At 36.9% G+C, this 72089-nt stretch overlaps 4 protein-coding genes across 6 annotated transcripts; 2 read left to right on the top strand and 2 right to left on the bottom strand.

Annotated features, from left to right (window-relative positions):
* Positions 1-16074: 16074 nt before the first annotated feature.
* On the bottom strand, positions 16075-34793 carry LOC120632081 (protein kinase C). 2 transcript variants are annotated; one of them, XM_039901859.1, is made up of 19 exons: positions 34567-34793; positions 34264-34396; positions 33139-33253; positions 31814-31874; positions 30878-31043; positions 30160-30191; positions 30013-30083; positions 29339-29486; positions 28605-28741; positions 27624-27705; positions 26146-26214; positions 24232-24359; positions 22933-23165; positions 22313-22461; positions 21302-21354; positions 19953-20139; positions 18758-18897; positions 18252-18350; positions 16075-16824 (listed from the first exon to the last, which is right to left on the bottom strand). In XM_039901859.1, exons 1-19 carry the CDS (start codon positions 34661-34663, stop codon positions 16753-16755), a joined length of 2172 nt encoding a protein of 723 aa, XP_039757793.1. In that variant the 5' UTR covers positions 34664-34793; the 3' UTR covers positions 16075-16752. The 2 variants fall into 2 exon arrangements, with proteins under 2 accessions (XP_039757793.1, XP_039757794.1); XM_039901860.1 differs by lacking the exon at positions 26146-26214.
* A 323-nt stretch (positions 34794-35116) lies between these two features.
* LOC120631887 (ADP-ribosylation factor-like protein 2) lies at positions 35117-39144 on the top strand. The gene is made up of 4 exons (XM_039901550.1): positions 35117-35259; positions 35404-35559; positions 36953-37151; positions 38880-39144. Exons 1-4 carry the CDS (start codon positions 35195-35197, stop codon positions 39012-39014), a joined length of 555 nt encoding a protein of 184 aa, XP_039757484.1. The 5' UTR covers positions 35117-35194; the 3' UTR covers positions 39015-39144.
* A 1211-nt stretch (positions 39145-40355) lies between these two features.
* On the bottom strand, positions 40356-49642 carry LOC120631886 (pinin). Its single transcript, XM_039901549.1, has 6 exons — positions 49446-49642; positions 49234-49368; positions 45663-45885; positions 45167-45461; positions 44430-44753; positions 40356-43706 (listed from the first exon to the last, which is right to left on the bottom strand). Exons 1-6 carry the CDS (start codon positions 49571-49573, stop codon positions 43210-43212), a joined length of 1602 nt encoding a protein of 533 aa, XP_039757483.1. The 5' UTR covers positions 49574-49642; the 3' UTR covers positions 40356-43209.
* A 3206-nt stretch (positions 49643-52848) lies between these two features.
* LOC120632077 (zinc finger protein OZF-like) lies at positions 52849-56083 on the top strand. Of its 2 annotated transcripts, none has more exons than XM_039901853.1 (3): positions 52849-53038; positions 53877-54125; positions 54513-56083. In XM_039901853.1, the coding sequence occupies exons 1-3, from the start codon at positions 52968-52970 to the stop codon at positions 56002-56004; spliced, it is 1812 nt and encodes a 603-aa protein (XP_039757787.1). In that variant the 5' UTR covers positions 52849-52967; the 3' UTR covers positions 56005-56083. The 2 variants fall into 2 exon arrangements, with proteins under 2 accessions (XP_039757787.1, XP_039757788.1); XM_039901854.1 differs by lacking the exon at positions 52849-53038 and adding an exon at positions 53143-53194.
* Positions 56084-72089: the final 16006 nt, after the last annotated feature.

Here is a 72089-nt window from a genome sequence, read left to right as displayed (position 1 = left end):
GCATCACTTAAAAAAACTTGTAGAAACAATTAAGGATGAAACCAAATTTTAATATTTTTTTAACAGAAAGAAAATATTTATTACAGTATTTTATTTCATATAAATAAACTAATGCACAAACGTATATTTTATTTTATTAACAAACGTTAGAATTTAACTTGCTCAAGTCGGTTTATTATTAAATTAATTACAAATCCATATTAAGCATTAAAAGCGAATCCACATTCGTCCAGGGCCCAAGTCTGCTATTACTCTGTCTGTGTCTATCTGTGGTCGAAGGATGACAAGAAGTAGGTTCTAATGAAAAATATTAGCATAAATTTTTTTAACAGTAAATAAAATATCCGTTGATACCAACAGTAGATAAGGTTATGGAAGCCTATTCAAGTTTTGTTTGCTTTTCGCTCGGTTTCAATTTTTTTTTTTAAATAAGCGTACACTGCTGCTTAGAAACTTGGTGCCATACCGTTTTAAAAATAAAAAACGTTTTTCATTAAAAAAATCATTAGTAATTTTTGTCATTGACCCACCTCTCAGACACAAATTATTATTGCAATAGCAGATTTGGGCCGCAGCCATCAAACATTTCCAGAGACGCGTTATCTCACAATACCATTAGTCTTAGCCATTAAAATTTTGTAAATAAAGTAAATAAACGAGCAACTACTAAATCCCTTAAAATTATGTTATCACAAAGCACGATATAATCTCAGAAGACAATGTAAATTAAAAGTAAACAAGTAACTCAATGAATAGTTGTCTGCAAACAGTTGCAGTAGAGGCTATAGAAGAAAGGGTGAATCGTCACAGATAATTAAGAAAAAATATTCTTCATCATTCTGTTAAATATGACATTGCCACTTTACTAATATCAAACTATGTGAGCAGCCAATCTAAAAATAAATTTGGGTAGTAAAATATCACAGTTTTACCAACAGATTAATGCCACATAATGAAAAGTAATAAAAACATCAATGGAAACTTGCTAACTGCATTAATAGACACGACAGAAAGTATTATGAAGTCTACGTTGACAGTGTGACTCTTGTTTTCAGACGTCCGGTGGGCTTTAATGGCCATTGTGATGATCGCGTTCTAAGACACCAGAGGATAGGTTATCGACACAGGGATCTACAATCTTTTGCAACACCAGCTGAACCTGTCTTTATCACGGTAACAGGAGTGGCGGTGGCTTGCGTTCCCATAAAGTGACAATTTCATGTAATGAATCAATACTGCGATGATTTCACCCCCAGAATTTGGCACCACGTCTGTACGACTATTCCAATGTAATATGGTGGGCTAGTGGGCTAATACTAACGTATACCCTGCTTGTGTAGGACCTTATACGTATTGGATAAAGGCAAATTTTTCAGTCACAAATTAAAGAGTGTTGAAAATAAGAACATATATTAAAAATGGAGCCCCACAAATTCACCAAACGATCGTCCGATATTTGAGCAGATTCTTAAACTGGACGTGAATCAGACGGATTGGTATCGATCGTTCGTTTGTTCATTAAATTGGGCACTGAACTTAGCCCCTGTAGTTTAATAGGCCAATTTTGACATCTTACCTTCAACTAACAGTAAAATTCAACACAGTCCATTTAAAAGTTGGATATAATAACTTTTGTGTACCATAGAGGTGCAGTGAGAAAGGTTTTTTTTTCTTTCGAAAATCCCGAATGTGAAACGGTGATGAGATTTTTTATATGGATTTCCTAAAAATTTTTCCACGTACCCCTGATCCAAAGTATATCTGTAAGCCATTGGCGCGGCAAGTGTGAGATTTGGTAAAGCTACATAGTTATCCTGAGCTTATTAATGCCTACTGCTGGGTACTAGCCTTTAATGGAGTGCCGTCCCTCCACCCTGCTCCAATGCAATCAATCTTGAAGCGTAACATCAGGAATAAAGTTGATTTATGAAACAATTCAGCTAAGATTGCTAGCACGTAGGCTACCTCTTAGTGGGAACAGTAAATCTGAAATTTTACTCGGACTTAGTCGCAGGATCAGCTTTATACTTTATATAGACAAGGGTGGCGACATAAATTATATCAGACAGTGTTCAACAAACCTTAACTTATATTTATTTTTTTTAACATTATTTGTCGATTTATATTAGTAATCGCTGTCGAAATTGGCCTATGAAAATACCTATCCAAAGTCTTCATTTATTAATTCAACCAACGGATCAGTCGGTCTATGAAAAAGCATTGAATAGAAGCAGACGTTAACTCGCTGAACCAAAGATACAATTAATATCAAGCCTAATTTCCTTTAAGCTGCGATAACCAGGCTAATCTGCACGGTGTTGTTTATAAATTGTCACTACCCATCAGTCACCAAGTAGTACCCTCTATCTGATTTAATCTATTTTTTTGTCTCAGTCTAAAAATGTAATCATTCATCCTTATACTCAGCACACAGATCTTTCGAAATATGCGTAGCGAACGAACGTTTCGATCCGGAGCTTTTGTCAAGTTAAGAAGCAGCAATGAGGATACGCTTCCAACGAACGTTTGAGATAATGTAAAGTATGATAAAGTTATACGTTGCACCGTGCGAATTTGGCTGCCTGTTTCGGATAATAGAAAATTAAGCTTCATTGTGTCTGAACATAAGTTCAATTTGCAACATCCCTGGTAAATTGTTCATTAAATGCCTGATAAATCAGCCTTCTGGCGAATTCTCGTATTTCATAGATGTTTGTATTTGTCGTCCCTACGTGATGCAATACATGACAATGTTACACTTCTTTTTTTTATTACATAGACAATAAATTTATTAGGTGTAAAATACTTGTATATCATATATGTATCTATAATGAGTTTATATAAGTAACAAAAAGAGGTAGGTGACATTAACGAAAATAAGGGAAGACGATTGGCAAAAAACGCACACATTATAACGCATAACGCTAACATCACGCACACTCACACACCGTATTGCCCTACTAGCACTTACGGTGAGAGCGGCGTGTCTTAGTCAAAAGAACTTTTCAAACGTAATCGAATACTTTAACACAATGCAAACCTGAGCAGTAACCCTCTTTTAATCAAGTTTTAAAGATCATCCATTTATCTACCTCTTTTAAATTACTTATAACATAGTTGTGACTATAATTCATAACAATTTGTAAGCTTACGACATCATTAAATTAAGCGTAATTGTATTTGCAGTTACTTTACATTTAGTAAATTCGCAAAAACCGCAATAAATGTTTACAAAACAATAAAAAAGTATGTTTAAAACTAGATAATTACGAATAGAAATAAAAATCTTTTTAAAATTTAATAAAATCCATGGAAGTATGTACCTCTATAAAATAAGATTTTGTGCCAAAAAACGGACTTATGGTAAAAACAAAGTGTCAACACCCCACTCTACGCAAGCGTTTCAAGTGAAATTCAATCGAAGTAATATTAGTGTGCCAAGACACACGTCATCTGATCAAAGCGAGGCATGTTGCACACCAGGCAAATAAGGTGTTGGGGAGACATCAATGTACAACCAACGCAGCGCATGTGAGACTTATTTATTGCAGCGTGGCGTCGGTTGTTGAGCAAAATATGCAGAACACGTGGCACGTTGTGTCAGGTGGAGAGTGTCCCTACCATTGACTTAGTGGAAAACAATATAATTTTTATGCTTATCGCAAACTTGCGCCGCAACGCAATCTTAAGTCTACCGGCGACTATGCAAGACTAAATCAAGAAAAAATCTATTGACAAAAGAATAACATACGAGTACCCAGCGCCAAGTGTGAGATTTTCCCTATCATATTTATGTGGTGACAATTCTGAGAAATCGCACTGTCACTAGGTGGCGCTCATCCGATACCATTAAAGTCGTAGTTAACTTTCACGCGAGCGAATAATTAAACGTAGGTAGAAAATTTCATACTTGGCACTCTGTCTTGAATGGAACCTCCTGCGTGCCCCAAACGCCGCGTCTCTAATACCATCAGGGAATTATTTTACCCACTTTAGGTTTAATATAGTAATAAATCATGTTCCGAGTATTTTAACGTTTGGTTAAGCAATAGCGAGACGTCGTTATTGCGACCTAGATCGCATCTAGGTCGCCATAACGTCGACGATCTTTGGCGTGCGTTTTGTTTGTACCCTGTACTCGTAGGTTATTTTTTTTATAAAGACGTTATGTAAGATACGAAACCGCTGCGGTTAGAAAACGGGCACAGTAGCGCTCGCCATGAGTCTAAAACTAGAGCTTAATGATATTTTTACTATGTCTCTACTTTTCCAATGGCAGTTATTAATGTAATTTTGTTGTAGGTTTTATTGGTCAATCTATTTACTAATCTTTTATGTATAATCCATTTATTTTAATATTTAACTTATTGTGCCGTGTGTCGATAAGCGTTATTATTAATTTGTAACCGAAATATCATAAGAACATTTACATTTACAGGAAGCAAACGGTATTCACGAGTGGTTCCCAGCTGTATGGCCGCTATATTTTAGCAATACACTCTCGAAGCATGACCTATTTGATCGAATAATAAGTTCATTTATAGATTATACTACTTCAACACATAGCCCTATCCAAGTTCTCAACGTCACCTAATAAAGTTTTAATTTCACCTAAAATTGCGCATATAAATCCTGATTATTTTATAGATATATGCTAGTTGTTGATTTGAATAATGTAAAGTACAAACATAAAAAATACATAACATTGTGATACTGTGTGATGTTACGTGATAAAGTGATCACATACACATGTTAGGCAAAACGAGACTGACGTTCAATCGTCACAAGCCTAGCACAAGAATAGCCTCAAGATAGGAACACATCCGATAACAGACATCACTTATATTGCACCTTTTGATTGCACACATTCAAGCAATAAAGCTCATAGAGTGATTTGAAAATAATATTTCACTGCAATTTAAAAATAGTGACGTTCACCTTCTATAGGTTATATACAATTGAACACCAAGAAATAACTTAGGTACAAAATTAAATTAAATTAAATTCTTGATACTCTAGGTATATTAATTGGCCGACAAAAAGTCATCCAAAAATTATATGAATGGCCATTAGACCATCTGAGGCACCGAACCTACGCTATTATTAATAACGAGACCTTTAAGCGAAACACTCTCATACTCTAGCAAAAATATTCCCACGAACAAACTAGATAATTTTATAATTATTTTTTTTGAATTGGTCTTTCTGCATCACTTTTCCTACTCTATAGCGGAGAGCAAGTTGCACGAATGGTAAATCTGTCAAACTTCTAAGAAATTAGGCTTTAGGTCAACGAGAACCCGACTGGTTTTGAACAACTCCGGCGTTCAGAAGCATCCGACGGGACTGTTGGCCCATAATCAGCACGCCAGGCTGACTTATGACGTATTATAAAAGCGATTTCTATCTGCGGATTTATTGTATAAACGTTTTTTGAATAAATTAAGCGGCATACAAGCCCCTGTTTACTCGACTAAGTAACAAAAACGCTTTTTAAAAACTATGAATTCACTTTTTACATAAGACTGTGTACTTTCATAAGTTTGACCGATGTACATTTCTGTTTGAATTTAAATTAATGAAATATTTTTTATGGGTATATGCACCACCTAACTATTTTCTGTTTTTATTTTATCCGCCGTCTGTTGCCTGGAAGAAAAGTCGCTATGAAGCGATAAGGCCGCCAAATTGTATACGTTGTTTTGTTGTACTTTTCTTTTTATATTTCCTTTGTGTGGTTTGCAAAGTATGTTCATTCATTCATTTATTCAATACTGTTAAGAACGAATTTACAGGTAAAGAAAACGAGACTATTAAGTTGGAATCAATCATACCAGAAAACATAAAATACCAGAAAATAATCATTAAAACAAGTTTTTAGATTGTTTTTAAGCTGCATAATAATATTACTTCATTTGTTACGCGTTTAACCCAGACACACCGGATTTAAACAGATGCAAGACGCCGTCAGTGTTTTTGCATGTCTCTCTCAATGAAAGGGCTAATCTATAGAACGGCCAAATCTCTTTTGATGGGTATTTCACAGGCAGGAAGAGGATTAAACAGTAGGTGAAATGGGTTGCAAGATTGTTTGAAACTCCCATGAAGTTATGGGTGTGATTAAAACTCAGGGAGTAGACCTCTTTTCAAACCTGCTTTGTCTTCGTAACTTTAGTTGTTCTATTTATATGATAAGTAATTATAAAGTAAATTGCAGTTTTGATAAATTGATCGAATTAATTCGAATAAATTTTCTAAACAGTAATCCGCACCGCACTAGGATAGGCCGCACTCGCTATAGCATTTTTCTTAATGCACCGTATTCATATTTTTTTAAGTATATTAACTAAGAGATTTAAAAGACGAAAAGAAAGTCCTCTTGCATAAAACACAATCACTAACAATCAACAAGAAAAAACACAAATAACGAGAAAAGAACAAAGATAATACCAATTTGTAACGGTTTTTAGGGTTCTTGTTTTCAGAGTACTGACATGAAGGATCGGGGTACCCTAGTGGGAAAGTCCGAGTTTTAATACTGCCAATATAGACACAAAACAAACTTTACCTAATTATGATTGAATTGAAATAATGACTAAACCACATTCATAACTTACACATTCACGTAACCTACCTATGTAGGGGAAGGTGGGGTAAAATGGGATACTTAAGAAAAAAAAAAAACACTTATACGAAATCAACAGTATTTTTAATAAACTTTTTAATTAGAAACAATAGTTAGATGCTTATTCATTATTTTAATTTGTACTTTTAGGCTTAATCAACCAATTTTCCTAATTATGAGGAACTAATCACTGAGTGTCAAATTTCCCATTTTGCCCCATGGTCGGGGCAAAACAGGAAACGCTAAGGGGCAAAATGATGAAACAATTTACTCAGGCAAACATTGTGCACAAATGTGGGCCTCGTCATCATCGTCGTCGACTCCGGCGCAGGAATTGTGTGCCCAACCGGCACAAGAGCTACACGCAACCCAACCCTCATCTGACTGCGAATACAAGTAACCACAATATATGCATGCACAGTCATCTTCGTCTTCTTCGGATGAAGTAGGAAATGTGGCTTCACTTTGCTTTTGTTTCTTAGCCTTTTTTTTATTATTTGGTTTGGATATTTTTCTTCGGTCGTTTTTCTTCTTTGGTGCAGTCTTTTTCTTATTTTCCTTACATTCCTTTGCATTCTTTTCCTTAGTCAGGTCATTTTTGTACGGGGAATCCGTAAGTATAGCCGTTTTACCACGTTTTCTCTTTTGTCTTTCCTTACTTCTTAATTCTTTGGGAATTGCCATAATATTTTCAGGCGTAACTGTAAATGCACTCTTTGCTTTTAAAATTTGCCTTTCAGGAGTTTTATCTTTAGGCTTTGAAGTGGATGCGAGAGGTACAAATGGCTGTGTAGAAACTGAAACCATGGAGGTGGACATAGTTAACAAGTTGTCTTGGACGGCGGGTATGATTGGTTCAGAAATGTTTTCATTGAGGTTTGAAATAGACATATTTAATTGGACTTTTTGTAATATTTGCCTTTCAGGACTTTTTTGACTAGCCATTGAAGCGGATACAGAACAGTTGGTAGGCATAGCATGTTCGTATAATTTATTTGGGTTTGATACGGGCGGATTCAATTGAGCTACTTGTGAAATTCCTGATGATGAAGGTTTGCAGTATGGTGTTGGTACGTCTCCTGAATTTTCCGTATTTAGGCCTTCGATGAAAAGGGTCTCAGTGTTAGTGGTTTCCGCAGCTAAAAAATCAGCTTCTCTGAAAACATTCCTGTCAACAGGCCATATGCCACATTTTTTAAAACCATTTATAGCAGTGCTCATGGTTGATGCTTGTATAAAAGCTTTTCCAAAAAGGTCTGCAACTTGGTAGGAAGTTACTACGCGTCCAGGATGATCTCTTAACCACTTTTTTACTTCAGCACTGTAATATGCGCTTAGTGGCCGCATGAAGGACACGTCTAAAGGTTGAATTCTATGAGTGCAATGTGGTGGTGTACACAACAATATAACACTGTTTTCTCTGGCATAATCTATGAGATCCAGATTTTTGGTGTGGGACACGTGGCCGTCTAACATAAGCAAAACTGGTTTGTCTTTAGAAGGCTTTGTAAAGTCCACGAAACGTGTGAACCAATCGAAAAAAATTGGGCAAGTTATCCAGCCATTGTCGCTGCAGGTTCCCCAAAAGCCAGCTGGTGCACCATCTAGAAGCTCGTTTTTCATGCGTTTCCTGGCATAAATTAGCATTGGTGGCAAATATACTCCCGTCGCACTAAAACATATTTCAGCTGTCACTAGTTGGCCTCTTTCTCCTGACGTTAGACATCCAACTTGCTTCTGTCCTTTCAGTGATAAAATTTTAGACTGGCTTTTTGTCACAGTGCTTATACCCGTTTCATCCACGTTATATATTCTATCTGCAGTCAGTGCATGTTTATCCACAACACTTTCTAATAAATCAAAAAAGCTATTTACAGCGACTCTATTGAATCCCATCGCCCTAGCCGCAGAAGTCGGTTCGGGTTGCCTGTATGATATATCTGGATGGCGTTTAAGACACCCACTAAGCCAATCCTTCCCTGCCATACCATCTTCTCGATTAAAGGGATTCTCTATATTATTTTTTATAGCTAGTTGGAAAGCTAGTATCCTTAGCTCTGTCCCAGTAATCCCGAGTAATCGGGATTGCATCATTTTTACATAAGTGGCTAACTCTTCTTCTTGCTCTTTTGTAAACACTGGTTTGAAGTGCCCTAAACCTTTTTTCCCGTAGTCATTTTCTGAATCTGTATCTGCATCCTGAGACTGGCGAGCTTTTTTAACTCTTCGTTCTAAAGTTGATTTTGGCACAGTATAAGTAGCAGAAGCCCTGAGAAACCCCATTCTATTGAGAAGCACAGCTGATACTGCTCTTCTCATGTCTGCTTCGTCCCATTTTTGTCGATTAGTTTTTCTTTTGTAGGTACGAACCATAATGACTGTAAATAAAGAAAAAGGACTTTTAATATAATAACTATAAATCCAGTAAACGAATTATATCCAAACTACTTACTGAGAGAAATAAAAATGTCCTCGATCGCCAGCTTAAATATTAAAATATTAAATTAAATTGCCTCTGTGAGAGGGGCAAAATGGGATACCATCCCAATATGCCCCGATCATTTTGCCCCAAACATTACTTCTTTCAAATTGGTCGGTCATTTCTAACCACAATAGAAATTGTCAAAAAATAATTAGAATTTGAGTAGGTTAATACCACTCCCACTGATTTATAGTATAAAAGTAAATGCAGGTTATGTACTTACCTCACTACACAAGAGTATATTATATTAAAATAAATAACAATACACTCAAAAACTGTTTTTGTTAGCCACGACACTAAAACACGCACCGACACGTTCCGCTTGCTCTGACTCACGTGCGGCGACAGAACAACGAACAAATGGCACCGCTGTCGGCTTGTGTACGCGTGTGTGCCACGCTCACAAGCTAACTTCCCGTTATGCCCCGAGCCTCATTTTGCCCCACCCTCCCCTATCATGCGAATCTCGTGGATATTTCCTAATCTTATTCTATATCTTCAAACTTATTTCTTTATATTTATAGCTCATTCTTCCACAAAATCTTAAAATACACTTAAATAAGACGCATAGCTAGTCCAGACAAACACTCGCTATCAAAGATTTAAACCGTTTAGATATGCCCTCCGTACAACTTAGTCAAGACACTTGCTTGTCATATTTATTTACTCATTAGTAACTATTTATATATTTAAAAAAAAATCTTTCCTGTCTCAAAATTGAACCAATCTTTTCACTCAAGTCTAAAATAAGAATGCAAAAAAATAAAAAGATGCATAAAAAGCGTACTTACAAGGTATCAAAAAGATTGATTACATTATAAGACGGTTTGGAAATAATTAATCATAGATACGCAACTGTAATACGGCCGTAGTGTACACAAACATCTCCCGTTAATTAAATTAAATTAAATTTAAACATTAAATACAAACACATTGCAATAGTTTTCCGCTTTCAGGCCGCATCTAACGATTTAAGTAATTGCTCGCTACAAGACAATTGTAAAAACAAATTTGCCAAGTACGCCGATCTAAAACACAACAAACAGACAAAAAAAAATCAATATCTTCTGCTTAAAACTATTACTATAATAAAACAAGTAAATATGTAGCCATGTAGCATGGACATTTAAAACATTTGTACTCTCAGTACTCAGAAATAAGTATATAATATGCGTTATAATAATAATAAAACTTGTAAACGTAACATTTCATTTGATTATATTTGGTAAAGAAACAAAGTCACGATTGTTATAGCAATATTTAAGTCGTTTTATAATGTTATACCCTATTAAATACATGCAAGAATTCTTGTAAATTGGAACCCTGTATAATGCTGTTCAAATTAAGATCAATCGATTTATGTTTTATTAAAAATCTTCATGCTGTTATAGTAGTTTTAGGGTAAATTTGATTACTACGTTCGAGTTAGAAGTTTGTGTCGCCGACATTGTGACGTTTGTACTTAGGTCTCTTGAAGTAGAACCATTCCCATATTGCTATAACATCCGGTCCGAGGATTCATTAAATGAATACTGCTGTAAGAGGTAAACGTCGGAGCCCGAACTGAGTATCGGCCCTCGGGCGGGCGCCGGGCGAAAATGCGAAAACGCACAAAATACACAACGTAGGACTAGAAGCGGGATAAGTTACGCTAACGAAGTAGGAACCGACTACAAAACTAGTGACACCGACACAACAGTGAAAACTTCTAACACATCCAAAAAACTTACTTATAATAAAGCACCTCGAACAAGGTATCATAACTTTCACGTTTGCGAGATTAAAAAACCTAAACTAGTGACGAAAATTAATGACTATAGTGGTTTGAACGGAAACTACGCCTCACTACACGCACGCACGCACACCGACACGCATACGCAACTATCACGAATGGGGTTTACTAAGTTCCCTCTGCGGGCGTCTGTTTGGCCTTCCGAGGTCAATATGACTTTTTACGAGCTGGGCCCGTAAGGCAAATTAACAGAGCTCAGTGCAAGTCGAATATTAAATCAATGATATACAAGTTAATATGCCTAGAGAATAACTTAGTCTGCTAATTGTTATGGTGGTGGTAACGAAACACTTTAATATCCAGAATTAGGCCTTAACTCTTTTTCAGACGCCAATTTTGGTCTAATGCTTTTAAATTCACAATAGTTGTGCCAAGAGTTACGGCTTATAGAAGCGTGCATGAATTAAAGCATCGAAACAATGAAAATAAGTTATATTTTACTGTTTCGTAACTGAGTTACTCGAAAAGGAGTCCACGGTAGCGAGCATCTTATGCCAAGAATGTTGTGTTCTTTACTAAATCTTTATATATATACTCTTGCTTTACAACAAATAAATAGAACTATATCTGTTAGAATATTTTATTGAAAACACTTTTTTCATCCGGGTACTCGGTGACTAGCTCGCAAAGGACATATTTTCTCATGAAATTATATTCGATCAAAATAAACATGTACTTTTCATCAGTTTAATCTTAAACTTGCACAGATTCTAATGCTCGTGACAGTTGCCCGCTCTGATAATGTAATTTTCTTGACAGTTTCGCTTGCTACCTGCCAATCCCACAGAACTGTCAGGTTGACAGCGGCGATGGTCTTTCTAGTCTGATGGCAGTAAAAGCCAAAAATATTACAGAATCATCCTCCCCTTTATACCTACATAAAATACATAAATAGACTTAATTAATAACTTAACGAACGGTCGCCTGCCTACGCCATACAGCAAGGCCGTTTTTATCTCTACAACAAATCCAATAGTCTTACAGCGCGAATGTACTGAGAAGTTGCATCCTCCACATAAATATTCAATAAATGTCTGTTATTGTGCTGTATCCAAAACTACAACTTGACTAAATCGAAAAAATATAGAAAAAAATAAGAATTAAGTTTTTTTATTTTATTTTTACTTTTCTAATCTGCTACTAGACACCAGGGCTTCTACCGTAGAAACAATATGCTGAAAACGGCCCCGAAATAGAAAGAGGACACTGTGTTGACAAGTGAAACAGAATCACGAATACAATTCAGTACGGGATACACATACTTGAAATAAAAAATCTTATTGTTCTCTTTTGTAGGCAACATTATAAAAAAGATTTGTTAGATTTTTTAGACCTAGTTAAGTTTAGTTTTGTGAACCATTCATTTGCGCTAATGCCCGTGGACATAATCTACCATTCAAGGAACCAGTCAGTCCAAACGCGGGAGTGCCGACTAAATACTTAATATTATATCTAAGCTTTAATGTAATTTTACTATTGGATTTATATTTGACAGCCACAGTCGGGGACTATTGGATATGTTCGAGCTACTTTTTCCCTCCACATCGTTAATATTATCAATTTATGTACAACAATCAATAATTGCCCTAACTTGCTAGACGGGACATTCGCACCGCGCGGAAGTCCCGTGGCCAGCACCTAGCTCTTTCACTTAAAATTAGCAATATTAAGAGTTCTTTAAAATATACCTTTCATCGTACCAACAAACTAGGGTGCGTCCCTATATTCTTTAAATATATTTATTTTCTTTTTATTATAATATTTTCTATTACTTTTATTTGCGACTAAATTAAATTCCGATTCTACATGATCGGACATCATGTAGACTAAATATATATTTGTTGGGAACAATGTGGAAAAACTGTGACTAAAGGAGTAACAGAAAAATTTACTTTTCTTAATTTTTTTAGGAGAACAAATTAAGGCTGCTGGACTTCTTGGTCAAGTTTGGCTTTTTATACAGGCAAAATTCATTTTTTTTTATATATTTATGTTGACTGTGGAGCAATGTGATAAATATGAGCCGAGGATATTAATAAATATATATCGACAATCTAGCCCCAAAGTAAGCGTAGCTTGAAATGAACATTTTTATGAATAATTTACATAAATCCTTATAATATACAGATAAACTAGCAGACACTGAAAAACGTTGATGTTAATCACACAAACATTTTCCAGTTGTGGGAATCGAACCCACAGCCTTCGACTCTGAAGTCAGAGTTACTGCCCACTGCGCGAATGTTAAAAAAATAAAGGGTGTTTATGTCTGTAAGTTTGAAGAAGGTTTTAATCTATTTCTTGACATAAGAAGTTTATGATCCAGTTTTCATTTTTTTTTATAGAATATCGAGTCAGCAAAAAATATAAAAAATATGGAAAGTGTATGTGAGTGTATGTGTTCACTTTAACTAAGACTTAGTTCTCATAATAAAGGAGAAAATGTTGTTTAAGTTTTTTGCTGTAACTCCTTTGGCCCCCGAGAGTCCACATTGCACCAAACATATAAAACTTCTTGTATAAGTCGTCTTGTCTTGGCCATTTGGAAAGGATATACAAGAAGAACAGTATAGCATAGTATTACTTCACTATGCTTGTTGCATATACCCTATGGTATTAAAGTACCCTTGATAATGAACAACTTTTATTCCAAAAGGTATTCCTAGGATCAATACTTTAAAAGAAACCGTACGTTGTCATAACAATTACCCGGTGGCAACCATGACATTAGCTGTGTTTACATTTGAACGTCGAATAGGGTCACGGATTACTATGGCGACAGAAAAAGATTGACTTATTAATTAGTTCATATTCATTGAAACAATAAATCCCACACATGTTAAAAGCACAAAATTGTACGTGTTAATGTGGTGACAAGTTAAACTAAATAGTTAGGATTGAAAAAAAAATCTTTTTCGGTTACTTTTATTTAAAAAATAAATATATTTTACTTGGAATTATATTTGTTTCTCAAAACCGATTTTTATTAATACTTTTTAATTTCGTGTTATATTTCCCGCTTTCCAAATGACCTTGTATATATGAACTTGTATAAATAACTCTGCTGACGTAAACTAAGACGCTACGGATTGATCGTGGACAGAAGCTCATAAGACCTTACACGTAAACCTAATCCAGACAGTTCATCTTGCATGGAAAACATACTTACAACACCTCTTATTCGACTCAACACGCGTCGTGTGTTGTGGCGTTGGGTGGAGTAACATATTAACATTAATAAAGGTGGAATTAGCCTCAGGACGGCTGTATTGTCCCCTTTTAGAGCTCTTATATTAACTATAAATTCCAGTGTCAGTGTTCGGGGACTTTACTTTTATTTGCACCCTCCTGTAACGTGACTATATTTTTTTTTTTTTTTTTCAGATAAGACGCCCTCTTGGACACAATAATTGTATGTGGAATATGGATCTATATCACGAACACCGTTTCGCTAAGGTTATTTAACTTGCACAGTTTTTGCGTGCCGGATATATTTTTGTACGCTACTTTGGTTACACACACAGAGGCGGATATAAGTACCCTGTACTGCCACAGCCGAGCTAAACGGTCTTCGTAAGATTTAAAAACTATTTTACTAAAACATTAATGCGCAGTATTATATATAATATCATGTTTAGGCACGTTCATATAGATGAATCGATTTGAATTATCATTCGCTTGGAACTATGCGAATTTATGTGTTCATGCCGCGGACCAGTGATTGTTTTAGGGTTACAGTGAAGAACACATAATTTTTATGAGCACGGATAAACACCTTAGGCAGGTACTATGTCGTGTGTTTCGTGAATTATGAATTGCGAAGCGAACTCTTGAGTATCTTAAACAAATCCTCAAAATAAATAAATAGTGATAAATTTAACCTTGAATTTACCGAATGTGCCGAAAGGGACTTATCTGAAAAAACGCAATGGTTCTACGGACCTCCCCTTTCATGGAAGGACGTTTGTAGTTTAGCCATACGCAAGGTATGGACAAATACAACAAACTATTGTGCGATAGTCCGCTTCCGGTAGCGGGCGTTGGAAAGAGCTCGCAGTGACTGCAAGTAAATGAGGCGAAACGTGCACTAACCAAAGTTACCAAGACCTCGACGAGTGCAAAAGCTTGAGGATGCTGGGGCTGCCAAATTGCTGAAATGACGAACCCGCAACATACGAACGTTGCTAGACTTCGGGTAACGTTGGACAGTGGCACAGTGAAATGAGACGAGGGGTAGCAGTGCGCAGCCCGATTCTGCGAGGCTTCAACACTCCAGCTCAACGTGCCAGGTGTGAGATAATATCCCTATGTTTACTTATTCGGGCTCGTTAAAGTTAGCTACGGCTTATACGGTATCGAAGGAGCGCCATGCATTGACAATGCAGTTTCCCAGTATTGTCACTAGATGCCACTCCTGCGATGATAAATCGTAGTTAACTTTCACGTTATCGAATAATTAAACGTAGGTAGAAAAACTCAGAATAGGCACTTAGGTGGAAAGCGGTTCAGCTTAACCAAGTTCGCTGTAACAACGGAACCGAATTGCAAAGTGTTCAGTTTTCGCAAAACTTTCGCGTTAAGAGATAATGTCACAGTTTCACACCTTAGCTTCGCACCCTCGAGTGGAAGGCTGGCCTCAGTGAGCGACTAACTACCCTTCCTCCATATTGCAGCGTACTAACTAATTTTAAACGTTAGAACCTTGTATGTTACAGTTTGACTATCACTTTACAATAAATCGTCTCAAACAGTTTAATGATGTATGGTTTAATTTGTCTGTTGATTAAAGGCCTATTTTGAACTAAAACTGAATAAATGGTATCCATATATATATAGTGTTGCCATGTTATACCAACAGTCCCTAAAAGGGAGGCATTTTTTTAGTTTATGTTTGGCTGTCCGATAGTTACTGTGTTACGCTAGATGGCGTTACATTACAAGTTGAACTGTGGTTATTCGGAAATTTTCTTGTTTCGAAAAGCTAGAAGAGACTTTTTACGAGAAAATTATTTTTGTTATCTCTACATGAAGCAAAAAAATATACATATTATTTGACAAGGTTAGTAAGAAAATTCCAGGAAATGAGTTTCGGTATCATGGTATGTTTTGATCCTAAAAACAAATAAATTAAATAAACCAAAACAGTATGACATTTAAACATGATTTCATTGATTTCATTTAAGATCAACCTGCAAGCAAAGCAACGCCATCTAGCTATATTATCTAGCTGTATATTTTGTTAACCATTATATTTTTAACAAGCGGAAAATAACCTTGCCTATTATTTATATTTGTAAAACACCCTTAAAAATTGGCATCTATAAACCAAGCATAATATTACAAGCACCAAAAAGTTCTCGCTAATTAAAAATGTATTGTCTCGTGCGAGTAATAATGTGCGATCAGCTGTGATTAGAGACTGTCGATACAAGCGGCAATCGTATTGAGATGTACGTTGTATACAAACGCAGATCTAAATCATTAGACACGCGTCACGGAGATGTGTCGATCGTGCCATGGGCTCTTTACTCCACTACTGTGATACGAGTTCACCTCGCGACAAGTCGACATGAAAACCGGGGTATGACGCCCGACGCGTGATGCTCGAGTGCGAGTCGAACGCGACTGTCGACCTTGCGTGCGTTGTTGTAACCAAAATTCTTCTGCATATTTCTGTTGAAAGTGCCATGTCGACTTTCTGCGGACAATAACGTTGAGGTTTTGTGACGCGTCTAACGATCGAAATATCTGGCGGTAAAGGCGTAACACGACCGAAGCTCGGTTCACGTGAAACTGGAACAAAATACGAGCCGGCCTGAGTGGGCCGCCGGAGCTGACTCGAGCGCGCCCGGCTCAGGCGAGCGGCGCTGGCGGCGGCACCGGGTTGAAGTCCTTGTTCACGAACGAGAAGCCCTTGAACTCCTCCTGCAGGCAGGAACGACGACAATGTATGTATGTAACACTTGCAAATTACTACAATCTATTCCAATATGCGATTTATGCGTCGAAATGATAAGCTAGTTTTGAGAGTCGTTTAAAAGGAGATGTTATAATTTTAATATCTCATCCTAAACCTTAAAAACGGTCAGTTGCTTTAACATATTCTGCTAGTCTTGAGCTGTAAGTGGCTTAATGCGCTCTCCGAGGCGTGGGGGTTGGGTAACAACACCTTATTCTGAAATCCAGGCTGCTATTGAGCTGCTATTGCATGGTAGAAACCAAATAAAAATATAAAACTTTTGGTCTGCCCCAGGTATCGATTCAGGAACCCATATAAAATTACAAAAATTAAAAGAATAATATCGAACTCTCAAATAAATTTTCGTTGAGTTATTTTTCCTGCGTCTACCAATGAAAAAAATGTTAATGTAATGAGTATGAATTCTTAACATTTTATTCTTAGGGTTTACAGTTAAATATAGTCAAGAAATAAAAATATTGTGGTTGGAAGACGTTAACGTAGTGTTTGTATCCTCTTTGGTTTCAAATTTATTTTGTTATTTTTGTCAACCAATGAATATCAAAACGAAAAGCCTATCTAGATAAAATATACGGTTTAGGTACTTTTAATGGAATTAAAATGTTTATAAACCTCATATAATCTCATTGGCATTCTTATTAAAACACCTTGAAATCGTGGTATACTAACTTTCAAAGATGTTTGAGGTTTCATTTGATTTTTACTCTTTGGTTTTATTTTACGAAAAAAAATACCTGCTACGCTTTTGCCATACAATTAAAATTAATACTATATGCATCTCAGATAAAGGAGATCTGCATATTCACATTTAATGATTTGATTGGAGTTTACAATAATCGTAAGTCATTAGGCAAACTCGAGGCAAATGAGAACTTTGATTATGGATGTCAGATTCCTCACCTCAGATTGATGAATATTATATATTTTCCAATTTCAGCGACAATGGCTGTCGCTCAATTTATACTAGTCAATCGAGTTCTCAATAAAAAATGGTTTTGTTTCCTGGCCTAAACGAGCTATAAGCATCATTTGAAAAAATATAATTAAATATTTTATCTAAATCTGTGTTAGTCACATTTACGCTCACGAATTCTATCAAAAATGTTTTCGCCATTTTTTTTTATTTAATAGGTCTACTTTATAAGCAATTTTAAAACTTCAAGAGTCAAAAGTACCAGGAGCGTGGTAAGTAATAGATCATCATAAGGTTTTCATCAGGACATGTCAGGTGTGGTATGGTATGGCGTGGTTTGAGTAAAAATTGGGAGGTGTGGCGAGCTGTACGGGGGCCGTGGGGTTTCGTGGGGCGTCATGGAACGTCGTGGGGTGTCGTGGGACGTCGTAGGACGTCGTGGGGTGTCGTATCGCTCACCTGGTTGATGGCGCGCAACACGTCGGGCGGTACGGGCGTGAGGCAGGGCTCCTCCTTGGTGAACTCCGCGTCGAAGTTGGCGGCCTCGCGCTTGCTCTTCTGCGGTATAACGGGCGTTATAAAAAACATCCGAATTCCTCACGTACTACACTTATTGGGATATAATAATTATTGCTTTCTTAATGTGTATATAACACATCATTCATATTCTTAAATCATAACCAAAGAGATGTTTTAATAGTCTCCAATAATGTTACCCTATATTGTATGTATTCACCCTATTCAAATTCTAACACATACAATATATTTAACTTATTTTTTATGTGCTAGAATTTTTATGTTCTAATTGTATACTCTTTGGCACCGGCCGTTTGTTTGCTCTTTACTTGACCGTGCTGGAATAATGCTCTTCGGTCGAGGGAGATGGTTGCGTGAAGGCCCGCTATTTGGCGGTTCTGTTTTGCTCGCTCGAGGGAAGTGTAGCTTAGTGTGGGGCGACCACTCACCACCTTGGGGCGGAAGGGCGGGCGCAGGCGGCGCGCGGCCAGCGCGTCCCACTCCACGTCGCGGAAGAAGGCGTGCGCGCGGATGCCGGGCGCGCCGCCCGCCACGCCCAGGCGCCGCGCCGGGTTCTTCGTCATGAAGCCTGCAACACAGCGGGACTCGCTACTGCTTCATACAATGACATAAACATCTTGTCTGTTGGACACATCGGTACAAATAATGCGCCTGCAAACCTTATTGATTTCCAGTTTGCCCGCTCAAATAGCTATAATATTGACCGACGGACGGCCGATTGGCGCAGTGGGCAGCGACCCTGCTTTCTGAATCCAAGGCCGTGGGTTCGATTCCCACAACTGGAAAATGTTTGTGTGATGAACATGATTGTTTTTCAGTGTCTGGGTATTTATCTGTATATTATAAGTATTTATATGTATTATATTCATAAAGATATTCACCAGTCATCTCAGTACCCATAACACAAGCTACGCTTACTTTGGGGCTAGATGGTGATGTGTGTATTGTCGTAGTATATTTAGTATATATTTAATATATGCAGCATAAGCTATTTAAATAACTAGGTATATTAATTAATCAACCTTTTTCAACGACACCTAAGAATCGATATACTACGTATTAGTGTTCTGAATCATCCGAATCGCATTGCACAAATATACACTGCAATATACACCGTTCACAGGTTAAACCGTAGACAAAGGCGAGCCTATATCAAATGTAAGACAAAACTGGCTCTACCGCTGAGGTGAATTGAAACGAAATTTGCGTAGAGAGCGCATTTTGAAGCGCAGTGTTGTGTGTTGTATAAAAATCGAAGGTTGTTATAAATTGTACCAGGAATAATTGCCTAGTTTTAGCTAATTATAGCAAATCTTTTTTACTCAACTAGCTGTTTTTTGAATTGTACCAGCAACGTCTATCACTAGCCAGCCCTAAATATACAATTCGCGTTGTCAGCGTCCGTAATCCGACAGTTTTGTTAAATTTTGTTATTTGTCATACGATGTATACGTAAATAAAATACAGTGCATGGAGCGATTTTGAAGTCGTTAAACCAATTTGTCATCATTAAACTGCCGCTTTCCTTAGGAAAACTTTTCTTCGATAAAAAAAATACAATCTCATTAAGATTATTTTGTATCATTATAGACGAAACAGAAGATTTCGTTCTTAAACACTTACCTTTGAGTATGGAGACCGCGTCTTTGGAAAGCCACACAGGATATAACACGTCATCGTGTAGGATAGACTCGAACAGATCATCTTCATTGTCTGCCTCGAAGGGGGGCTGTCCCGCCAGCATTTCATATAACAATACACCCAAAGCCCACCAGTCCACTGATGGGCCGTACTCTAGTTCCTGCAGGATCTGGAAAATAACAAACAAGTTTCTGTACAGTAACAAACAAATGTGAAAAAAAAGGTTGTTGATATAACACAGAAATAAGATAAAAATAAGATACAGAGATTGTAAAGTTCTATCAGTTCGCCAACTTTTTATTCTTCAAACTATTATTCGTAACCATAATTCTACTACTTACGTAAAAAGCCAACATAAAAGAAGAGGGGACATAATCTTTCAAACAGAAAGGCACAAAAGTAAACTAGCTGGGAGGCAGTACTACATCATTAGCTCCTGAATTTACAATACAATCAATAGAGATATAAATATATACCCCCTAAATAAAATTAACTGTAAAAAATGTGTAAAAGAGTGGCTACTGACAAAATCATATGCTGAAACTGAAATTCTTCTGGAAGTCTTAGGATCGAATTAATATGTAAAACTCTAACTCACATATACACACACACACACAACCACACACACGCACATACAAACACACACAAATATAAATACATACATACAAACACACACATACACCTGCAAAACAAATTTATATATGTATATATAACTTAATATAATAACTATCTTGTATAAGCAAACATATACGCGACCACAATTACCTATGCGACGCAAACTCACATACGCACAATCATACACTCAATCATCGAAACAACAATTTAAGGAGAGCACTGTCGCCTGTAATACAGGTTTTTACCTAAATCAGGGACAGTAGATTTTAAATGGCACGATTACATACATTTATTACATACACACCAATATAATTTGTGAGGCACGCATTTGTTTGTATTAATATTATAATAACTACTTTACGTTTTAAAAACTGTATGTACCCTACATTCTTGTGAATAAATAAATAAATTATTAAATAAATTATTATAAAACACAGCAGCTCACCCTGTGCAACAATTTATTGAAACAGCTAGACATAACACTCAACCAAGTTATGTTGCCGATATAACTGTAGTTTAAACGTAGGTTATTCTTCTCATAACTTCTTATCTTCTCTTCTTCTGATATATAGAAATTTTATGCGACATACTATCAAACGCTTCACATAAATGTAAAATATCAAATGTTTAATCTGAGAACTTTATAATTACTCGGAATTGATAGTAACACAAATATGTCTAACTATTTTAAAACATCTAGCAATAAGTAAACATACCTCTGGAGCAATATAATCAGGGGTCCCACAGAACGTAGTCGTAGTCGCACCCTCTGAAAATAAAATAGTTATATCAGCGGGCCTTCAATCATAAGAAATAGATAAACATCAGGTCCTACAACCTCAGTACAACTCCTTCAAATTAATAACGTAAACAGACAAATTTGCATCACAGGTGCTATGTTGATGGCCTGGTACCTATATAGAAACACTAGCAGGTAAGAAAAATTTGACAGATTACTCACGTAGAAACAGTAAGACTTGTTTACTTTGCGTGCTTTCGTAGTGTGATGTCTTACGGGATCTTATTATGGGGCAAAGCTGCTGATATTAAAACTATGTTCATATTGCAGAAAAAAAACTGTACGGTCAATATATAAACTTAAATCACGTGAATCCCTCAGTGAAAAATTTAAATAAATAAATAGGTAGCCTTACGGTAGCCTCACAATATATTTATAACAAAATAGTATTTGTAAGACATTTGTCTTTATAAACGAAAAGTTGATATAAACAACAGCTTAAGTGACATCTGCATTTCGTTTGCGAAAGGTGCAGAAGTCATTAGTGGGATTGAGTATATGCTTTTATAATCTGATTCCCAAGGTAATTTTGGACTTGCGAATGCATAAGTTTAAACAATTTGTTAATACATATCTAATAAATCATGGTTACTATACCATTGATGAATTTCTTAACGACAAGGCTGCTCGGAAGCAGGCTCCGCTCTCATCTCTCACAAGATAGAAAACTGTAAAGATTGCAAACTGTAAAACGATGTTCAAAAAGAGCAAGCAGTCTAAGTTTCTTGCCGGCTCTTCTCGGTGGAATCTGCCTTCCGAACCGGTAGTAGTCACTACAAACAGACAGACTTGACGTTTCAAAAGTGCTTATAAACTGGGCCTATTTAAAATAAATTAATTTTGAATTTGGAATTTTTTCACTATCCAGGTGGAGCGGGGACTGCCAGCCCCGCGGCGCAGACCTGTCGGCAACACACAGGGAGCGTACCCAGGATGCCCTCCTTGCACATGCCGAAGTCGGCCAGCTTGCAGTGGCCCTCGCTGTCCAGCAGGATGTTGTCCAGCTTCAGGTCGCGGTAGATGACGCCGTGCGCGTGCAGGAACTGCAGCGCCAGCGTCACCTCCGCCGCGTAGAACCTGCGCGGAGCCGAGCGTCAGACCGACGGAACAGGGAGACACAGGCAGGCGGTCAGTCCTAACTATATGCCAACACCCGACAGCAACTCTGTCTTCAAGTTTTAAGAATACATATCTTGTGTCGACCATCACAAATTCCTTAAATAGCCAAAAGTGAAATAGTATCAGTCCTAATGTTCTATTGTGTATGACAGTATATGTTATCCCGTTACCCTTGGTATAAATTATGTTAAATCACTCTTTGGTAACTGAAAACTTGGGAGAAATTAAAAGACATTCACGTAGTAACCTTCCTACTTTGCTAAGTCTCTACCCATATATTCATTAATATTAACTAAGTGTGGAGTCGGAATAGGTCAGTGCATGATTTGCATTTGATTATGCAGTGTTTGGTCATGCTCTGACATTTGAAAGGTGCTGACAGTTGAAGTGTGACATCAATAGGAACAGTGGGGTTGGAATGGCGGTCACCTGGCGCGCGGCTCGTCGAACTTGCGCGCGCGCTGGATCTGGAACATGAGGTCGCCGCCGTCCACGTACTCCATGACGAAGAACAGGCGCTCGGGCGTCTGGAAGGCGCAATGCAGCGCCGTGAGGAAGGGGTGGCGCGCCGCCAGCGCCAGCACGCGCCGCTCCGTCAGCGTGCACTCCACGTCGTCGTCCTGGATGATGGCGTCCTTCTTCAGCACCTTCACCGCGTACACCTGCGCAGCGCGAGTCTCACGGGGCATTGCCGCAGAGTGCGATAGGGACGTACCGATTTTACCGATAGCAATTTCTATGTATTAATGGTAATTTTGGAGGGCCAGATTTCTAAATTCTTTAGCTTTTAAAAAAAAGGACTGATAGCGTCATTTGATTGAAGAAGGGAATAGGGAATGCATTTGTATAAAGAATCCCGCCAATACTTAACTCTTACTTTGCTCCGCGAAAAGCAGAAGAGCCCGCTTTGGCAATGAACTCTCTACACGTGCGTTTCGTTTCGACACTTCATCCTCAAGAGATGTTGACTTTACAATAAACGATTACTAGACTTAACTTGTTTTGAAGATCTGTTCTGATCTGGTGTGGAGTATAAAGATTGAACAAATTATAGATGACACTGTACAGATTCTACTGCTCTTTTCGGAGTGCAGCTAATAAAGCTTTACGTTCCTTGTATGTCATGGAATTCCGCAAAGTAACGCCTGCTTCTAACCAATAGATTTCAATAAGAAGTTTAACAATATCAAAATTTCATAATAGTCAACAAATCAAGCTAAATCTTTCATCAAAAGCCTATAACTGTCCTCTGCTGAACCAAAGGCCTCTCTGAAAGGGGGTTTATCCAAAATAGTCACGATAGTAGAAGTAGTAGCACAGAGGACGCTGCTACCCGGTCTCCATTTATACTGCTCTTTCGGAAAGTGCAGTTCGGCCGACAATCTTGGCCGGTCTGAACTTGGCTCTTCAGCACGTACGCACTCGTACTAAGCACAAATGAAGACGAACAGCAATTGAAGACGAACTGTATCAGCACAGCCATTCTAGCTTTACTTTGGTTACCTTAGATCACGCTAACAATGCTTAATGATTCCAAAATACCTATTCAGCGAGGTCACATTGGAAACAGAGGTTTAAAACACAAAATACATACTAACGCTTTTTGGTTTCGCATCAGATTTTAAAAATAACTGCAACATACTGACAGAATAACTAGAACCACAACTGGAGGATCGTCACCAGAAATATCCCTAGATTAGTTAGTCATTAGTTACGCCCAACACTTACCTCATCGGTGCCTTTCTTCTCGGCGAGCATGACCTTCCCGAAGGAGCCTTTGCCCAGCACCTTGATGAAGTGGAAGTCTTCCAGAGACACCTTCATGCCCTCCGCCCCGTCCCCAGAGCCGTCAGTACCTATAACACCCGCGAGTTACACCCACACCGACTACGCTACTGCGCCCCGCACCAGTGTTAATTTAACCCAGGACTATAATGGAAAACACATCCTTTAGTGACTTATTTATTATTATTAGTATTATTGTACTGTCTTCTTCTGCTGAGGCGATATTATGTGTTAGTTAGCAATATTTGTACTTCCTACATTCAGAAATCTGTTTTAGCCACACAAATCTCGAAACTATACTATATAGGCAGGTCCAAAAATAGTTATATCCTTTTCACACTGTATCGTCTAGCAAGGGATAAGATCTATTGATTATTAAGCTTACAGATTTATGTTCAACAGCATTGAAATAATCCCGTAACCTTGACTTTAACAGTGTTTTCTTTAATGCAATGAAGGTTAATCCCATCAAATTATTGACATATACCACACCACGGGTCACATCTATACTTATAATAATTCTTCAATAATCGCAAATAAAAGCACTATAACGGAAAAAGGTAAACGAAAAATATTAAGTCACCGTAACACTGTTCTATAAAAGTGATCATTTAAATTTTAAAAAATGGACGTGTTTTCCATAAAATAAAAAATAACCATCTGAATACTGTTGTATTTAAGCAAATTCTTTTTCAACTTCTTATATAGCGCGCATGATCATTAATTTACGTAATAAAATGCCCAGCTCATGCGCATATAATAATATCTTCATCCTTCAGATGGTTGTTTCTCATCACAAAATCAATGTAGAACCTTCATCGTACGACCCAAATATGTCCTGCAACTCGTCCCACGCCGACCGCCACGCCGGCGCCCGCTTCGCGCCGTACGAGCCTACGTGCAGACAAACGACACGGTGCAACACACGGACAACACAGCAACAGAATGTACACGCGTGTTTGTTAGCGATATTGCATCCACAAACCTTTAAATCGTTACCATTCTGGTCCACAACCAACAATCATTGACTCATTTGTGGCTCAACACTGCAGTACTAAACTTATGTCAATAATAAATTATTATGTAGTCATAAGTTATGTGCAATGTTGCCACTAATAAATAATTTTCTTTTTCTCTTTTATCTCACATAGGCGACATGTCCACCGGAAAATAATCAGCGGCGAGCACAGAGTATTATCAGGGTACGCATTCTGAGCATGGACATTTAACATTTAATCTTTGCCCCAGTTTTTTGGTGAGTTAACAAATGTAACAATTTCAATATTTAGTTAAAGTTGTATTCCAATAGTTTAGTATATTGCATGCTAGAAAAAATGGTTATGAATGTTATTACAACTGTAGGAAAATGTAACTGCAGTGGTCTAATTTTATAAAGCTTAATAATATGGTTATGTTTTAATAATTAATAATGACCTTAATGAGCTTTAAATTAAATATAGGGATTATTTTAGAAGTTATCATACAATGCGCTTTTTAAGACACAATGCACTGATTTTGCAGCCATGTCACTTTCATAATACCTGCCGTGGGGTTAACATTATTCTCATTACTCTTTAGCGAATGAGTTTTTTTTTTAAATAAATAAAAACATTTATGAACATATGTTTTTATTATCTTTTATATATAATATATGGATAATTAGACGCTAACTAGTTTATTATTAGTCGTGCACGTTTTTAGTATCTTGTCCAATTGTTACAACGGTACGCGGTATCGCCAACAAACACAACAAACCATACAAGCAACAAGTAATAATAAAAATAAAAACAAATTAAAGTAAACATAAGCAACACCCGCCACCGAAGCCCAAAAGACAAGACTCGTGAAAAGTTCGACCTTCGTAGCAGGCGAATATGTCCTGCAGCTCCGCCCACTCGCACTCCCACGCCGGCCCCGCGCCCGCACCTGCCACACGCCGCACGTCACGACACACGGACGCGTCACGAAAGTTGACTACGCTCAACCGCAACTCTACACCGTACTTACAACTAGTTTCAAACAGCGCGTATGAGCTTGGATTCCACGCAATCGCCCGCTCGTTTCGTATTTTGGAATTTAGTCCCTGCTCTAAGAATTTAATTGAAAGTTAAACGGAAACGGATAAACTCAACATATATGAGGATTTTCATCAGTTTGCCTGTACTTCTTATGAATGAAAGTTTAATTGTTTAATACTATTGATTAATGCGAAGGATTTGCTGTTTCTTCGTTGAGTATTTCAGTCATCCATTTATACTCCTTCCTATACCAAAATGGAAATGAAATTTGAGTAATTTCAATTGAAATTATCTTTGAGTACATGATCAGGTAATACCTAGAACTTTCCGATCTTGAAACGTGATACAACATCAAGGCAAGTTTCAACTTTAGTGGCGCGAGTTGAGCGTGCGAAGGGATTCGAAAACAAAAATCATTCTAAATAAAGGTAGGGGATAAAACGCTCAACAAAACATATGGAAATTGGTGTTGGTATAAATAAAATTACTAATCACATTATAAAGCAGTTAAAATAAATCAAATTTAATACATTTCTACTACAGAACAGCCACTTTAATAGGTCACTTTTGACAACAATTTATTAATTACATTGATCGATGTATTGACCGATCAATACTCTGTTCTCTTAAGTATTTTTTTTTAATTAGAAGTAAAATATACGAATACGTTTTAACAATGAATGAATAAACTAATTTATATTTATTAATAATTTAATTTTAGTGTACAGTAAACTGTACACTAAAATTAAAGCAAATAAGTACACATAGAGCAGGTTACATTACGGTTCAATTCGATGGATTTATAGCTAGTAATATCAATAATTGGGTTTTGCCATTTTGGATGTCAATTCCATACAATTAATTTATAGAGACTGCTGTTTTGCCCAGGAAAATTATCTAAATAAACTGAAAACTGCGGGCATCTGCTAGTTCGTTATAAACAATAGATTACTTTATTAAATACGCGTCAGTGTTTGGTACTACAAAGTTAAGTAATTATGAAAATTAAGCCTAATTTGCTCTACTCCGCGAAAAGCAGGAAAATCAGTATGGTGTATTTATAATTTCTTCAATTTAAACAGATCTTCGGCAATGCCTCTACGCACGTTTCGCTCCGAAACCGGAGCTTCATGGGAGGGGGACTTACAGATTCGATATGATGGATTTCCGCAACGTAACGCCTGCTTCTATCCAACAAGTAACAATAAATAAATATAAATGTAATCTATTAAAATGGCTGGCCTCAAATAAAAACTTCAAATGAATTCGCGATCTAACTAAATGAACAGCATCCAAATAAGAAATGTGGGTACTCACCTTTGTTCTCAAACTTATCTGGATCCTTGCCGTCTTCCGAAGCCAAGTCCGCAGCACCTTCCAGCAGGGGTGTGTTAAGGTACTGGAAAAGTAAGTTGTATTTATGGAATAATAAAGCGGAAGAACTTGTTTTTTTGTTTGCTCATCTGAACGAGCCAATCTCTTGAAAAACGACCGGCTTTGCATTATTTTTTCGGATTTAATGTAATAGGATGAATTCTTGATTAAACTTATAAGCATAGACATCTTAATGACAAGACAGCTTAGCACTTCGTACTACAAGTTCCCAGCGAAAATACCACGCGCTGGGGGTCATGAGGCCAATATGGGCCTCATAAGAAGGCTCAAGAGTCAGCGGGCGATGGAGAGAGCTATGTTAGGAGTATCTCTACGTGATCAAATCAGAAATGAGGAGATCCGTAGAAGAACTAGAGTTACCGACATAGCTCAGCGAGTCGCGAAGCTGAAGTGGCAATGGGCAGGGCACATAGCTCAGAGAACCGATGGACGTTGGGGTCTTAAGGTGCTGGAATGGCGACCCAGCGCCGGTAAGCGCAGCGTAGGTCGGCCCCCAACGAGGTGGACAGATGACATCAGGCGAGTCGCTGGAAGCCGCTGGGGGCAAGCGGCCCAGGACCGAGTATTGTGGAACTCCCTACAAAAGACCTATGTCCAGCAGTGGTTGACATGATGATGATGATGATGATGATGATGATGATGATGATGATGATGGGGGTCATACATTTCTGATCGTAACAGAGTACACTAGTTGTTTTTAGAATACACTAATTCGAGTGCTCTGAGTCTCGTTCGCGACGACAATATGACGCGGACACAACATATGGTTTAAACTCACGCTACGGCCCTTTTGGAGCAGAGTAAAAGTAGTTAAAGCGCAGGCAGGCGGTGCGACTTTGTGGTTTAGGATATAAAGTATAAAAGAACGGATGAAAAATGGATTTATAGTTAAGTGGTAGTGACCTTGGAAGCGCGCGGCCTCGGGTTCTTGTCGGGCGAGATGCCCATCTCGTTGAGGATGGCCGCCATGGCCTTGGTGTTAATCCCGCAGTTGTTGGCCACGTTCTTCTGGCAACGCTTGTGCACGTTCATCGAACACACTGCGATAGACACGACACATATCAGAATCAAAGTTAAATATTTATTTACATTTAACTGAGACGGAGACTGTCTCCGGCGTAATTTATATTTTTTTCAATCTTTATATTCTACACCAAACAGATACAACGTACAGCCGCAACGTACTCTCAACGCACGTATCACTCCCGACACCGGAGCATTCGCATTTGGTATAAATAAATAAACATTTGTCTTTTATCTCGAAATTCTTAGTTTGCAATAAGAGACATGTTCAGCCATCGAGGCTCGGCGACCTAGTGAATATATAGCCATAGCCAGTGGCGGTACTACCGTACAGGCCGCTTTTTGTTCTAATGAAAAGAATGGATAGAACGCGGCTGGTTACGACATAAATTACCAGGCATCATAAGAATTAAAGAGAGCAGAACTCAAAGAAACACTTGGGATTTCTAAGATTACTTTTTAATTTGTTGATATCGTTTGTCATTTAGCACAACAACAATGGTGACTTAGAGATCATGACGAGTTAAATTTGTCCTTTAGGTAACTGGGCTTGCTCAAATTCAAAACCCTAGGCACGCCACTGGCCATAGCCATAAGCTCTGCAGTTCTCTCACCCTCGCACTGCAGGCCCTGCTTGATGAGGCCGTAGAGAAGCGAGCCGCAGTGGTCGCAGAACGTGAAGCGCTTGTACGAGTGCACCACGAAGCGGTGCGGCACGTTCACGCTGAAGCGCTGGCCGCCCGACACGCCCACCGCCATTTGCTGCGCACACACGCGCGGTTAGTGCCTTACATTGTAGCAACAACAGCAAGCCGGGTGAGTCCCCGACGAGTCACCTGGCAGCGAACACTGTGACTCGTTGGCAATGGCGATTTTTAATTATTTAAATTTTATATTATTTTTTATAAATGGATGTATTGTCTGTAAACAAAGATTATTTATTATTATTATTATTATGGATGTATTTGGGAACCGTACTGAAAAAAAAGGTGCAACAAGTAACAGGTTTGACTCGATGGGAATAAAAGATGACTGCCTGGTAAGTGTTTGTAGAAAGGGTGCAGATAACATCTGCAATGTATTTTCCTATATACCTAGTATGTAAACTAATTTAATAAGAGATAATTGAATTAGCATAAAATATATATATTTCTTGTTTTAAATTCATTCATATACACTCGCAGCACTTATGAATTATGTGGGTCCACGTAAATTGAACTTATTGCTTTCCAGATAAAGTTGTTATACAAATAGAGCTCGATTGTTGTTCGAAGCCTTAACCACTCACCTCCTCTTTCATGCCCGGGCACTTGGTCACCACTGAGGAGTGGCATCGTTTGTGAACCACGCACGTGCAAACTGCAGGACAAGTGAAGAGGTTAATGGATATACTGTGTACATGAAACATACTTGGAAGCAATATATCTGATCCTACCTTGACATTGATAGCCTTGTTTGCCGAGACCCCTGCGGGAAAAAAATTATATTAGCGAATTTATAAATAGATCAAAACATCAATCAGTTAATTTTGAGTCCTTAAGCTGTACATCGTCTAAATGTAGAGTTAGACTCTTATACCCACTTCACGCTAGGCGAATGACGCGAGGCGAAAGGTAGCTCACACGCGCTCAGGTAACACAGTTGGCGACAAACCGTCAAGCATGATGCACGTCGGTGTAAGCTGCTTGACACGATTCAGTAAAATTTTCTTGATAGAAATAAATGTCAAAGTTTGTCAAATTATTACTATGTTATCTATTAATAATAATAAATATATAATAGTGTATAAATAAATGTAGACATTCCTGAGTATTTTACATAGTAATAAAAATAATTTATTTGCTAGAACTGTGGGTCACATAATTTGTTTTACAATAATCAAAATACACTTCTACATAATCTACTGTCGAAGACAGTGTGCAAATCTTTTCTGATTTTACGGATTAAGATTCAAATTCATTCAAAAAATAAAAAATCAAATTAATTAAGGTAATAATAATTATAAAGTGAAATTTGAGATCAAATTGTCATTTAAACATTCGTTAGTAAGTTTAATCGTTAAGTATGTTGAAAATATCACTCCTAAAGGTCTCCAGCGGAAAATTTGTACGGCAGTCTAGCAGTTTACTGTGTAAAGCGTCACGGCGGCTCACCAGATGAACTCGCGGCAGTGGCTGCAGAAGGTGGGCTGGCGCAGGAACGTGGCCATGAACTTGTGGCCGTTGACCTGGTGCACGCGCCGCCGCAGCGCGCCGCGCCGCCGGTTGAAGCCCGCGCCCTCCTTGAACTCCCGCCCGCGCGCCGCGCGCGCGCCGCTCGCTGCACACAAGCACGGTCAGTGCAATGCGGAGGCATGTCGGACCATGCATTGGTACACTTCGTGAGAGATCACCCTGAATTTACCATTTATCCTTCCACACCCTACAACCCTATTGAAAACGAAAGAGCGACACGCGCATAGTACCTACGCTACGCGACGCGTACCTGATTTTATTTCAGTAAAAACTATGGCAGTTGTTTACTCAAAAACTATTAGGTTTCGATTGCACAGATAAATCAGTACATAATGTACCTCGATATTTTTCGGTTTTCATTTACACGTTGTATACGACGTCCTTAGTCGAATGGATGGGCAAGATCCTCCTATTGATACGGCCGAGCGCATCACGAGGGCTTCCCTACTGCATAACAGCGTCGCTCCACGAGCGCCTCCAAATAGCTTAGCTAGATGGCGAAATTTTCAAACCTGATAGCCATATTTATAACTAATGATTAACACTTTAATAACCGGGAGTGAGGTGAAAACTTAAAGTGTGAGATACTGAGATTTTTAATAGAAAAGCCTTCAGAAAACCATCTGTTAGAACCCTTGAGAAGCAGTTGCTTCTAGGCAGAATTATAGGAAAACGGAAAGCCAACATAATTATCCAATCAAATCACTACACCAATTAAAAAAGTTTCATAGTAAAAAATGATCATATAATATATTCAGCTTCTGTCTCCTTCTATTTCTGGGCCTGTCTTTATACTTAGTTGGCGGAAAACATCCGTAATATGCAGCTTTATTTTTACTAAAAACATTAACTTACGTTGAGAATTCCATTTCAGATCAATTTTGAGATGCAATTTTCCTTGAGGTTCTAAATCCACCTAAAAAATAACAATGATTTTAAATTATTCAATTTGTTTTATGTAAAAATAAATGCGAAAGTAACTCTGGTTGTCTGTTATATTTTCGCGCCAAAACCATTGATTGTATTGCAATACTTTTAGCCCAGGTAACAAAACAAACTGTGCCTGGGTGAATCCCGCGAGAAAAAAAGAAACTCAAACAAGGATGAAGTTGTGGGAAAAAACTGTTTAATAAATTAACAGTTAGTTAAGAGCATAAACACATTAAGTAAATTTTGGACCTTCCATTTAAAGGCCACAGTGAAATCCTGCACCACGGAATTTGTAATAAAAATACTGCAAGATATGTTTCATAGCAAGCTTTATTTTTATAAATTCTGATTTCATGAAAGCAATTTATAAGCCTTAGTTAAATAGGACAACAGGAAAATACTTTCACTCATGAATGTGCCTGCCACACTGAGCAAACATAAGGAAAATCACAAATATTCGCATGATATGAGTCACAGACAGACTGAGTCAACATGCTGGATTTACAACAAACATTGAAATAAGTTTTGCAGTTTAGAATGCATTTACTATCCACTTTAATAATTTATAAAATAGTGTACCCATTTTACTAACAGCTCTGCTTTTTCAAGACAATGCAAAGTTGAAAGTAATAAGTAAAGAATAAACTTAATTTACTTTGCAATAGCTTTCGAGATTTTCACTATGGAAAATAATTTTAATGTGTAATCCTCTACCTATTTTTGAAAGTCAGAATGCAATTGATAAGCCTTTTCAGAGATCAGCCAAAAAACGGCTGACAGACATAAATATCAAATAAATACAGTGTATATACTACAGCAATAACTAATAAGTTGTTATTCCAAGATTACAAATAACTTAAATTTAATTGATTTTTAAGATCACCTGCAATAACAATTTATTTTAATCTATTATTAAGTAATTTATTATGAAATCAAAAAAATAAACAAGATAAAATATAGAATCTTCAACTAGCTACAAATAAAAAATAATGATAAGGTGAAATCTTATATTTCAGTCTAAAATCTAACATATTAGAGGAATGTCATATGAGTAATACTGAACAATCATATTATGTTTTTTATAAATGAGAAAGTGAGTTTGTTGACACCATATCTATAAATAATAAATAAGATGAAGTTAAATAAACCTGAAAATTATGTAGGCTACCTACCCTGCCAAAAATTGTGTGGGATCTCACAAACCAGGATGATATTACTGTAACAGATATTGTTATATACAGTGGACTCACCCAAAAGTCTGTGGCATCTTTATCTCTGTGCATCAGATCTTCAAAGGGAATAGTACAGTTTGCTACAAAGTCATCTGGAGGTATGGCAGCGTCGTGAAATACAGTGAAGCCCAGGCTAAAAATATATATTATTGTGAGTAAAGTTCATTTCAATGTGTAATAGATGGCTGAACAAAAGTTATTTGTTGATGGAGATTGCCAGACTAGTTTCTAACATACTTGTGTATGTACATTCAGCTTGTGACAAAGAGCCCCAAAGGCTCTTTTTCAAAGGCTCCAAATTTGCTTGTCCGTTACAGCATGAAACACACCAGAAAATTCTTGTGATTTCAGCCATCAATTACACATTAAAAAAGCTAAAAATATTATGTATTGAGATCAGTTGAGCAGTTGAACTCTACTTGTACAATAAATACTGATTAATTTATTTCTCAATAAGGTGATCTTTCTAAACATATACCAACTATAGTTTTATTTATAAGCATTATACACCTAAATAAATTGACCTATTTGTATACTGGAAATTTGAGTTAGATTACAAAAATTGTTTCTATTACTAATTATAAAACTGCATTATAATATTAAAATCAGTTTGAATCAAAAATCATTCAACTAATCAATCAATCCCAATGGGATAGTTTGCCCATAATCACCACGTTAGGCAGTCATTTGATAATAGCAGTGGATGATACCAGTGGACTGTGGTGTAGAGACTATCTCACATCTCTTAACCACAGTAGTAAAACAGAGGACAGTGCTGCTGCCCATTCTTGTTACATTCCCTTAGAAAAAATTCATTATATAATTTATAATAGTTACTAGGATGTATATTCATTACTCATACATATAAACAACCCACACGTTGTAAATTGTTAAATAAAATAAATTGTCACTGCCTCGAAAAAATGTTCTGTATAAAAATGCTGATGGACAACCCAGTCTATCAGCATTTATATAAAAAATTATTTGACATAATTGTAATTTTTTTTATAAATGAATTATAAATCACTCATGAACTTATATACCAACAAAGCAAGGAAATCTCTACATATATTAATTTAGAGGGGATATAATTGAATAGAATATACATTGATCATAAATGTTATACTAGAACAATATACTCACTTGGTAGCATTTTGCACCTCATGTATAAAAGTCTCATTCCACACTGGGTCGAATGTCTTAGGCTTGGTGTTGGACCGGTCTAGATGGTGCTCGTCGGCGTCGATTGAAACGTACGGGTCTATGGGTTGGTCGTCTGCAAGGGTAAGACGTATTTACAAATAATACCAACACCCATTTTCGTAAACATGCGACGCCTGTTATATTCGCAAACATTGTTGGTATACCAAACTGAAATTGTATTCAAAGTTCTGGGTTTTGTAAAGCAGGGTTTGGTACGGTGTTCGATGTGCATTCGGGACTCACCAGGTTTCCCGAAGGTCATATTGTGGCGTTTCTGAAAGTCGGTCGGCCTTAGGCCCGTAGCCTCGCACACCTTGACGCGCACCGTCCCGCTGAACATGGCGCCGCCGGCCAACGAGCCCTAACTCCGAGACCGCGCCACCACACTATCACTTGCACTTTTCAACACACTTAAAATCATTGAAGATGCTTCATAATTGAAATGGAAATAGAGACTTGACAGCGATGAGATCGGCCATGGATGGATTTATTTTCTCTATGGCAGCAAGTGGATTCCTATTGGCTACGATTCTTACAAAAATATAGAGTTTTGTTGTTGGTAAAATGTAGGTGAAATTCAGGAATGAAATGTTGTTGTGGTAGGTTTCCCTCTGGCAAAAAATGTTAAATTGATATAAAATGAGTGCATAATACTAAATGTGAACTACAGTGAATATATTGGGAATAATTTGATTTATCCATTAATTTTTCAGACGAATCGCAGGTATTGAAACGCAATTGCAGTGGTGTATGATTTTTCTGTTTTCCTTACAATGTCACTGTCAGTGTCAATGTCAACTATCATTGTGTTCAGAAATTGAAAACCGTCTGTGAAAACAATGCAATTTTCTATATTTATCTATTAAATACAATGGGCTTTCTGACTATTTTGAAGAAACTACGGCAAAAGGAAAAAGAAATGCGTATACTTATGTTGTATCCTTTTTGTTATTATTCGTCTCTAAAGCAATTATGGATTCCTTGGCATGACTCACATTTCCTTAATTTTCTCCGATTTTTTACGTGTTTAAGCTGTTTTTGTTGAACTTTATGATAGTTTTCTTAGCCCTATATACACAGAGGGCTTGATAATGCAGGTAAAACGACGATTCTCAAACGTTTTAATGGGGAACCCATAGACACCATCTCCCCAACTTTAGGTTTTAACATAAAAACGCTTGAACATCGTGGGTACAAGCTTAATATATGGGATGTGGGGGGACAGAAATCACTGAGGTAAGTGCCACAATATTTAACTTATATAAAATGCGATATTTCCTTAAAAAAAACACAATTTGCAGACACTTAGTTTGCACCATCTGTTACAAAAAGCTATAATACATGGAACCAAGCAGATGCAAATTTGTTTTTGTCTATTAATTTTTAAGTGCCTGTGAAGAAACTACTAGACTGGTTTTGATTGCCAAAGAAAACCTCAAAGAATACTGAGTATAGTAGATGAATGTTAGAATAAGTCAGCATAGTATCAAACTGATATACATTATATGTTTATCTTTTGGTGTCCTGTGGTGTCACCTATCAAAACTATAGCTTGCAGAATGCTTCATAGTCTACATTTAAATCAATTTTCAAGCATTTTTCAACTTTGTAGCTAGTTTCAGACTTAATAACTGTTAAGCTTTATAATTTTGAATACAGAATAGTACTCCTATCCAATAGTAGTACTACCATGCTTAATTCTGCAGCAGCATTCTGGTCTGAAGGGTGTGGCTGCCAGTGTAGTTACAGGCAGGCTTAACACCTACACCTCATGTTGACAGACACGGTGGCGTGTTGCATGATGTTTTCCTGGCATCCCATTGAAGTGTTGCTCTGGTTTTTGACTTACCCTCAGATGGGCCATCTAGCTGGTATATAATAAATTGACAAGTTCAAAAACAGTGCATTGTAAAACAGAGGAGATGTTTGATAAGAAAAGCACCATTTATTTTTAAACCTGCTAATTTAGTTTGAGATTGTGAATCAGTGCAACATTGCAGGCTGCAGCAAGATAAGGAATATTAAGAGCTTACATGTAGCTCTAAATCGTCTTAATAGAGTTAGACAGTCAGATAAAACATAAATAGACTGAGGATATGTCTAATCAGCTATTTATTTCTGTATGAGCTGGTGCCCACAACTTTGTCCAATTATGGTTTTTTTACAAATCCTGCGAGCACCATTAGTTTTTCTGGGATAATTTGTAGGCCATTTTAATAACTTGGTTCATTTAGTAGATACATTACTTTTATTTAATTTGTCTTACTCAGTGCACGCCAAATAGTGAATTTTATAGGAAAATTTTGATTTATTGAAATTCTCTTACAGATCTCTGACTTTTTTTTTTTAAAATAATATAGCCAATGTAACTTCGTAATAATTTAGCTTTCTATTGGTAAATAATGGTTTCAAACATTCCATCTTTATAATCCTTACTGATATTATAATTGCGAAAGTGTGTTGTTCATTTGTCCTTCCTTCACAACCTAACTAAGCAAGCAATCAACTTTGTTATTGCTATCGATTTAGTTGAAAGAAAGGAGAGTAGCATGGGCTAGTTTTTAACAACAAAGCGTAATAATTGCGGACGAAGCACGCGGGTAGCAGTATAGATAACATTTGAACTCAGATCGTACTGGAAGAACTACTTCGAGAGCACGGACGGGGTGGTGTGGGTGGTGGACAGCGCGGACGCGCGGCGCCTGGCGGACTGCGCGCGCGAACTGCACGCCCTGCTGCGCGAGGAGCGGCTGGCGGGCGCCACGCTGCTGCTGCTGGCCAACAAGTGCGACCTGCCCGGCGCATGCGCGCTGCCGCAGATCCGAGAGGTGCCCAGCTCCGTTACATGCCCTGAGTCGCCTCGCACGACACCCGAGAGGAGAGTTAGGGACCTGTATTCTGATCTGACGCCGCCACACGACACTATACCGACAGCAATGTTATTAAAGATTTTAAACTAAGATTTTCGTGTTTAATCAACATTTCTTAAATATAGTTCAACAGGTGCATACCACGATAATATTTTTGGATTTGATGATATTTCGACCCAGTTGCATGGATGGTGGTCACGACTGCGTAGGTACGAGATGTCAAGTTGGATGTCACGGACAGAATCTAACTACCCGCTTTCGCGTTTTTGTCGGTATTTCACGAACTGTTCGACATACTACACTGACAACGTCACTTTAAAATTGACAAGCTGTACTAATATAGAGACCGTCACTATATTCCAAGACTACATCGTGAAGCGATTGAAATTCGGAAGCACAAAAACTTCAATCGGTTTTAAATTAGCAAGTGTGTGGGGAATCCAGTGGTTAATTCCATAATTCTACCACTACCACCAAGAAAGCTTCGTACAGCTACAGCGGGTAGTCAGATTCTGCCCGTGACATCCAACTTGACATCTCGTAAGTCGTACCTACGCAGTCCCGTCGTGACCACGATCCATGCAACTGGGTCGAAATATCAACAAATCCAAAAATATTATCGTGGTATGTACCCGTCAAGCTGTATTTAAGAAATAGCTGTTATTGTTGCTCGTTAGCTGTGCGAGTGCCTGGTAAAACGGTACAAACTTGCAGGGGAAGATTACCACTTTCTCCACTTGATTTGTTGGTTAGTAATCTGATTGATCAGCACCAACGAATTAACATATTGAATACAAGTCTAGCCAAGTTCATAAATTATCTGCGGATGAATTAATTAATAAGCTAAATAATATTTTTTGTAATGTACACGTGACTGGCTTAGTATACGTTTTGACTAGCTGCCAGTTGTAAATAGATAGCAGGGCTCATAATTCATAGACCTATCAGGCTTGAATATCTGGTGCAATGTTTAAACCTAGCCTAGCCATGGTTCCAGCGTGGGGCAATTTTAATATTATAATTTTTTAATAGACACTCGTGCTCCATTACTGTAGGCCTAAGTGAAATCCTGATTCTCCTGTAGTTTACCACAACAGACCTGTTACACTCAGACTTTAAACACAAAATCTGCTAATTTACACTCCGTGTCGTGCGTAACTCGGAAGTTTCATGTTCTTTTCTTTCAGTTTTACTTCCTCAGTTTTTGGATGATAAATGATTTAATTTCTGCTGCCCCAATGGCTCATTAAATGTTGCCAGAATAGAATCTCGCGTTTCAGACAAAGACCATCATTCATGTGTTATCAGTGTTAACGTAATTTGCCTAGGCCGAAATAGGTTAAAATTATTGTACTCTAATGATGAAGCCCTGGGCCGGTTTATTTCTATTGAATAGAACCAGGCGTTAATTGATCAAAAATAAATATAAAGCTTAATAAGCTATGATCCGCGAAAATTAGAATCTGTACGATCTAGTTTATAATTTCATAATCTTTATACGCTTCGCTGCAAAACCGTAGCAACCTCACAAGATGTTGTCTCGTAAATGTCTGAGTATAAAGATTAAAGAATTGTAAATTACGTCGCGTCGTACAGATTGTCCCGCTTTTCGCGAAGCATAGCTAATTAAGCTTTAATTTTCATTGGTTTATTTTTTCACGTTTCGTATCACGCGTGTTTTTGCAGGTTTTAGATCTGGACAACATCAAAACGCATCACTGGCGTATAATGCAGTGCTCAGCGGTGACCGGGGAGAATCTTCTAGAAGGCATAAACTGGATGCTCGACGACATCGCCAACAGGATATTTACGCTAGACTAAACTGTACTTAATTAAGTATTTTCTATCCTCTTTTACGGACTACACTGATAACGTTCCATACATTACTTTAAAGCATTTGTAGCATCTTAATTTTAGCCATAACTATAATTTCACTAATTTCATAATATAATAAAAAAATTTGGAAAATCCAAAAGTGCACGACTCATAATGCTCATTTAATTATCAAATATTGAAAAAATATTTAAAACAGCTGTACTAGGAAAGTGATGCACAGGCGCCCCTGGTGGAATAAAATGTACATAATATCTATAGTTATAGATATATCACCATCCATGTTAATTTTACATGGATAAATATAGATATGACTGTATATCTAGTTATGCAGTTTTCGTTTTTTATTAATTGCAATTAAACTACACTGAATTAATTAATCATTCGCATTCAGTGACCTACAATCGTCGATTAGAATTTAAAAAAAAAATTTAACTCTGGATTTTTTCACAAGTTAGATTGTTTTCGGGTTTTCACACATGACGGACAGGAAATTTTTTTGACCTATTTTGGTCAAAAATAGGTCCAAATTTTTTTCCAATTCTATTGCAGTAAATCAATTTTTTAAAAGTATGGAATTAATCGCCATTAAATTATCTCGACAATAGTATGCAAAATATCTTGATTCCGTGAACTAACAAAGCTATAATAATAAAAATAGCCGCCGAAATAAGGCGAAAAAAATATTTCGATCGTAAAGCACTCTCTGATGCTTCGCATCATGAGTCGTGCAAAAAGACAATAGTGCTTATTCTTTTTACACAAATCTCTATACTTAAATAAACTAGCAGATCAAAAATGGTGCTGTCCACAAAGAACATAACAAATAGGATGCCATTTTTGGACAAATAGCAATTTAATTTAAAAAAAATCGTGTAAAACGTACTTGTTGCTTCAGGTTAGGATGTTTAACATTTTGATAAATGTTAAAATTTTATTAAAATCTTACTAGATCGAAGATTTAACGTTTTTAAGTTTTTATAAGCTCCATAAAACGCTTTTAACTTAAATAAATAGCCTCTTAAAATATGAGCATCATGTGTCAAAATTACCTTTATGAATGGATTTATCACTATCTGTGTATAACTGCTAGCTTAGAGCTTTGTGAATGTGATTCTATTCGTGATTGATTTCATGACTGCTTACATCTAATATTCCAAGTATGTTTGTTCAGGCCTAATATAATAATCTTATTCGAATTTTCATTATGTATGTTTTCCTGATTTATATATAAATATCTCTAATATCTCTTTAGTTTTATTCGCAATCTTTAAATTACTTAGTCAATAAATTATAAGGTAAATTAAAACTATACTGAAGAAAACCATGTTGCCTAGATAGTATTTATTACTTCTCATTTATATTATAAAGTCTTAGCATTTATTTATACTAGCATAGCATACATTTTTTACCTACTTACAGTATCTTTTGTACATCGCGATTTTTATACTTTAATTATCGTAGTCTATCTTTTAGTGAAGGTCAATTTCACGCTTTCTGGTTCTAACAATATGAGTTTAAACATTTAGCTTTAGCAGGTATTTTTTTAATCTATCCTCTTCTCTCATGGGAGAGAGGGATTTATCGTTAAGTTCCACCATGTTGCTCTCGGAAGTATCCGCTAAATTGGGATTCGAACCCTAATGAAGATTTCTGTATTACATTATTTTAATATACATGTAAATCATTTTTACTTAAAACTGTCTTTTTTTTTAATATTGTTTACTGACGGACCCTGATGATAAGTCGAAACCCATCCTCTATGAACAGAGGAGGTTATGCGAGGTACACGACCTACAAATTACCACTGAGTCACAATTAAAACTAGATCGGGGACATACCAACAAATAGATAACAAATAGATAACAAAAAATGCTGTATTCTTGAATAAAACACGCGCATTTTATTTTTACAAAATAATGATTGTATTATGAGCCTTATACCAATGTAATATGGTCCACGTCATGAACAAAGTGTGATGAAAGGGTTGACCAAGCCTGGAAACTGGGGAGCGAGTATAGTTTTAACTCTTACTGTTTACCCCTCGTACCCACACAGTTAAAAGACTGGTGCAATGGATGGTATAAAAACAACTTTCAGTATTGATTGTAATGGGTGCCAAATGACAAGATGGGTGTAATGTCAACTCAGTCTTGACCAACGCTTATTCTGTGATTATCTTTTCTTTATTAATATAAAACTCTTAATAACAACAAACAAGATTTTCATTTACCTTTTATTGATTGGACAAACGTCTTCTTATAATAAGTAAGATTATATTAAAAAGAATGTTGTTCGTTCGTAGCTTGTACGAGACTAACGCGTTTCGACTTCGCTTCGAACATGTCGTCGTATGCAAACGCTTTTAAAAGCACTCTGAAATCTGAACCTATATAATAAACTCTCAACGCAAGTTATACTATACCCATTTCTGACTACTGAATATGCAAATGACGTCATTGGCGTAACAAATGCGTAATTCTTTTTCTCTTTATACAAATATACTAGCCATCCAAAACTTCGGCCCAGTTTGTTTTGATTTTTAAGAAGCCCAAAGGATTTGCTAGTTCTTGCGGGCTACAAGTATGCTATGTTCGTTTCCAGGATCCAAGGTATCTCAGTGCAAAATTTCGCCAAGATCAGAATCCTCATTTAATAAAATCGATTATATTGCAGTTCAGTTACAAATAAATAAGAGGCTTTGAATATTTTTTCATACCTTTTGCATACAGGTCCACTATTTACTTTTTTTTTTAAATAGTGGCTGCGCAAAAATATGTACGAATGAATTGTTAGAATCAATACAAGAATTGATAAGAGAAGATCTCAGTGTGAGATTGAAAACAAGTGAAAAACGTACCTTTAAAAACACATATTACATAAAAAAAAATCAAATAGCGGACAGTAAGTAAGTCAGGCTCTATACTAAAATATTCAAACCACTTTCATTTATTTTCATATCTATTTAACTAAATACCTAGAAAACGTGAAGGGATGTTTTTATAAACTCTTGTGCTGAATAAACTATAACATCTTAAAAAACTCTAGTGACGTTCTAGCATGTATAACACACAGCAACTTTTTCCCTTCTTAAACGTGACCTATTCAATTTGTCTAATGCTATGGCAAAAATAAAAAGGTAAATTCGACTAAATAATAAAAAATAAAAAAAAAACATTCATTCCAAAGTCCTCTTCATAAGCACCTTTGAAACTTCTAGTCTTTTTGTTTGCAATGAGTATCACCGATGCAGTAAGAAATATCCTATAGCGCTTGCGAGCAAAGCGACGCGGCGACGACATCTACGACTGTTTCGGTCAATCACTCGAAGCACACTCTACTAACTGCAGAATGGTTGCTGCAAACCTTCAACGAGAGCGGAAGGTCTGTTAGCCAAAGTCCTCTTCATAAGCACCTTTGAAACTTCTAGTCTTTTTGTTTGCAATGAGTATCACCGATGCAGTAAGAAATATCCTATAGCGCTTGCGACCAAAGCGACGCGGCGGCGACATCTACGACTGTTTCGGTCAATCACTCGAAGCACACTCTACTAACTGCAGAATGGTTGCTGCAAACCTTCAACGAGAGCGGAAGGTCTGTTAGCCAAAGTCCTCTTCATAAGCACCTTTGAAACTTCTAGTGTTTTTGTTTGCAATGAGTATCACCGATGCAGTAAGAAATATCCTATAGCGCTTGCGAGCAAAGCGACATCTACGACTGTTTCGGTCAATCACTCGAAGCACACTCTACTAACTGCAGAATGGTTGCTGCAAACCTTCAACGAGAGCGGAAGGTCTGTTAGAGAATAACAAATTTGGTGCATTAAGAAACACGATATTACGTCTGCGAGCAACGGTGCCGTTGCGATACCTATAACTATTTCGCCTAGTCAATCTACTATTTTTGCATTCTCGCAATCGTATTGTCGTTTTCGAGTATAGACATAATATAACTTCAAAGTAAAATGGACTTAATAGAACTGCACTTAGAGTCGCAAATTGCGTGGTTTTGGTTTTTATATTTCCAATATTTGAGGTTTAAACTGAGGCAAATAAGTTCATTTTACTCTGACGTAGTCAGTCAGTCTAGTATTTGCAATTTACCTCAAGCTACTTTCGATCAGAGATAAAACGGGCCGCAGATGTAAGGCAATGAAAAAATTAGCGTGCATGTTAACTAGATATTAGGAATGATCAGTTTTGTCATCTTTAGTGTCCTGAGTGTTGTTTGACACCGTGCTAGTTTCCTCAGAGACACTTGTACTGTCATTAGTTTCAATAATGGCGCCAGTGGTAGCGGCGCTGGAATCATTAGTAACACTAGTGTTAGCTGCGCTGATGTCATTAGTAACACTAGTGTTAGCTGCGCTGCTGTCATTAACGACGCTACTATTAGCAGTGCTGGTATCATTAGTATCCCTAGTTTCGTTAGTAACACTAGTGTTTGAGGCACTAGTGTCGTTAGCAACAATAGTGGTAGCGGCAGTGGTGTCGTTGGTGACATTAGTGTCAGCGGCACTAGTATCCATCGTGACACTAGTGTCAACGGCGCTAGTATCGTTAGTGGAACTAGTGTCAGCGGCGCTGATGTCGTTAGTGTCGGTAGTGATATTCTTAATGTCGTCGACAACCACGGACGTGTTCTGCTCAATAGTCGTGTCCATTTTACTTTCCTCGGAATCTGAAAACAAAATATTCAAGTTCTGAATTTTGTTCTGAAACTTCAACTAGTTCTAGTTCAAGTTGGTGTCTGCAGGAGCCTATGGCTTTTCACAGTGTATTTTGGCCCTGAATCTTTGGGCATTAAATTATCTATAATATTCAAACTGTTTTTAAGGACAAGAAATATTGTTTATATCTATAGTTATTGTTTTATTTATTTATTTATTTGGTATCTACGACCCATCACTACGCATTAAACATAAATAGAATAGTTAAAAACTAAAATAAATATGAAAAAAAAAAACTTAACTTAACATTAAATATTAATATGCAATATTAAAAAAAAAAGTTACAAATTAAAATTTCTGCGTCCAGGCAGCCCTACGTGGAGTTTAATATACAACTTGTAAATTGGAGTGTCGTATCGATTTATTAGTGCTTTCAGAATGCCGTTACTGCCACGTTTTTTTCATCAAGGATGCTATTCGATTTCTTCTGATGGCAAAAAAGTCATCAGTATGAGCCATCGCGAACATTTCTGATGCACTACAATAACGGGATAAGCCCAACAGCATTCTGAAACCATCATTATAATGAACTCGTAGGGCGTTTAGCGATGCCTGTGTATAGTTGTATATATTTTTGTTCGTTGAGAATCATTCACAAACAAAAATATGCACTCAATAACTACCATGTAAGAGTTACTACACCTTTCCAAGCCTATATGGTTACATTGGCATACCTGGTCCGTCCTCGCCGCGCCCCCCGTCGTCGCCCCCGGCGGGCCGCTCGTCGGCGTCGCTGTCGTCCCGGTCTTTCTCGTCCACGTCCATCGCAAACTTGTCTCGCTTGCTTCCGCGCTCGCCCCGCCCCCCTGGTGGCCCCGCCCCGGTGACCGGCTCGCCCCGCCCCCCCGGCGTTCCCGCCCCGCCGGCCGGCTCGCCGCCCTGCACCTGCGTCGCGTCCAGTGCGTTCTCTTTAGCCGCGAAGCCGCGCGGCCGCATGCACTTCTGCTCTATTCTGCGTAATTCTTCCTGTAACTCTTGACGTTTTCGCAATAGGCATTCTGGAAATATAAAGAAATCATATCAATAATTCAAAAATCTTTATTCACAGATGCCTATAACAGGCATTTAAGAAACAAAACAAGGAGGGTTTGAAACACACCCTGGTCTAAGAAAAGCCCCTAAAAACTTAGCTGGGACATCAATTTCAAGCATCGCAAAGGTCTCTCGAACTCGTGGCATGTTGCAGGACATATTCCTTACATGCCCTGTGAATAGTTACTAATTAAACAAATTAAAGGATACTTGAACTATTGTATCCTTGATTTGTGTTGATCCTTAGCATTATAATTGTTTTATTATATTTGTTTGTTAGATACAGTAGACTGAAAAACTTTCTAGTAATAAAAAATGTTAAAGCCAATTTAATGGGAACCCTACTTAAAGTTCCCATTAAATCATTTAATTAACTTACTTTGATGATACTTGCTACTTTCCTCCAATTTTTCCTGTGCTTTTTCGGACATTTTCTTTGGTAGCCAATAGATATTGGGACTTGCTTTAGTCAATATAAAGTTTTCTAAGCATCGCTGGGAGGCTTCCCACTTTTCAAATTCCTGAACTCGCCCCATTTTGGCTTCTAGAGCTTTGATGGATGCTTTCTTATGTTCCCTCTCAGCAAATAAGGTTTTGCGTTCCTTCTGTTCTCTTTCTTTTTCTTGTCTTGCCTGTTCTTCTATCTTTCTTTCCACTTGAGCTTTCTTGTCTTCCTGGAAATAAAATATTCAGCATTACTAATATAGCTGTGCAAATTTACATGAAGTTAAGATACGTTCACCACATCAGAAAATTTTAGAAATGTTTTAACCTCAAAAACTTTATTGTCAAGCTAGATATTACATAACATGTAAATATCTAGCATAAACAAATTATATTATTCATTTGTGAAAAATAATTGTTATTTATTTTACTTTAGTCTGCAGCACAATCTCCTCCTGTTTAAACTTCTGCAGGGTCCCCAGCAGGGAGCCAAATATTCTTCTATTTCTCGTTCTCGCCTGCTCATCATCCCCCTGAGCTCGTAACACTGCAGCTCTGGTGGGCAACTCCCGGCATACAGCTGAAGGCATGCGGGCTCTCTTGGACCCCGGACCTTCTTCTTCACCATCGCTGTCATGGGCTCTGGCTGACAATCTATAATTCAAAAATATATCTTCAATTATAGTGTAAAGTTTACATATATTCACAAAAATAGCTATGAAGTCGCCAATAGCATAAATAGAAGACCAAAAAAGTTATAAAAATCTAGGGCAAACACTCTTGTCTTCCATGTGTTCAGATGTTAGTCAAACTTTAATTTTCCCTTCATCCCCCAATTGCAATAATGAGGGTGATTGCCTTTTTTGTGACAAAGTTAAGGTTACAAGCAAAGAGGGAACAATTGCAGTTTATTATGATAATAATAAAATTAGTTACTATTTAAGTTTTTTGACATACTACAAAACCATTTAATTTACTAACCAATTATTCTTACTTACACAGGGATGAAAATGTACTCACAATTCATACACCTCTACACAAAAAAAAAAACATATGTACAAATACAACTACTTCCACTGCTACTACTCTTAAAATATAATATTGTAAATAAAAAAGGTTTGTTTACAATCAGAAATTTAATCTGTTATTGTGGTATTATATGTTGATATTATATGTTTAATTATTTATTCATTTCTGATCTGTCATATCTTTAGTGTATTCATAACAAATTTTACTTTAGTAATTATACAAGAATATTAACTTTCCAAACAATAAAAGAGGAAAATAATAATCTGGTCCTTATTATTTATTGATATACTTGTTTAATTATTTCCAAAAATTGTTGATTGGAATATTCTTATATTACCCTCTTGGGCCATTCTTGTTCCTTGTCTATACAAATGACCTACCATCTATACAAGGGAAAAATGCAGAGGTTGTGGTATTCACGGATGACACATCTGTATTATTTTAGGTTAACAGAAATAAATGTTTCACAGACACTTTGTTTATTAGAAAAATCGTTCTCAAGTAATAAGCTAGGACTAAACTCAGCGAAAACTAAATGTATCCAATTTGTACCTTCAGGGCACCCTTTATAGACAATAGTAATATGACTTTATATTTAAATAGTGATAAATTTGAAATAATTGACAAAACACAAGTCCTAGGATTTACTATTGACTCACAGCTTCAATGAAGACCACATATTGATAGTTTGACAAAAATATTAAACTCAGCAGAGTTCATCTCTTGCAGCTATGACCACTCTGCTCGACATGCACAACTACCAAGAACACACCACACAACAACTAAGAAGAGTTAAACTCAGCAACTTTCGCTATTAGAAGATAAGACAATTGACAGATGTATCATAGTCTGAATGGAATATTATTGTGGGGAGCTTCTGCTGACGCAAATAGAATTTCAATTCATATTCATATTGCAATAAGAACTGTTTATGGCATGATCCAGGGAATCATTGAGGGATTTCTTTAAAGAAACTGAGATACTAACTTTTCATTATCTCTATATTTTTGTAAATATTCTTTGAACAAGGCAACATTTGCACCTTAACAAAAAAAATTCACATTAATAATGTGAACACCAGAAATAAACATAGGCTCAGATTAAAAACCTTGCCCAGATAGGCAAAAACCCATAAATCTTTCATCAGAAACTGTATTGGTTTTTTATAATAATGAAATTCATCACTGATCTTTTGGATAAAAAATTTAAGGCACACGCAAGAATAATTTTAATAAAGAGGGCCAACTATTGTGTAAAAGTCGAAATGTGTAAAAGTCAAAGTGATAAAGAAGTTTGGACATAGGATAGTGATGGTGGATAAATGCGTAATATTAATAAATTCACCCATAGGTACATTCATTTATTATTGAATGCTACACTGGTGATGTAATAATAAAAAATGTGTGCGTGTACTAGTGTACACATGTAAAAAGTGAAACTTCTTAAAGACCTTATTTTTTCGAAAAATGATCTACTGCAACTTTATAGAAACTGGTTAAATAAAGTTAAATTAGATAAAGTTTAACAAAAGGCTTTTATTATCATGGACATGAATACAAATAATACAATTATGTCATATTACTTTATTACTACTAAGATTATTACAGCTTTATTTTAATTGTAATATTATTATTATTATGGCTTATGGTAACTGAAATATGAAATATAAATATAAATAAATAAATATACTACGTCAATACACACATCGCCATCTAGCCCTAAAGTAAGCTTGTGTTATGCGTACTAAGATGACTGAAGAATATTTTTATGAATAGGTAATATAAATAAAATACTTATAATATACATATAACACCCAGACACTGAAAAATACTTATGTTTATCACACAAACATTTTCCCGTTGTGGGAATCAAACCCACAGCCTTGGACTCAGAAAGCAGGGTCGCTGCCCACTGCGCCAGTCGGCCGTCAAATATTGTTTACATTCCATAAAAACTCCAGCAATTTTAGTGCTGGATCTTTTTGTTAATGTTTGAGGACTTTTTTTTAATAAAATATAAAATTCAAATAATCTTTCAAAAATTCAACTAGCTTCAAAGATTTTTCTGATGCAGATCGGTTTTTTATCATTATTGCAACCGAGTAAAGAGGCACGAAGAGGGAGGAGGAGGAAGAAAAAAATTAATAATTTCGTCCAACTTCTGATTTGGAGATATATAAAGTGCAACAATCAAAATATTCATCCTATTTTCCCTATTTTCCATTTGGCATTGAGCCATACATAAGTCAGGAGAAAGAACAGAAAAATCTATCGATGAAGTTACAATGTTAACAACATCATTAGTATTATGATATATGCTTACGTCTTCAGCCGTTTAAATTTTGCAATGCATTTGAAGTTCGAATAAACTCGAATCAACCGTGGTTGGGACAAGAAAAAGACAGCACGTAACGAAAAAATGTGATGCGTAACTGAAAAATGTTACACTAAAATTTTTTCCAACCCCGATGAAGAAGTTTCACTTCAATAATATAATGGTTTATAATAATAATGTAACAATTTAGCATTATACTTTATTATACATCTAATTTTAAGTCTGTAGCTGTACAAATCTTAGTTTGATAATTATTGATCTTGGTTTTTTTATCATTACTATAAGTGTTATTATAATATTTATAAAACAAACAATGTATGACATTCATAAGTGCTGTACCTATAGAATAAACTGAATTAAGATTTGTTTGATTGATTGATTCATTCATTGAATTAAAAGGGCTAAGACATGATTTGATTTGGCCTTGCTGTTGGGCCGCTTTTATTTTGTGTTCTGTACTTATTTGTAAACAGAAAATGTTCACTTCAGTGAAAAAAACTCATTTTAATAATAGTTACAGTTTTTTAGGAGATTAATCATAGAAATCAGCTATTTTAACTGATGCATATTGAATTTCTTAAAACACTATATCAGACATGTTCTTTTAGTAAAAGAAAACAATATTTAAAACAAACTTGCCTGCTGAACACAGTTTTTGTTTCATATTTGCGTCTGGTTTGGTCATCATTTTTGTAGTTGTTAGTTACGTCTGGGTATGAATTACGACCACCAATCCGCGAACCACCTCTTTGGTAATCCCCTGATGCGTTAAATCTGTAATCAGGCATATAATTGACGAAACACGCAAAGAAATTATTTCTAACATGATTATCGTACTTGCGATTGCTAACCTATCTGTAAATCGTCCGGAAGTTTGTACTATTTTCTTTATGTTTTCATCTATCTTAAACAAACTACTTTTCTCACTCTCTAATTGAGCACGTAAAGAACTAAAAGATATAGCAACTTCGGTCCCCATATTAATCGATTTTATCAAAAATAAATAACTAAAGCAATAATTAACATTTTAGTTTGACAAACAGTACAATTTTTTTATGTGTGCGTCAGGGCGCAAGCCTCAGTCCACAGATACAGTACCTATAGATTGATAGTTCTTGCTGTGACTACATAGACAAGGTAAGATTATTACGTAAAGCATAAGAAAGAAGATGTCAATTATATTTTTGTCCTTATCTCCGTTACAAGTTTTTGTGCTCCAGTAGTCTATGTGACGTTTTTGGGGCAAACAATAAACTTCGAAAAAGCTTGTCTTTATAATTCGCATATTTTTCGATTTAAGTAAGAGGTGTCTCAAGGCCATGTGGTGTGTGCATTATGGGAAATTGTAGTACCTATTTTGGTATGCAAAATAATCATAAATATTTTTTTTTTTAGGACACATGGGATATGTGATAAAAAAAAATATTTTATTGTAAAAAAAAAACGTGGGGTGCATGGTGTCAATAGTATGGAGGGTAGAGGTAAGGAGTGTCATGTGTGTTATGGAGGTTAGAGGTGTGTATATGAAAAAGTGTCGTCAAAATGGTATTAAATTAGGATGGCGCCACATTTGCATCAGGGTAACTCTTAAAAGAAGCGCCAAATATAAATATTGTTAGAGTAGGCTTGAAAAATAAACAAGGAAGTATGGAGATACAAGGAAGTAAGGTTATATTTACCACAATATTTTGTACAACGTAAGTTGTTGAAATTCTCAATAATTAACTACTTTAGTCGATAATGACATTAATTTTTTTAACTCGGCATACTTCAATTCATCTACAATTGCTACATTCATACCATACCCTGTGCATCCACCAGCGCCATTGTGGAGGATTTTTGAACTGTTATTTAGTGCATACACTGGACACTTTTTCAACTTTTCTCCCATATAAGATGACTCTCCTTACCTCTACCCTCCATAGTCAATAGTTATAAATATTTTATTGACAGATATGAGTAGAGTGATAATCATTACGATAATATCTTAAAAAGCACCCCACGCTTTTTTTTTAAATTTTTTTTTCTATTTTTATTCACACTATTATTATTTTATATTTAATGAAATTTTTAACACTATTCTTAATTTAAATTTATTTTCTATTTTTTAGTTCGGTTTTCTATAGAAAGCGTGTTTTTTAGTTTTTTTAAACTATCATTTATTTTCATCATATATTTAGTTTGGTTTATTTATAATAGCTTGTTTTTTTTAAACTACCTAATCTACTATCCATTCCGTGATAACTTTTAACCTCTGAATCCATTTTCAAAAATCAAAATGTCAGTTTCAAACAGTTCAAATTTGGAAGCAGTTCTTTTTTTTACATTTACGACACTTTTTGGGGAAATGCGTATAAAAAAATATCCATCCCACCTTTCACGATTCTGTAAACGGCATTGGCTTCCTAAATAATTTATCTTTATCAAAGTGCTATTTATAGAAGTAGAAGTCTACAATGAAATATATAAAAATCGTAAAGAATGCGTCAACTTGCACAGAAATCGCATGAAAATGGCTAAAACGTGGTGCCGGTATTTGACCTTTATAGCGATAAAAATACATTTCTTGTTTCTTTATGAACATAAAATAACCTAGTCATTACACAAAACACTGTACTTATTTATTAAAAAATCCAGAAAACCCTCAGCTCCACACGCCGGCACGGTGGGAAATAAATGGCGCGCTGACACAGATTCAAACAAGCATTATTTTATATTTTTCTTCTGGCACTTGTCATTTTATTGTTGATATGAATAGAAAAATTATTCAATTTGTCTATGGTCATAAGTGGTTCAAACAAAAGTCAACTCCATCATTAACAAAATGTGGTTTATAATCGTCCGGACGGCCCGATCATGTCATTATCATCATGTCAATCAATCGACGTCCACTGCTGGACATAGGTCTTTTGTAGGAAGTTCCACAATACACGTTCCTGGGCCGCTTGCCTCCAACGGCTCCTAGCGACTCGCCTGATGTTATCTGTCCACCTCGTTGGGGGCCGACCTACGCTGCGTTTACCGGTGCGGGGTCGCCATTCCATCACCTTAGACCCCAACGTCAATTGGTTCTCCGATTGGCCCTGCCCATTGCTACTTCAGCTTCGCGACTCGCTGACCTATGTCGGTAACTCTAGTTCTTCTACGGATCTCCTCATTTCTGATTTGATCACGTAGAGATACTCCTAGCATAGCTCTTTCCATCGCCCGCTGAGTGACTCTGAGCCTTCTTATGAGGCCCATAGTTAGCGAACATGTTACCTTAGGAGCTATAATTATGACTTATAATTGAAATTGTGTATTTCGTCACATTTTTAGTATTTTTTAATATTATATTTTCTAGTTTTGTGAAAAATTATAATCTATAAGAATTGTACCAGCTAAAGTGATAGGTCTAGTATAGTCAAATACCCTATTACAAAATAAAAGCAAAATAACTTGACTACTAATTGAATACTACATGTATACAAACCAGCTTTTTTTGTTTGGTTCTCATATTATAATAATGGGTTAGGTATATAAGTCTTTAGTTTTGTAGCACTTCCACTCCATTTTTATCTGTGAAACTAATTTGGTGGCCTTATCGCTACATAGTATGGAGGGTAGAGGTAAGGAGAGTCATCTTATATGGGAGAAAAGTTGAAAAAGTGTCCAGTGTATGCGCTAAATAACAGTTCAAAAATCCTCCACAATGGCGCTGGTGGATGCACAGGGTATGGTATGAATGTAGCAATCGTAAATGAATGGAAGTATGCCGAGTTAAAAAATTTAATGTCATTATCGACTAAAGTAGTTAATTATTGAGAATTTCAACAACTTACGTTGTACAAAATATTGTGGTAAATATAACCTTACATATTTATTATAACCAAACGTGCGTTTAGAGTGATTTTATTTCGTAAACAGTAAATAGTACGGTATTTATATTTGGCGCTTCTTTTAAGAGTTACCCTGATGCAAATGTGGCGCCATCCTAGTTTAATACATTTTGACGACACTTTTTCATATACACAGATGACTCTCCTTACCTCTACCCTCCATACTACATAGCCACCAAATTGTACTCTCTTGATTTGTATTTATATCTTTGTAACTACTTTTTGTTTCTTTGGTGTAAAATAAAAGTGTATTCATTCATGGGAAATATACTCTGTGAAATGGACTTGACTAGAATCCATAGCTGGTAAAGTGTAAAAGTCAGCTGCCAGATCATTAAAAAAAAATAACAAAATCAATAATAAAAACAAACAAAATCTTAATTTGTTTCTGTTGTTGTCGTTTTTAGGGGTTTTTCATGGATAATGCAGGCGTTGCTGTCCAAAGTAATATACTTAAAAATTATAATCGCTAAGCGCCCCAACCTAATTATGTAAATGGATTTCAATCTTCTCGCTTTGGGCAAGTTTTGCCCGGAAAGCAGCAAAAGGAAAAACAAGTTTTTCGGGTAAGGTTATTGAATTTTAATTTATCTCATGAAATATAACGACTTCTTTATTTTCTTAGGTCTGGGCACTATTCAAAATGTGTCCACTACAACTAACTAAAGAACATATAACATAGTATATTAACTTTGCTACAACTACAGTGCCAGTTTCAGTAGGTAATTCAGTATTTCACAATACGGTGGTAACTGGTAAGACAGGCAAATAGTCACATTGCCCCGGCTTGAGGGGCCACTGACCATTAAGAGGCGCACTTTGCGATTCCATGCGTTGTGAGTTTAGGACCATATTTTTATTACATATTTGTTCACATCTTAAAAAGTATGGCGGGAGCTGTATGGAGCTTTTGACTATTCATTGGCATATATCATATTTTGTACAGTCCAAACACCAAACCTATCATTTTTGTCATCATTCTCAGGCCCTTAGCAACAAAAATAATATTCTCTGGCAGAATATCAGTGTTACATTTTGACACAACATACAATTACATCACAACATAATAATCTTTGGTTTAAACCCTATATACCTAGATTGCCATAAGGCTGCCAAATTATAGATTTTGTATTTGCATTTTGTAATTTCTTCAATCTTTATACTCCACACCAAACAGATCTTTGTTGACTTTACAATGAACTACTTAACAATTATTCATTGTAAGTCAAGATTAGAGTCTAAAACATTTTATGTTTTTCATGTATTTTTTTAAGAAATTTTCGGTGTTCATCACACTAACATTGTCTAGTTGTGGGAACTCACGGCCTTGTCGCTGCCCACTGATCCAATCGGCCGACAAGTTGAGTTTAAATAGGCTGGGAATGACGTTGTCCAATTTTTCAGGCGCAACTTTGGCAGCGGAAAGCGCGTCAACAGAGGCCAAAAAATGAGTGAAACAAGTAGCAATAGCTTCAGTGAAAAACCTCGGGCGATCACAGTAAAAGCGAATGAAACTCCCAACCGTGCCCTGAGTAGCATGAAGGACAAATATGCTACGAAAATCTTCCTATGCGAGTTATGCACGTACAGCTCAGTGCGGAGGCATAACTTTGTGAGACACATAAAATCTCATTCTTTTGCGAAGCCTTACAGGTGCGCTATTTGCAACTCTCGGTTTCTTCGGCAATGTATCCTATAGAAACGTTTCACTCGCAAGTACGGAGCATCCTCCGGAGATGTTGACTTTACAATGAATGACTTAAAAATTATTCATTGTAAAGTCAACATCTGAATCACTAAACAATTATTCATTGTAAGTCAAGATTTGAGTCCAAAGCATTTCATGTCTTTTATGTATTTTGTGGTCAAGCGCTGGGCTATCGTTAATAAAAAAAATTAAATAAATTGTTAACAAATTTTCGGTTTTTTCCTGCAGTTAGGAAATTCGCAGTATTCATACCTGTGCCTTGAAGAGCAGGGAACGTTGAGTCTGGCAGTTGAGTTTCAATAGGCTGGGAATGATATTGTTGAATGTTTCAGGTGCATCTTAGCGTTAGAGGAAAACACGTCAACGGAAGCCAAAGAAATGAGTGAAGCAGAAGGCAATAGCTCCAGTGACGAACCTCAGGCAATCATTGTAAGAGCGAACGAAACTCCCAAACGTGCCTCGAGTAGCAAGAAGGACAAATATGCTACGAAAATCTTCCTATGCGATTTTTGCAAGTACAGTTCAGTGTGGAGGCGTAACTTTGTGAAGCACATAAAATCTCATACTGGTCCGAAGCCGTACAAGTGCGCCATTTGCAACGCTCGGTTCCTGTACAACAGCATCTACGTTGCACACATGAAGACGCACGCGGCGGACAGCTCATACCATTGCAAGCTGTGCAGCTACACGTGCGGGCGCCAGAGCGACTTGGACATGCACACGATGCGCGCGCACTCCTGGCAGCAGCCGTACTGCTGCCGGATATGCGACTACCAGTGCGTCCGCACCGCCAGCCTGCGGACCCACATGATGACGCACACCGGAGAGAAGCTGTCCGTTTGTGCTCGGTGCTCCTACCGGTCGGCGGATAGGTGCAAGCTGCTGAGACACATGCTGAAGCACACGGGCAAAGAGCCGTATTACTGTGACGTTTGTTTCGCGAGCTTCACTCTAAAGATCAATCTGTGCATTCACATGAGAACTCATATAGGCAAGCGGTTCTTCAGCTGCGACCAGTGCCTGTACATAAGTTTAAATAAAAGCGACTTGATAATTCACGAGCGAGTACACTTCGGCAGTAAAGCGTTCAGCTGCGACCTGTGCAATTACAAATGCGCGCAGAAGGAATATTTGGATAAGCATAAGAGAGAGCACGCCGGCGAAACGCTGTATTCCTGTAATTACTGCAGCTTCCAATGCTCGCAAAGAATATATTTAGAAAACCACGTCTGGACCCACAGCAGCGAGAAGTCCTATTCTTGCAACACCTGTGACTACAAGTACTGGCACGCCCACGTTCTAAAACCTCTCGTGAGCCTTGAAACTGGAACCAAACCTTACCTATGTGACTTTTGCGACTACGAGTGTACTCAAAAATGCCAGATGAATACCCATGTGAGAACCCACACACATGAACAATTTTACTCCTGTGAGAAGTGTGATTATAAAAGTTTTGAAAAAAAACAATTAAGAATTCACATGAGGACGCACGCCCAGCGATATTCTTGTAGACATTGTGATTATAAATGCATACAAAAGAATCAATTGATTTGCCATATGAGGACCCACGGGGAGACAAAACCATTCTTTTGTGAGCTTTGTGACTATAAAGGCAAACTAAAACATCACCTAAAGTCTCATATGAAGGCACATACAGGTGAAAAACCGTTTTCTTGTGGGCTATGCGACTACAAAGCTTCGCATAAACATCATTTAAAGATTCACATGAGCAATCACGCCAGTGGCAAGTATTTTTGCTATCGTTGCGGCTTTAAGAGTAAGAAATCCAAAGTCCTTAAACTGCACATGGAGACACATCGGTGAAAACCTAAGCTTTGTTACTATGTCACTATGTGTACGGGAAAAAAAAATCCATATAATTAAAGAAATTGAGATAATAAACATATAAATACATTTGGAATGCGTTGGTTTCGAGGACGTTTTAGATTTTATTTAGTTTTAAATGGTTTATTTTAGGTTATATTTATTGACTAGTATTTTTTGTTGCACGAATGATGTTATTTTGGAATACTAATAGACTCATTATCGGTCAACCAACATTAAAATTTGAGATTTATTTATTGAATCTTATTATAATTATAATTGAATCAATTGAATCACCGGAATGCGCCCGCATACTTTGACAATTGAAAGCGTCACTCTCAAACCTTATAGCTAACTTCAGGGTGTCGGTTTTTTGTGACGGTGTGCGCGCATCGTAAAAATTTACCATTGTCCTAATGAAATTTAATGACTTCTCGAACTTATCAATCAATTCAAATTAATATTCGGTATCACCGGTTCAGTCGACTACCAGCGCGCAACTACACTCGCAGCTAACTTCTGCCACGTAATAAAATTTGAATCGAACTGTACAAAATTGGATAAGATAAGTCATTTCATGGACTAACTGTCACTGTATTACTGAATCATAATTATTTACATCAATGATATACAATTGTATGTTTAATAGTAGTAAGTATTTTCGTCTGGCGCCTAGACGAAAAATAATACGGAATCTTTTTAAAAAAAGTGCAGAAGGCCTTCCTGAGATACTTGTTCAAGCGCTGCTATGTGTTTAACCCCTTCATGTACCCAACCAATAATCATGCGATCAACTGAAAGTAATGTGCCGAATCTAACGCGTAGACGTCGATGCTCCAGATCTTAATAACCAACCTTCAACTACAAAAAAACTAATTATTCGTGGTTCCTTCCTGTAACACTGTCACTGGACTATATCGCGTTCATTGTCGCCGTTCAATGCTTGGACATCAATGCCCAATGGCATCTATTCCACGACGGCTGGACAGCATTGTTCCGTGAATTGTTGAGTGTTACAGTAACTTTATAAAGTGGGTAAATAATTAAACTTTTGATAACTATACATTCATATTGGCCAGATATTTTATTAAATTGATTAGTATTTTAAAAAATACGCTTATATTTATTATTTAACTAATGTTTCCAAGAAACAATTATAATTATATTTGACTAGCTGTTGCCCACTTCGTCTGCGTTTGATTTTGTTTTTTGATGTCGCATACAATTTAGTTGCAGTTCTAAAATATGAGAGGTTCTCTGCTGTGCGCTGAGGAGTTCTGTCCTCTATCTCTAACCACATTCATCAGATCTACACAAAGGTTGGGAAAAATTAAACAAATGTTACAACCTCTATAGTACAAAAATAATTATTTAAATTACTTATAATTTGTCGGAGTTATGGTGTAAAATTGTCAAATACTTTCAATCCCCGCTCCCAAAGGATCCTAGCTTAATGCCGGGATAAAAAGTATCCTATATTCTAACATTTCTAAGAATATGTGTACAAATGTTATGAGGAGTTTTTGCGTGAAAGCGTAACAAGCAAACTTACATTGACATTTATAATATTAGTAGGGATTAACAACCAATGTTCATGACATTGAGTTGGTGGGTATTTCGTTATAAATACGGGTGCATTTTCGATACACTTTAAACCCTCACAGGAGGCACCCTCGGGTCGACGTCTCTAACTCTCCCCCCCCCGATGTCGTCGAGCCCTGGGGCTCTTCTCATGGCGAGCTTTCGCGCTCGCCCCACTCCCCCGGTGACGCCGCAGCAACCCCTCAGGAGGTTATCGGCAAGTGTCCTTCCGAAAAAGCAAAAAAAAAAATACACTTCAGTCCTACATGGACTCGAACGATGCAAAGATACCTCTTGGTGTCTTGGTCGTTTACCATGAGATACTCTGAGAATATTGAATGACCTTTACTTCAGTACGCGCAGAGTATCACTATAGTACACTATATTAATATCATGTCTTTAATAATGTTTAATGTCATCCTGTCCATAAATTATGTAGTCGATCTTATTAGTGTTAGTGAACATGCCATATTAACAAGATGTAAAATAAGTAAATAAGTAATATATTTATAACCAAAATAAATTAATATATTTTACGCGATTTTTTGATAAGTTTCCTATAAGAACTTTCCTCATCTATTCTAGTCAGTAAAATAATAATAAAATGGTATTTTATAGTCACTAATGAGAAAAAATGTAAGTGTTTGATATTATTGTATCCATTCTTTAATTTATATATATTCAAGGAATACATAGTTTATAGAAAATAAATGTATTTTTTAGTTCGTTAGCATATATTTTGTAAATTTTTTTTGGTGAATAAGCCGAGAAATACGTTTGGGCTTATCGTCCGCAAAACATACTTGGTAGATATATTATATATATATGTATATTAAATATTTATAAAGAGACCTACCTAGGTCTATAAACAAAAAGCAAATCTGTTTTTATGACTTTTCTTAATAAGTAAACAAACTTTTCATTATTTTTATTTAAGTTATAATATAATAAAATAATTTAGTAGATATTGATCGAAGTGATAATTCCAAAGATATAATGAAATATAAACGATAAATATAAAACACGCTGGTTTCAGTTATCCTCATGTAACAAATATTTCCCTGAGCTTTTTGAAATTTCGGTGACTCAAATCCAAACTCATATTATAAAAGCGGAAATGTATTTTTCTGTATGTTTGTGGCTTACTATCTAATGTATGTAATCAATCTTGAGATCCTGTGAACAAAGGTTGCCTCTTTATTTCTTGTAACAACAATTCACTTTATCAACTATTATATTTTATGTATTGTTTGTATTTCTTTGTTTTTATTCTTGAGGAAAGTTGACTAAGGCTGATTTGACATGTTTCCAAATCTCGTTTAAAGTCTTATAAGGTTTATAATAAATATAACGAAATAGCTTATTTTGTTTTTACTTTTCTAGTTCGTTGTATCTGCTTCCACTACTCAGCAATAGAGGGCGCTAGTTAAAAGATTTCAGTTTTAAGATTTGGTACAATAGTGTAATGATAAAGTTTAGTGTGCACCTATTTTTATCCACTTGTAGTTTCTTACATGAATGTCGATGTTATGTCCCATTCCAACTACGTGAAAAGGAGGATATTAAGAACTTAGTCCACGCCAGATATTATATATAGTACCGTCTACCTATTATAAGCCAAGCGAAATTACAGCTTTGTTAAAGGTTTCTGATCTAGTCATAGACCTATAGACGGGCATGGTAAAACAACAAGGGTTCTAAGAACGATACAAACAAAATTAAGTTTTCGGTTTGTCAAAATTTAAAAGTTCTTCATTCTTGTTGACCTATTACAGTGCACTTATAAAGCGGTCATACATTATTGTTCACATAATTGTGATGGGTGAAGGGGATGGTGATAACTTCATTCGCCAACTTAAAACTAAAACTACGAGGGTTCCGAACCCGCCCTTTTTACTCTTCTTATCACTTTCTTACAGTAAATTATTATTAAGCTATGAAATTAGAATTCACACCCAAGCTTTTTTATAGTTTAAGGCATCCTTAACATTAAAATAGGATTTTTTGGTAAGCTTAAGTTTTATATAAACTATGAACTTATTGTGAGACATCTCAAAGATTTCATTCCATAATTTTTTATAACATAATACAATTGGCCTTGAATGAATTAGCAATTTTATGTTTCCTAATAAACTGCGCAACGAGTTTATTTTTGCTTCTAATTTTCACATTGTTACAGCCCATATTATTCTTTTTTTAATTTTGTTATATTTTTATGCACATAAAATTTTCAAATATGTACTGACTATGTACAAATTTCTTCGGTAGGTTTCATAAAATAATTGTTTTCTAAAACCGCATTTTGTTTGATTACTTTGACCAAACTTCGCTACATTTGGACCGAGATTGTGTAAGCCATCCGTTAGTTGCCTAGATGGGTAGGTAGGTGTTTTTAGACGTTGATTAATTGAGTGATGATAACGAAGCTGACGGACTCGATGAGAGTAAATGAACCATGTAACAGATAAAGAGCTGGCAGAGGCGCCTGCCAAATAACTGAACAACAGTCTATTAATCCACTAATATTGCAGCTTTCAAAGCGCTAGGTACCTACCTAGGTACAAAGATGGATATATCGTGGTCACTTCAAAGCAACGGTAACCTTGACAGACCTAAATTTTTTAAAAGTAATACTTCTTTTGGCGCGTTAGGGAAAAAATATGAGAGTAGGTATTTTATAACGATGCGCGCGCACACCGACACCCTGAAGTTAGCTATACGGTGATTTAATTGATTCGATTGTACGTTTTAAGTGAAACTCGGTTGTTAGATAATTAGTCTATTAGTATACCAAGTTTGATTATGTTTATTATCTCAATTTCTTTAAATGTAGAAATAACTTTTTGTGATATTTAATTCTTGATTTGAAATATTGTTACGCCAAAGAAATATGTTGTATGAATCGTATGAAACACGTTTTTACTCCTCTACTATTTTACCTGGTAAATGATTACGTGTCCTAGTTCTAGCAGCTAGGTATATTTAAATCGGTTTCCATGTAGCACCGTACCGCAACCCTAGATTTCTTGGCGACGGTGGGATGGTAACTAGCCACGGCCGAAGCATGACCAGACTGGGAGATAATTCATCACCATCATCATCATCATAACAATCCAGTGCTAGACTAAAGGCATTTCCCATCGGGAGGGTTTGCTTATAATCACTACGTTAGACAGACGGGTTAATTGTGTCCCTGGCGCGTGCGACAACAGAGGCTGTGATAGCGCAGTGGGTAGGAGGCAGACTTCACTTTCGGGGGGCCGAGTTTCCGAACTTCCGAATCCCAGCACACACCTTTAACTTTTCTAAGTTATGTGCGTTGTAAAGTAATTAAAATATCACTTGCTTCAACGGTGAGGGAAAACATCGTGAGGAAACCTGCTTGCTTGAGAGTTCTACATAATGCTCTGTAAGGTATGTGGAGTTTACCAATCTGCACTGGGCCAGCGTGGTGGACTACGGCCTTAACCCTTTCTCATTGCGGGAGGAGACCCGTGCCCTGTATTGGGCCGGTAATGGGTCGATAAGATGATGATGATGATGCGTGCTCAGTGGGGAGATGTGATAAAAAAAATTTAATAAGAACAAATCCCTACTAATATTATAAATGTCAATGTAAGTTTGTTTGTTACGCTTTAACTTAACTCCTCAGCGGACGGCAGCAAACCCCTAAGGCTTAGCGATGCTGAATACTTTTAATCTTTTTAGAACTAGAACTAAATTGACCGCCACATCAAAAAACAAAATCAAATGCAGACGAAGTAAACAACAGCTAGTATAAAATAAAAAGAGATTTTTCTATTGAATTTATGTCAGTTTTTAACATTATTTTTAAGCACTAGAAATTTAGTTAAATACATATTTATTTATTTTATTTATACACTTTATTGAACTAACAAAAAAGCGGTTTAAGAGAGACTTAATGCTAAATCATTTTCTATCAGCCACTATAATGCGTGGGTTCAAGTTATAGCTTCGATGGAGTATGCTAAAATACAACGTGTAACGGAATTACGAAATCCTGTTGAAGAGTGTTACATACGAAAGATATTAAATCAAAAGCATATTAATTTTCCCGTACAAACTAATTCAAAACATTCTAAGGGTTTACTTGACAACCCTATTGATGCAAAAAGACCGACACGTGCATAGTACCTACGCTACGCGACTCGTAGCTAATAAAGTGACAGGAGTCACTTGATTTTACTTTTGCATGTGATGTTAGGGCTGTATCTGATTTCTTTCAGCAAAATCTTTGGCAATGGTTTACTCAAAAACTATTAGCGTTTCGGTTTCATAGATAAGTCTCAGAGACAGTAAATAATGTACAAGTACCTCTAAAGCCGCTGAAGTATTACCTGGTTGAAACCTCTGGGCACAGCGAGTCTGTTATACAATCTGTTATGTAAGTAAATTAAATGATACACTTACCGGGTCTGCGACGCGGGCGGATTGTGGGGCGGGCGCAATTTCACGCGACGCGCTCGCGCCCACGTCGCCGGGACCTGTCGGCGAGTTGGACACGAAGATCTATTGCCCAGTTGATTTTTCACGATGTCCGTCCAATGTTCATCTTTAAATAGTTATAAGGAAAATATTCTTAGTTAAAGTATATGAATAAATCAAATTACAGTGTCTGTCGTATGTTGTAACCAAACCACATTTTATAAAACCTTTGTATGTCGGGGCTAATTTTCGGAACGACTGAAATTATTTTGACGATACTTTTGCAGTTTGAACTTTGGTTAAGGGTAAACTAGGCGGTCTAATGTTTAACTCTTACAATGTACACTGTTAGCGCTGACTGCTGTGCTATGAATATTAGATACTAGATGATGCCTGTTACTTCGTCCGGGTTTGTTTTCGTTTTTAAAGCATAGCGTAGGAACAGTTTATTTGTTAAATGTGCGATCGACAGATATTAAAGTTTGATAGTTTGATTAAGAAAAGTTTGTTTTGAACTCCTAAACTGCTATGTAAACTTCTACATAAATAAATGAAATGATGTCAAAGCTGTTTATTTAAATAAGAATTAGTGCTGCAATACTAATGTAACCCACTTTTGATTCCACCGGCAATTTCATAAATACCGTATGTGTACTTATGTACACGCGTTAGAAGTTATACTTCCTTGGCTTAACAAGATAAAAATCTTTTCAAAAATTTTATCTTTCGCCTTATTCTACGTTTGTTGAAAAAAGGACACTATCAATAGAAAAAAGACATTGTTTGAGTTGTTGAAAGTCAAATGTTTTTTAGAAAAACTAAAATGTTGTCTATATCTAACTTCATGGTGTCAGTTTTTTGTGAAGATGTGCGCGCATCGTAAAAATTTACCATCACCATTTTTCCCTAACGCGCCAAAAGAAGTATAACTTCAAAATGTTAGGACACAAAAGCTGCTATTGCGAAATACCTATGATAGTTAGTGTAGGGTCAAGGATAGCTTCAATACCTTACATACATATGGCGGATTTATTTACTTAACAATTATTTAGTGTAAAGTCAACATCTAAGAATGCTCCGGTGTCGGAGCGGAACGAGCATAGAGAGTATTTTGCTGAAAATCTGTTAGGTGTGGAGTATAAAGACTGAGGAAATTATAAAATACACCATACAGATTCTTCTGCTTTCCGCGGAGTATAGCAAATTAAGCTTAGTTTTCATAATACTCATTGCTTAAAAATAGTAAACCTTACATTTATCTACAATACTGCTGACACTCTATACGCATGTCAATTTCTCGTAGGCTTACTTTTCAGAAGTTTTATTTCTGCCGTGTGTAAATTGTACAGGTTTTTTTAATAAACCTTTTAAAGCTGTTTAAATTCTCATCGTGTGTAAGAAAGTGCACCTAGAACGTCTGCGTCGATTAAGTTTTCTGACCTGAGAGCAAAGACATGTCGTATCAGTTAGCAGTAGTAGCGATGAAAAAGGAAGCTGCAATGCGTCGGTACGGTACAGTACGGCGTGGCGCGGCGTCTAAATCCGGTCGGTAGCCGAGCGTTCAAGCGCGGTATGAAAAATGGCGTCGTACTTAGGTAATGCCGCGTCGCCACCGTCGCGTGCACAAGTGTTTACCTTTATAGCTCCTCGTAACTAACAGCTCATAGGTATTAAACTCAACACCTGACCCTATTAAATTTCCAAATTTACCAACTTAGTAGTATTTGCAAGGTTTCTATTCGGCAATCTTCTTTTCTTCTTCTAGCTAAGAACACAACAGACAAATTCACCTTCGCAACGAAAAAACAAAATCAAAATCGGTTCATTCATTCGCAATCGACGATGGCACAGACTAAAATACACACACACACACACACACACACACAGACACACGCACGCAGACACGCGAGCGCATCTCAAACGATGAAAGGATGAAAAACGTTTCGAAAGAGTTAAGTAACTGGTTGACAACCACGTAAAAGTTTATATGGATGCAACGGGCCACCGCTTATGGCGTCTTGCTGTTCTGTGGTAAAATGGCGATGCATAAACAAGAGTGTCCTAATCTCGCTAATCGTAGTAGATAGGTATATCCTAAAAAAACCGATAAAAAGGTTACATCATTCGTTGCTGTTAACTATGTATCTAGTTTAAATCATTCATTCATTCAAATACTGTTAAATAGCACTAGTTTTAGATCGATTTTTACAAAGCTAGAATTGTTTTTTAATATTTTTAGATACTACGGTTGCCCGTGGCTTTCGGGGGACTGTTTTTTCTGGGAGAAATTCGAATTTCCTCATTCGAAATTTCATTAGAATTGGTTCAGTAGTTTTTTCGTGAAAGACTAATAAGCATCCTTCCATCCTTAAAAACTTTCGCATTTAGAATATTAGTAGGAATAGGAAGTAGGATGGATAGGTGCTTACTTTGAGAGAAAAAAACCATGCAAACCCTTTGGAAGCTACCTGCACCTACCGGCTAGCATAGGCAAGAGTTAAAATGTATATCCCCTGACAAGGGATAAAATTAACACTATACCTGCCAAAGCACGGCAACAGAGAATAGGAGGAATACACTTTCAATCAGGTGAGATTGTGGTCAAGCGCTAGTTTATTATAGTTAAAAAAAAAACTTGTGCGCCAATGCTTTGAGAGTTGATAAGGCTGTAAGAGTAGATAACATTTCGTCTTTTCCCGGGGGTGAAAAATAACTACTGCCCATGGCACCAGTATGTATGGTGTTATGGTTTTTGCGCTCGCCTGTACGCTTTGACGGGACAGTTTGTATAGCGTCGCGCATCGCGGCCCCCCCCCGCACGCCGTCACGCCGGAGCCGCAATGGATGCGTCCGCGACGGATGGCCCGCTGCCGCTGCGGTTCGTGCCGGAACCGACGCGATTCTTTAACTAAATATAGATGCTGTGTAATTATTGTAACAGACAAACGATTCTCATTAATATTTAGGTAATACATCGCACTGCCTGCGGCTTCGCCTAAACTTGTGTACTATACGCTTGTATTAAGTAATCACACGCTATTAAGCGTAAGTTGATTAAGGAACGACGAACAAACCAATGAATTATCCTGTGATATAAAATAAATCACATCGCTATCTAGCCCCAAAGTAAATGTAGCTTGTGTTATGGGTACTAAGATGACTGATGAATATTTATGAGTAAAATACATCAATATTTATCATCATCATCATCACATCAACCCATTACCGGGCCACTACAGAGCTCGAAGAGGTTAATGCTGTAATCCACCACGCTGGCCCAGGTCGGATTGGTGGACTTCACACGCCTTTGATGACACGTTGAAGCAAGTGATATTTTAATTATTTCAAACGCACATAACTCAGAAAAATAAGAGGTGCATGCGGCACCCCGACAGTAAAGTCACACAATGCGCTATCACCGCTCAAATACTTATAATATTCAAATAAACACCCAGATAAAACCCTAATAAACACCCAGAGAAAAATATTCATATTCATCACCCAAACATTTTCCGGTTGTGCGAATTCTAGGACAATTAACTCTAGAATTATCCCTTCTATTGTCCTCTTTTATGCAATTTTCCTGAAGTTACGTAAATTGACTTTTATATAAAATCTTATTATTGATTTCCGTCTGGAATGATTGTTGTCAGGTGAAGCTTCATAATTACTAGTTACAAACAGATTAGCTACCTACATTATGTTCCTTTTATAGTATCTTTAGATGTCGCAATGTTTTTTTATATGAACGAATCTCAACGGTTTTTATCACTTAAATCTTTTATTGCTCGCGAAGCGCACAAAATGGCGTCAGTTGCGCGTAATGGCAGCGGCGTGGCTCGCTTTGATCCCAACAGACTGCAGAGTGATTAATTGTTCGGTTTGTTTTACGTGCGCAGTGTACACGCAATGAATCAACATTAATGCTGTCACAACACGCGACATGTTGCTGGCTGCGTCGAAATGACAATGGCTAATGACTAAATTGATCTGCTGTATTACTTAGGTGATTATTTTCTCTCGTGAAACATTACAGGTTACAGGTTTTTCTGTACACGACGAAGATGTTTTTACCTCCATTTAATATATATACATAGGTGTTATTTGGATAAAATTTGCATACGAGCGCCTATGCTCGAAGAATGGATAAAACTCTAAGGCTGCCAGTCCACCGGATTGGAGCAGGCTGCGAAGTCGAGAAACGTTCTTATGCGGAGCGGAGTTGCGTTCTGTGTCTGTCCACCGTGCACCGGAGCGGAGCGAGGCTGCGGAGCGAAGTGAGAAAGTAATACGGAGCGGAGTTGCTGTGTTTTACAACATGCGGAGTTAGGCAACAAGCCGCTCCCCGCTCCGCTTACTGGTTTAATATGAATTTTTAAACTAGCTCGCAAGTCCACTTAAGAGGAGCGGAGATTTTGTGCAATCCTATCGGTTAATATTTTTCCGCTTCTCGGCTCCGCGGCCTCGCTCCGCTCCAGTAGACTGGCAGCCTAAGATAACGTAGAAAATTGTATTTGATGCCGTCTAAGATGGAAGCCAGCTAACGTCCGCATTGTGCCCCCTTGTGTTCATAAACATGAGGCGTAGATGTTAATCCTCATGTGCCTATAATGACATACACGAGGAACACAGCGTTATATTAACGCTTCTTAACGACAGAAATAATCATGGCGATAGTCCTTCCCCGGACGTGCTCTGTCACGGAAAGCTCTACTACTACTACTAAAATCGAGCTTTTCTTCGTTTCAGGCTTCGTTGCTTCTGCACGTTTAAAGATTTATTTATTTACTACCTGTTGCCCGCGACTTCGTCTGCGTTTGATTTTGTTTTTTGATGTGGCATTGACATTCAATTGGCATTCAAGTATTCAGTATCGTTAAGCCTTAAATGAGGAGTTTGCTGCTGTCCGCTTAGGAGTTCTGTCCTCTATCTAGAGATAGAGGACAGAACTCCTAAGCGGACAACATTCATTAGATCTGAACAAAGTTTTGGCAAAATTAAACACCTATTATAACCTCCATAATACAAAAACAATATTTAAATCAGTTATAATTTGTCGGAGTTATGGTGTAAAATCGTCAAACACTTTCAATCTCCTCTCCCAAAGGAACCGAGCTTAATGTCGGGATAAAAAGTATCCTATATCCTATATTACTTCTAACACTTCCAAAAATATGTGTACAAAGTTTCATGCAGATCGGTTAAGTAGTTTTTGCGTGAAAGCGTAAAAAACAAACTTACATTGACATTTATAATATTAGTAGGGAAGTAGGGATAGGGATAGGGAAGAAGGGATTAAAAGCCTTTTCAACAATCTTATCTTACTGATTATTTACTTATAAAGACACCTGTTTCGCTTGATTGTCTTGATTTGGCATAGGCCTCCCCCAGGTTCTTCCATGTTTCGCGATCATGGCTTTTCCTTGTCCACAGAGGTTCTGCTGTCGTTCCCAAGTGATCTTCCCACCTTCGAAGTGATCTTTCCCTTCTTCTCCTACCGTCTCTAGGATACCATTCTGTTATATCTTTTGCCCAATTTTCTTTTTTTCTTCTCATTAAATGATAAACCCACTTCCATTGAAGTTTTTTAATGATGTACGTTACGTCTGTTATATTTGTTTTCCCTCTTTTATTTTATCCTGTCTTTTTACTCCTGTCATGCTTCTTTCGATATTAAGTTCTCGCATAATATAAAATTATATAATATTTGTTTGGTTAAAGCTCATGTTTGGCAATCATAAGTCATACATGGAAGAATACAGGAGTTAAATATCTGACTCTTTAGTTTCAGTGGTATCTTTGAATTTTTTGTGATTCTTTTAAAGACCAGTATTTCTTCCATGTAGAATTAATCCTGTTCTGTATTTCTTTTGAGGTGATGTGTTTAGGAGAAGTAATTGGTCCAAGGTATGTATACTGTTATTAACTTGAATAGGGTGTTTAGTACAGTTAGTCATTTGGTTTTTGACACATTGATGAGTGAATAATGCGTTTACAGATATTGAACGTAAAAGAAAATGCGCGGAACTAAACCCCATTTCGTGAGAAGCGCGCGCCGAAACAGTCGAGTTGAATTTATCGCGCTAAATTGTTACACGAATAATTAATTTAGTTTATCGCTCTAACGGGAATGTTGATTTCCAGTGGACTGGAACAACAAATTGGTGGGCTTGAGTTATATCGGCAGATTAATAGGAACTAAATAGACACGGTGGAAGTATGCACGGCTGAAAGCGGTTATAGCGCATTGGTTAGGAGCCAGTGGCGTGCATAGAGGGTATGCACAGGGTATGCAGATGATATAAAATGAAGAAAATCTCCAGAACGAGTTATAAATACTTAAGGGTAGGCTTTTAATAACTCTTACAATTTCCTTAAGTATTTATAACTCGTAATGGAGATTTTCTTTATTTTATACCATCTGCATACCCTGTGCATACCCTCTATGCACGCCACTGTTAGGAGCTCGAATTCACTCGAGCAGAGTTCAAATCCCAACACGCTCCTCTAACTTTTCTAAGTTATGTGTTTTTTTAGTAATTTAATATCACTTGCTCCAACGGTGAAGGAAAAAATAGTGGGAAAACCTGCATGCCTGAGAGTTCTATATAATGTTCCGCAAGGTGTGGAGTCCACCAATCCAGTCCATCAGGGAAGAATCATTATTATTTAATACTAATACAATAAACCTACACAAATATCATCACTCCAACCGATTGACGTTCACTTCTGGACATAGGTATTTGTAAATTGTAGGGGTGTACATTAGTAGGGTGTAGGGCCATTCTAGCGCCTTGGGACCCCAACGTCCATCGATTCTACGAGTTATGTGCGCCGCCCATCGATACTTCGCTCCAAATATACATGCTAAATTTAAAAAAGAAATAAACGAATATAAATTATTATGCAAAGTTTAAAATAAGTCCCGTCCCCTCATAGTTACTTAATTATAAAGCTGGCGGCACACTCGGCGCCGCGCCAGCGACGCGCGACGGGCCGCGACCGCCGCGTGTCTTCGCAGAACCGCGCTTTCATCTTCGGCACCGTGACCGGTACGAGGAACAGCTTCTCACTGTCTTTTAGTATATTAAATTAATTCCGAACCTACTTATCTCTTAGCTGCCATTAAAATGCGATTTCGCGGTAAATTCGTTAGTGTTTCATGAACGAGATAAACTACGAGTATTACCATTATGAGCTCTCGTGTGCTGAACTATATTTTTGTTATTTAAATAATTTTTTTAAATAATTGCAGAAAAAAATTATTATATAAGTAGTAGAAAGTTCCAAGGTATTATTTACTTTTGTGTAAATATCTGGTCAATTACCTATAAATCTTAAAAATAGTCTAAACATGATACAATGTTAGTTTGAAATATTACAATTAAATTGATAAAATGATTTAAAAAATTATCCTTATAGGCATAATATATTACGTGAGTATACTTGTACATCTTTAATCTTTGATAGCTCTATCCATTTTGAATAGTCTATTAAAGATCTGATTGAACATCAGGGAGGTAGCTGGACAACATGTGACAATATAGCAAGTCATTAATTTCATAACATTAAATATCATTTAAAAATTATAGACGAGGCAATGAATACTTTCAACTCGTATTGAATCAATTCCTCAACTAGTTTGGCTCGTGCACTACGAAGTATTAATGAGCATATTAATTGCCCCAAGATCATATTGGACATAAAATAAATATCAATTAGCGTTTGTCAGTACATCAGCAGGTAGCGAGGCGTGCTGTAATTGCGGCGGCGCGCCACCGTGGCCGCGCGATGCGTCTCGCTGCGATCCATTGCGGCCCGCAGTTGCGGCGACACAGCTTGTTGGTGTTTACGGGGCGTTCGCGCACCGCACGCTTGCGTTTCTTAACCCGGTGTGGCGCATGACTAACGATTTGTGATTCTTATTTTACTTGACGATTGATTTAATTGCGTACACATCTTGTACATCTTTACGTGAACGCTTCAAAGATCTAGAATGAAAATTAAGCCTAATTGAGAATATGCTTTTTTAATATGATTCCCTTGGCAATTTTGGACCTGCCAATGCATAAGTTTAAATGATGTTTTAAAACACATTCAATAAATCGTGGTTACTTTATGATTGATGAATTTCTTATCGACAAGGCTCCTTGAAAGCAGGCTCCGCTTTCATCTCTCACAAGAAAGAAAATTTAAAAGATTCTAAACTGTAAAATGATGTTGAAAAAGAAAAATCTGCTGAGTTTCTTGCTGGCTCTTCTCGGTGGAATCTGCCTTCCCAACCGGTGGTATAGTCACTACAAACAGACTAACTTGTCGTTTTAAAAGTGCTTATAAACCTACCTACTACCCTACCCGGGCCTACTTGAATAAATGAAATTTGATTTTAGTTTTATTTTGCAGGATATGTTGTCCTGGATGGTGTAATTTATAATTTCTTCAATCTTTATACTCCGCACCCAACAGATCTACTACAATGGTCTCTCTCTATACGCACGTTTCGCTCCGACACCGGAGCATCCTCAGGAGATGTTGATTTTTTGCTAAGATTTGCTCACTTAGCAATTGTTCATTGTAGAGTCAACATCTCCAATTCAATTCATATATGTAGTATCAGTTGATACAACTAATTACATATTATTTGTACCTTTATCTAATTATAATTTCAATTTGATTATTCTGATAGAGGGAGAGATAATAGTGCCAGTTTTGTTTTACTCAATCTGTTTTGCTCTCCCTCTCTTCTCTCTCATAGCAGGGAGTGATATAGGTAGGGTATAACAATACTTGCCAAATGTTAATGACAATGATTTAACATGCAAATAATTAACTCAAGGCTTACACTGAAAATTACTTGTCAAAAGAACTAACTAAAATGAAACCTACGTAACAATATTTTGCCCAGCCTGGAAATCGTATTTCCAATCGAAGGACAGACCAGTCTAAATTAGTTTGATCTGTCCCCACGTAGGGAGCAGAGGCGACAGACCGCATGTTTTATTCCTATTTGTCCCCCTGAGGGGACAGAGTAGGGGGACAGATGGGAAAAATTCTGGAAATCGATAATATCATGCACATCGAAGTCCAACATCACGAGACAAAGGAGGCATTATTGCTCACGAGGCGAATATTTATCTCTATCAACCCACTACCGTCCGACTGCAAGGCTCCGGTTCCCTCTCGGGAGGGGAAATTGGAGAAGTCTAGGCAACTACGGATTGGTAGACTTCTCACACCTTTTAGAACATTGTGGAGAACTCTCAGGAACTGTCAAAACAAGGGTTATTTTAAATTACTTAAATTAAAAACGCACATAACTCCGTAACGTTAGAGGTACGTACCGAGGATCAACCTCGGTCCTTACGAAAAGGATGCCAAAGCTTTAACCACAAGTCTATCACCGCTTTTTTTAAGGCGGATATTATCGTCAAGCCGAAGGTCCTCATCACAAATTGGTAACAAAATACAAACAGACCGACAGTGGAGGCGACGGCGCCTCGTAGTTGTTTTTATGTAGTTAGTATTTTGTAGGCTGCAGCTAATAAACGACATGTGCGCTTGTAACTCTATGCCGGCCCGCGACATGTGACGTCTCTAGAGTGTAGTGACGTGAACTGTCGATAAACTGATTTATCGACAGCCAAGCAGAGCAGCCAGGGTTTACCATCAGGGAAGGTATTAAGCAGAGGTTTCATAACAAAATAGAAAAATCCTTAGAAGTACACAAGCTTTGGCACATTATATGGTACAAGTAAAGCGTTTGGGTGCACAGTTCATTTATGAATGTATGAAAAACATGATACATAAATAGGGCCTAACCTACAATAAGTTAGGCAATCCTAAAAAAATTAGCTTTCCAAGCTTTCTTAAATTCATTTTTACAATTTTATGTTGTAAATGATTGTGCTAAAATGTGCCCATTCTAGGGATAGAGATTGCCCAAGTAACTTTAGCATATTATAATGTATGCTTGAGTATTATAATATTAAATATCTCAGGAAAATAACCGGGAAACTTTCCCGTAGGATTTAAGAAAATAATCTCCAATTCTTGTGCAC

The sequence above is a fragment of the Pararge aegeria genome, chromosome 19, assembly GCF_905163445.1.
Source record: "Pararge aegeria chromosome 19, ilParAegt1.1, whole genome shotgun sequence".
Classification (NCBI taxonomy): domain Eukaryota; kingdom Metazoa; phylum Arthropoda; class Insecta; order Lepidoptera; family Nymphalidae; genus Pararge; species Pararge aegeria.
The sequence above is the reverse complement of the archived record's forward strand: the minus strand, read 5'-3'. Positions and strand labels throughout refer to the sequence as shown.

Bases quoted from the DNA above. Each gene is read 5' to 3' on its own strand.
- LOC120632081 (XM_039901859.1), bottom strand. From the start codon at position 34,663: ATGTTCAGCGGGACGGTGCGCGTCAAGGTGTGCGAGGCTACGGGCCTA. The intron at 31,044-31,813 runs GTAAGTTAATGT...GCTTGTGTGCAG, and splicing joins TCTGAAATGGAATTCTCAAC to CGAGCGGCGCGCGCGCGGCG. The intron at 21,355-22,312 runs GTACGCTCCCTG...TTTTATTTTCAG, and splicing joins GTGCAAGGAGGGCATCCTGG to AGGGTGCGACTACGACTACG.
- LOC120631887 (XM_039901550.1), top strand. From the start codon at position 35,195: ATGGGCTTTCTGACTATTTTGAAGAAACTACGGCAAAAGGAAAAAGAA. The intron at 35,260-35,403 runs GTATCCTTTTTG...CTATATACACAG, and splicing joins GAAATGCGTATACTTATGTT to AGGGCTTGATAATGCAGGTA. The intron at 37,152-38,879 runs GTGCCCAGCTCC...GTGTTTTTGCAG, and splicing joins CGCTGCCGCAGATCCGAGAG to GTTTTAGATCTGGACAACAT.
- LOC120631886 (XM_039901549.1), bottom strand. From the start codon at position 49,573: ATGGGGACCGAAGTTGCTATATCTTTTAGTTCTTTACGTGCTCAATTA. The intron at 45,886-49,233 runs GCAAGTTTGTTT...TTTGAATTATAG, and splicing joins ACAAAAACTGTGTTCAGCAG to ATTGTCAGCCAGAGCCCATG. The intron at 45,462-45,662 runs GTAAAATAAATA...TTTTATTTCCAG, and splicing joins AGATTGTGCTGCAGACTAAA to GAAGACAAGAAAGCTCAAGT.
- LOC120632077 (XM_039901853.1), top strand. From the start codon at position 52,968: ATGGATTTCAATCTTCTCGCTTTGGGCAAGTTTTGCCCGGAAAGCAGC. The intron at 53,039-53,876 runs GTAAGGTTATTG...CCAATTTTTCAG, and splicing joins AGGAAAAACAAGTTTTTCGG to GCGCAACTTTGGCAGCGGAA. The intron at 54,126-54,512 runs GTGCGCTATTTG...TGAATGTTTCAG, and splicing joins TCTTTTGCGAAGCCTTACAG to GTGCATCTTAGCGTTAGAGG.